Below are 66398 nucleotides of genomic sequence, written 5' to 3' on the forward strand. Positions count from 1 at the left end.
TTAAATCCTTGATTGAGTATTAGTTTTAAGAAGAGTTGTGATTCTTATCTTGTTTGTCTTGGCAAACTAATCACTACACACTGCATTAATTGATATCAAAGTCAAGTTGAACTGCATCAATTATTTAATTGTTGATGGAGATCTTGTGGGCTAAACAACAAAAAAATTCGTCCAAAGCGCGTTAACTAGCAGAGCAGAAACGTTAATAATTACTAATCTTAACTATCGGCAAATATATCAAGGATTTAATGTGGATAGAAAAGAAAACCACTCTTAAAAGTGTTTTTCATTGATAACTGGTCAAAATAACATAATAAATTAAGGCAATAGACAGCCATTACATATATTTATACTACCTAGACTCCTGACCCTAAGAAAACGCTCAAATAAAAGTTTGTTTACAAAAATTTATTGGAGCTTGTCTGAATGTATAAGAGGCTCTTTCGAACCTAATTATGGTTTCCTCGTATTCTTACATGAATTATCAATTCACACAGCAGCTCGTTCTAACCTAACTTTAAACGAGTGCATCTATGAATAACTCATTCGAACCCAACTTCATATGAGTTATTGAACGAGCTATTTTGTCAACTCGTTTTAAAGCTTGTTCAAACATAAACAACAGACGAGCAATTTTGTATGGCTTTTCAATTTTCTTTTTATGGTCTATTTTAACTTAGTAAACATTTGAATTAGAAAAACTTAATGAAATATGACTTTGTAACCCTCTAAATGAGCTTTCCAACGCCATTAATTATGCCCTCATATGATGTCAGAATCGCTATATATGTCCCTTTTGTTAAAGCAAATATGATTGAAAATTGTCCTCTATCAACAACCTTCATTATTCGACCTATGGCCCACGAAGGAATGTGGGTCAAACACGGTAGAGGATTTTCTCCCGTCCATTTTGGATTAGAGAATATCCAATTAATAATTAGGATCTCTCTAGAGAGATCCTAAGGCCATAAATGAAACATATGTCCCATTGATAGAAATAATAATAAAATATTCTATATATTTTAAATTTAATTAAAAATAATAATAATAAGAAGTTTAAAAAAATAATAAAATATTAAGGGGTGGTCGGACCACCCCAGTTGGGCTTGGGGTGGCCCAGCCACCACCTGGGGTGTTTCGGCTACCCTAAATTTATTTATTTATTTTTTCAATCTTTATTTATAATTTTTATTAATTGGGATGAAAATTTTTGAGTTAAGTTGAAATTTTTTGAGTTGAGTTGAATTGAGTTTAAAAAATTGCCAAACATGAATTTAGAAAAAATTTCAGTTTGAGTTGGAAAATCTTGCTTCCCAAACAAGGGGATTCGACCATATTATTCCCAAATGGTACCTCAATCAACTGGAAATCACACATCATGAAGCAGATGTTAGAGCATTCCCAATGGAAGAGCCATATTTTTATGTAAAATGGCTCTTCAAAACTCACTTTTATCTAGTTTAGCTACGCCATTTTTAAGTGTCTCTACATCCGATTAGCTATATTTCTATATATTCTATTAAAATATTATTTTTTTACTCTTTATTGATTCTATCTTTATTTATTTTCTAAAATTCTTATTTCACTCTTTATTTTTTCAATGGTAATTCGTTTAGCACAATAATTTTTCAACGATTATTATTTTTCAAATAATGATTTTTGTAACTATAATATTTTTGAAATGGTTGTATTTTATAATAATTATATTTTTCAACGGTTATATTTTTCAAATTTCGTATTTGCCAACGTTAAGTATGAAAACCATATATATATATATAACGTACGTATAAGAGGGGGTGGGAAGAAGAGAGCTGGAAAGGCTTTTTTTTTAGACACTGCTGTGTGAGAGAGAGAGAGTTCGGGAGAACGAAAAAAAAAAAAGTTGAAAAAAGATTTGGGAAAAAGATAAAACAGAAGAGAGAAACAATAAAAGATAAAATGGCTCATTTAAAAAGTGCTGCTACATTTAACTTTTTTTTTAGCTCTTCTAATCATATATCTATTTTACATTTATTTTTTGCTCATCCAATGCAGGGGTTTTTTTGAACATTTAAAGAGTCATTCTAGATAAAAGTAGCATTTAGCTCTTCCATTGAGAATGCTCTTACATATTCAAATCTCTCTCAGCTCCCCCCTTATTCTCCCCTTGTGCGGACGAATATTGCTAGAAGTCCTTTTTGTGTCCCTCTAAAAATGTCAGAATAATGTGGCTCTTAAAATCATAATTGAGCTTGCGATTGATCATTGTTGAATTTTAATTAAATGGTAATTTTAAAAATCACCTCATTTTTTTTAGTAACACGAGCAGGGACGGCTTAATAGATTTTGAGTTTTTTTTTTTTTTTTTTTCAAATGACTTGCAAAATTTATTTTTGTTAGGAGTCATTTAATTTCAATATGTGTCATATTTGTTAAGCTATATATAATTCTTTCTTCTTTTTTTATGTAGAATTTAATTTGAAAAAACGAAATTTACTTTATTCTAAAAATTATTTAATGAAGAAACTTGGCCAATATATTGGTTTAGTAACTGCTTTAGGAGTGCAATTAATGTAACTTTCTAATTTTCTCTTTCATTTCCTTTAAAGTCTTAATATATATCATGGAATTTAATTCTTTGTATTTATATTTACCATAATTGTAGCCTTAATTAAAGAGCACTTACTAACTTTTTTGTCATAATATTATTATTTTTTATCATAATTGAGGCTCTAATATTTGTTTTTATACAAAATAAAACTTAATTATAGTATAGTTATTTGGGGCCTTATTTTCATTTGTCATTCCTTTTCTTGCAGTTAAATTTTATTTTATTTTTTTTAAAAAAAATTACACATTCAATAATTAAAATTAAAAAAAAAACAATATATATATATATATATATATATATATATATACACGTTGGTGATGGAAAAGTGAAAGCAGTCACATGCGCTCACTTTCTGGTTCTTACAAATCTCAGGGGATACAGAAAGCAAACCCGTGAGTGATTGCCTATATATATATATACATACAACAATAACAATAAAAAGACCAAAGAAAATTCCGAAAAGGTTGTCCATTAAAATCTTTGCACACCAGTTGGCTCTGCACCATTTAAAGATTCTTGGCCCCTTTATCGCTTCGCTAGTTGTTCTTATTCTCTTCCCCAGCTCTTCCTCTTCCATTATCACCACACATATTATTCCACAGAAAACCAAAAGCAAGAAGAAGATCAATTATGTGGCCTTTGTGGATATTAACCACACTTTGTCTTCTATCCAACAACTTTGTTGTTTCTACGCGTGAGCTCCTACCGACACCGCCATTGCCACTTCTTCCACTCCCATCATTTTCCCAGCTCAAATGGCAGCAAAGGGAGATCATCATGTTCTTCCACTTCGGAGTCAACACGTTCACCGACTCCGAATGGGGCACCGGCCACGAAAACCCGGCTATATTCGACCCGGTCGGCCTCGACGCAAACCAATGGGTAAGAACAGCCGTGGATGCAGGTGTTTCCCTGGTGATCCTGACCGCAAAACACCATGACGGCTTCTGCCTGTGGCCTTCCAAATACACCCGCCATTCTGTCAGCACTAGTCCTTGGAAAAATGGCACCGGCGACGTCGTTCAGGAGTTTGTCACCGCCGCGAAGGCCGCCGGCATTGACGCCGGCCTCTACCTCTCCCCGTGGGATCGCCATGACCGGAGATATGGCCGGGATTTACCGTACAATGAATACTACTTAGCCCAACTACAAGAGCTACTCAAAAAGTAATTAAATTTTTTTTATTTTATTTTTTTCACAAAGATAGCAAGCAAGATATTTATTTAATCTTAATTTTTTAATTTTTAATTGTAGTTACGGAAGTATTAGAGAAATTTGGTTCGATGGAGCGAAGGGTTCGAACGCGCCAAACATGTCGTATTACTTTACGGATTGGTTCGCTATGGTGAAGGCGTTACAAGCTTCCATCAACATATTTTCCGACGCCGGTCCGGACGTCCGGTGGGTCGGAGGCGAGACAGGGTCCGCCGGGAGCACGTGCTGGTCCACGATTAACCGGACCTCGCTATCAATCGGAAGTGCAACCATTGTCGAGTAAGTACAATTTTAGCAAACAATCATGACTTCTTTTCTTTCTCTTTGGGTTTTAGCATTCCATGATCATGGGCCGTAGCGTCCAAGTGAATTTTCTTAAAACGTGCTCCAAGGAAAATAATAATAATAAATAGCTTGGAACGTGCCACTGCCACCTAACATATCATCGTGTGAGATTCTGTAATTTGAAAACAAGTGACCCAAATCACCCAAAATAGCATGCCACTTCATTTGATTGTGTTAATTAATTTACCTACAAAATATGAGAATTAGTTCTTCTTTCTAAATTAATTAATAGTTTTATTTTACATTCTCGTCTAATATATTAATCAAATAAAAAAAAAATTTCTCTCATAATTATTATTCACATGCACTTTTATCTCACACAATTTTTCTCGTTGAATTGTAGAGATACCCACCCCATTATTTATTTAACATGTAACAAAACATTTGTACTAAAATAAGTTAAAAATGGGAAGACACGTTGAACTTTCCCTCTTAATAATGCAGCTATCTTAACACCGGCGATCCGAAAGGGACCGATTGGCTGCCTCCGGAGTGTGATGTGTCGATCCGTGCCGGATGGTTTTGGCATAAATCACAGTCCCCGAAGAAGCTAAGTGAGCTACTAGAGATATACTATAGTTCTGTGGGACGAAATTGTTTGCTACTATTAAACGTGCCCCCTAATTCAACTGGCCTTATTTCTGAAACTGATGTTCATAGATTAAGAGAATTCAGGTCTGCAATTGACACAATTTTTTCCACCAATTTGGCTGAAAAATGCTTTATAAAAGCTAGCAGCCAAAGGGGCGGCAAAGGCGGTGGTTTCGGGCCTGAAAATGTGCTTGATGGTGACCACTTGTGGACATATTGGGCACCAAGGGATGATGAGAATCTTGAGGAGCATTGGATTGAAATTAGAGGGTTCGGGACCGAGGCCGGCGAAGGGCTGAAATTTAATGTGATTAGGATTCAGGAAGCGATCGGGCTCGGTCAAAGGATCAAACGGCACGAAATTTACGTGAATGGCAAGTGCGTCGCCAAAGGGACCACGGTGGGTTACAAGAGGCTTCACAGGCTAGAGGGAGGCATGGTCCAGGGCCAAGTTGTGAGAATAAGAGTTAGGGAGTCAAAGGGGGTGCCATTGATCTCTTCCATTGGCCTGCATTTTGACCCCTTTTGGCACCCAAAACTAAAAGGGCAGCAATTAACGTGAATCAAAAGTGAAAAATGGTGATCCAAGTACCCCTAAAGAATAAATGTGCTCATGCTCTGCTGATGGAGCAATATTGTCTTATGCTGAAAAGATAGACAGAATAAAAGTAAGTGAAGTCCACAATATTGTTCTATAGGCATGGACCATAGCAAAAATGTTGGGCTTTATTAGTGATTTCTTTTTAATTTCCCCCATTCCAAAGTTGTTGTATCTTGATCAATAAATAAATTGTTTTCTTATATTATAATAAAATCCATCTCCCATGGTTAGAAATTGATTGAAATTTACAGCAATTACCTGTTCAAATTGCTAGTAATTTGGGCCGACATTTTGAAAAAGCTCACATGTATTTTATCTATCTGAGTAAGTGACCAGACAGTTCAAAATTTATTTGGATAGCTGAGTCTCACATGAACTCTCTTACAATAACAAATAATTTCGGCAAATGATTGTTGTGGATTACAATCCATTAAAAAAATGCTTTTTATAGGTAGGAAATCTGCCCTCGAGTTGTGATTGTTGAATGTGAGATCCACCTAAAGAAGGTGAAGTCCTCTTGACATGTATGTGCAAGTCCCATCTTGTTGGCATAATTTTTAGATGTGAAGTGAGAGATTTCATGGTGGTAATGCACAACATATCACCACTACATAACTATAGCCAAATACTAATAATTAAAGATAATTATGAACCACACCTTTTAATTTGACATTGTGGACCATATCTTTGAAAGTTTTGCACCAAAAAAAAAAAAAAAAAAACCATGTGCATGAATCTAGAAACAATTAATCAGATGATTTTTTTTTTTTTTTTTTTTTAAGAAACCTACAAGAAACAAAGAAACAAGAGCAAAACATAAAGCTAAAAGGGGGTGGATCTTTTTCACTACAAATGGGGAAAGAGAGAAAATAGGGTAGGTGAGTAGAAATGCAGCCGGATAAAACTCTTGCCGCGGCCCAATAAGCCACATGGTGAGCGCAGAAGTTTTCACTTCTGTTAATTTTCCTTGCCTTCCAGGAAAAGGAGGAAGAAATAGAGGAAATGGAGTCCGAGATCACATTCGCAATTTTCCAATGTGAGACTATGGAAGGGTTGAGAAGAGCTGTAATTAATCACATGGGTTGGGTTGATAATATATGGTGCATATAATCGCAAATATGATATAGAAAAAAATTGAGACGCACGCCCACAAATCCACCGACCAACCACCACGTGGCAATGGGCATTGTGGAAGAAGTGTCTGGTTACGTAGTGGAATTAGTTTGGTGGAGTTAGTTACATTGTGTTTGTTCCTCCAGACAAGAGATATTACCGAAGATGTATGAATGAGTACTGGAATTTCAAGATCGTACGTGAAAGCAAACTGTTTTTTTTTCTTCGCAAGTGCGCATGCTTTAATTTACCCTTTCGTGCGGGCTTTAACATTACATACTTAATTATTACAATGATAGAGTTTGAACTTTGATGCAGCCAGCCAGCACGGGTATGCAAACCTAGAAATATCGCACCAAATAAATGGGACTCGTAGCATTACTTGAAAATGTTTGGTCTAAATGTTCTTACTCATATGTGGCTTTGAAAACTATTACCGGATATAATATAGATCTTTATTGGATTTTAATTCAATAGTAGTTTTAAAAAATCTATCTCATATTCAATGGTGGTTTTAAAAGTCACCTATGGTTATGAGAAAATTGGTGTGAGTAAGTGTAGCTTTACTCCACATTCGCGAAAACATCTTTCAATGTGGTGTGCTTCTATCCCAGGATCAATACTAAGCTCATTCGTCTTTAAACATTTATTGGGGCCAAAATTAGCTCATCTATGAAGCCTCGAAGTTTAGAGCAATATGATTATGACAATTCATTTTTGAACGGTCAAGATCGTTCGATCTAGTGGTTTGATCTAAACTGTAGGATGCTTCTTAGGTAGATCTAGTGGTTGGATTTATTGGACTATAATTTAAGTTAATTGTAAAATCAAATTAACTTTGATCTAACGGTTGAAATTAAATAATTAAGATCCAATGGTTATTATTAGATAATTATTTAATCTAACGGTCAAGATTAAGTGTCTGTTGGATAAGCAGTTTAATAGCAGTTTCGGTTAAATAAGCATTTTAATTTCGAAATTCGAAATTATCTAAGCAATTAAGAGGATAATTATCTGTAATTATTTAATTCTTTTAGAATTCTTCTCTGTATCTTTAATATATTAGTAAAGTCTTTGTCTCTTGATAGGATAGAAAAACCTGAGAGTATTTTTTGGTTTAATTTCGTTTGTGCATAACACAATTAAATACATTAGTTTTTTGGGCTACATTGTATTCTAGAGAAATATTTGTTGTTACGCTTTTGCATACCATATATAGTGGGAGCAAATAGTTTCTTAAGGAAAGTGACGTTATAACACGTCTTATGAGCAATTTCGTTTTTTGTATTTCCCCTATTTCTTTTACATATTGTTAAATACATTTGTATACCAAAAGCCCTTTATCGATCCAAATCATCATTTGGCAACCAAGCCCAATTCATACGGACGGTGACAACGCCCTTAGCTTCTAACCTACTAGCAATGTACTCATCGCTCACCATTTCAATGAGCGGCTTCGCAAACCGGCCGAGACGGCACTCTCTCAGTCCTTGAGTAGATAATCTAATAATGGTGTTTGATAAAAGTGTTGGCAAAAATATAATAATAAAAAAAAAAAAAAAAAGAAGAAGAGAATGAACATGCTTATGGAGTGTATACAGAAAAAGAAGTAACCAAAGTAGAGAATAGAACTTATTCATTAATTATTTTACATATCATTGCTGAAAATACTCTAATAAATCCAAGATTTAACAACTCTAAAAAGTATCAAACGGTATACTACAGACTTAAGACGCGCGGTACGATATGTGAAGCTCTGCTTTGGTTGGCCTGGATTCAATTACCAAATTTATGATCTCCAGTGATCTATTACCAAATTTGGACTCGCATGATTTCTGCTAAAAGTTTATTCATGCACTGAGAAGCTGCTATATATTGGAGGACCTCCACCAATCACTATGAACTCTTTTCAGTTTAAAGTAGCTAGCCTAGGGAATGCATATAAATGGAGCCCTTGATCCATGTGAAGGGTGAACATGGTTCGATATGTAGCTTCTTTCCTCTCGTCCACCAGTTTGAATCTGAAGAAGTTGAGTAGCACAGCAGACAATATCTTCATTTGCCTATAAGCAAATTCCTTCCCTAAGCAAATCCGAGGCCCAGCCTGACCATTGAATAAAATGGGAAAAAGATATAAAGCATGTTAGAATGCAGTGAATTTAAACCAGCATAAAAAAAAATCAGAAGCAACACGTCAGTATATATGTCACTGACCTGAAATGCAGTGAATTTAAAAGGACTTTCTGCTCTGAAAACCTCATGTTGAAGCCATCTTTCAGGTCGGAATTCCTCTGCATCTTCCCCCCAAATGTGTCATCCTTCCCATAGCATAAGCCATATAGCTCACGCCGTCTCCTTTCTTTACTTTAAAGCCATCAGGAAGAATATCGTCTGCTGCAGAACACTTCCCATCCTGCATACAAATTAAATTGATAAGCAATTTCTATTAAATTCATGTCTGGAATACACTTCCTTCCCCATGTAAAATTACAAAACTTTTTAATTGGAAGGTGTAAAAGAAGTATATTAATGGCTATTGTGTATTTAAGAAGAGAGTCAATAAGAAATATTATTGGATTATGTTGTTTATTTACTATGCGCAGCCTTCCATGAACATAGAGAGTCAAAGTTCCTTACTTTGGGTAGATATGGAAGTGCAGAAGGATATCTAGTTAGCATGAAGTCCATGAACAATGAGACTCCTGCTAGGAAACCCTATTTTTTTTTTTTTTTCACTTCTTTCTTTTTTGTGGATAAATTAAGGTTCTCCCTTGTTTGGAAGCACATGTTTGTGGTGATAGCACAATGAAAGCAAGCAAAATAATCAATGAACTTTTTGCAAAGGAAAGATAACAATTAATACAGTTCATCAATTTGTTGACTACACAATAATAACACAATGGAGGACTTTTGCTGTGAAGATTGTGCTTAAATACAGGGCAATCTTTTGCTATTATATTAATGTTTCTTAGTTGAACAATGAGCGTGCTACCAGGATATGGCTAGAAAAACAAGAAGGATACCTGTGTTCTGATGCAATTCTTGAAAGAAACAAGAAGTGAGAGGGTGAAGAAAAGATTTCTGATGCACAACATTCACTTAAGATATGAAACTAACTGATTCTTGTACAGCACTGCCAAGATCATTTGAAGTAATTTAACCTTAATATTGTGCATAGCAGAGTAAAACGAAAAATGGTGTAATCAATGTGATGTTACCACAGGAACTGCTGGATAGAGTCTGAGAGTCTCAGTTAGAGCTGCATGAAGATACTGCATCTTCTCCATGGCTGCTTCAGTGATCGACTGTGCAAAATCATCAGCAGATAGGTTACTGTCAGCTTCAGTTGCTTCTCTCACTTCCCTTGCAACCTTTTCTTGAACCAAAGGATGTTTACAGAGCATGTAAAAGAACCAAGTCAGTGTGTTTGCAGATGTGTCCTTCCCCGCAATGATAAAATTGAGAGTAATATCTCTCAGATATTGATCAGTCATATTCTCTGGATCCTTCTCACTCTCCAGCAAAAATCTTGCCAATATATCTTCTTTGCCTCTCTGTTCAAGAAATTAAATAAATTAATCAAGCACAAAAGAAAGTTTCTTCCAGTTACAGAAACTTTTACTCACCTCAAGCTTTTCATCTTTCATCTGCTCCCTTTTGCATCGAATCAATTCAAAAATGAAATCATTTATTACTTTGAGGTTTTCCTTAAGAGAGGCTTCCAGACCAATATTAAGAAAATGCTTTATTCTCGACAATACATCAACATATCGCCAGTACACAATGAAATTGAAGTCATCAAAGGCTTTGCTGAAACGATTTCCAAACTCATCTGAGTCAGACAGGGAATTTAGATCGACCCCAAAACTGACCTTAAAGATTGAGTCTAAAGTTGATTTCATCAAGATATCCTGCCCAAAAAGGAAACTGAGAAGGAGGCTTCTAAATCGAAAACATAGTGCTAAAGATATGCTTGGAATTGACATTGAAAAAACATGCATACACATGTATGCATAGTTGAATTCAGTGTTCAGGAAGTCTTTAATTTACTATTCAGGAATTCACTCTCTGAGGAATTACTTCAAATCAAATCACATAAATTCTTCACTTTCAAGACTATCACCAAACCTGCAAATTTATCATTCGCTTAGTAGCCGTCTCTGTGGAAATCTTTGAAACTAATTTAGCAGCATTTGCTTGAAAAATAGCAGTACTGAAAACCCTTAAAACTTTAGTTGAAAATTCATAGCTCGCTAGCTTGCGTTGGTGGCGCCATTTGTCTCCATCCACTGCAAAAATTCCATCACCAAACAGCTCTCTCATTATTTCATAATGATCCTCCCCCTGCACAACATTGCACCATCAGAAACTTTTGAATAAGACAAAGTAAAAAGCTTAAAGCTAACAGGCTCTCGACATTTATTACCCTGCCATAGTTGGCAAAATTGGTTTTCAGTATATATTCAACATTAGAGGGATCAGCAGTGTAAATTTCGTTATGTGACGGGGCAATCAACCGATAGGTGCTGTACTTCCGAGCAAGAGATGTTTGGTAATCAAAGAGTCTATTGAAGTTTACGAGTAGATTTAACATTGGACCCGCAACTGGAGGCCGTTGGTCCTTTGACATTGATTCTTGCACGTAAAACCATAAAGATTTAGCTATAACTACTATCATAAGCAAGATTGATACTCCCAAAAGGGCTAGAACAAAATAGGTTGCAACGAAGATCCCAGAAAGAAGGAACATCATGGCAGAGGTGAATACAATTAATTGCACCCGTTGTGGACAGTGCATGAAAGGAGAATCTGACGACACAATTTAAGAACTACTTGGCGACTAGAAATATGATTCACACTATGAGTAATATGCTTCTTGATGATTAAAAATTATATAGGTGTCATAAATATCTGATTATGGAGAAAAGGAAAGTATCATTCGTTGAAGATTATCTATAATGAAGCCTTAGTTTGCTTTCAGCCCGGTGATAACCTAAAAAGTCAACTAATAATTGGAAACCTTTTGTTTAGTTACTAATATTTGGAGCCGTTTAATATGTCTTACTTGAAAGTTTTACGAAAAATAAAATGTTACAGAGAAAGGAAGTGTTTTAACATTATTTGTAGACGTGGACCCCCAGATGGATCTTATCTTAAGATCTTGCATCTTGAAAGCATCATGATTAGATTAATGATAATCCATATGCATCAATGATATGACATTTGATGGCTCCTCTGTCTTGTTTATATGGACCATTCAAGGGAATAAGCAATGTCCATCCTATCATTAGTCAAGTGGATGTATTCGGAGGAAGTCTCCAACCAGGAATACACTGACCTGCTCGAGTGTGTATGGATGGGAAAAGACAAAATATGGCTTAAATTTTACTGTAACGATGGTTTGAGTTTCTTCATGCACTTCCACAGTTCTAAGGTCTGAAAGAGTACCCTTTTTTATATGGACATGGCTATATATCACAGAGAAGGATGCCCACATACATAACAAAATACGTGATGCACCCATGTCAAAGGATGGAAAGCCTTGTTTTCTCCATCAGATGAAGTCAAGTCAAGATAAATGTTGTAGAGAAAAGCTGGAAACCTGAAAATCAAGACAACACAAAGAAAGTTACTTAGAAATTATTTTGATAACCAATATTCTGAAAGTACGACTTAAAGAAAGTTCCATAATATGACTACAATTAAGTTTGGGGCTACTAGTCACGAGTAACAAAGCTACGTGTTTTCACCAACTAATTAATCAAAATTTAAAGGATCAGGCTTTCTTCAGATCTCAGGCTTCTCAAGATTCTACCATGGTAAATGCAAAGAGTTTGGCATGAGAGACTAAATGGATATAAACAGGAAGATTTGAGATCATATATTCTATGAAAATATTGGTACCTGGAGATCAGCTACAATGAAACCAAGATCAATATAAAAGCAATCATTTTCATTATTTCTCCTACTTCAATTCAAAACTATTTCATTACGTACTATGAAAAGAATCACAGTCCACTTATTAAGCAGACAGCATGAGTTCATATTCAATGCTATGAACAAAGTGAAATGATTTAACTTCTACAGGACATAGAGATAAACCCTGGATGTTTATAACTAGGATAGCTTCTACATGCTTGCACTGTAAATTAGAGTCAGAAAAGTTGGATCAACAAGAATTTTATTCTGCATGCAGAAAATTAACAATATAAGCTAGCAGGGGAGAGCACCTGTAAATTTTGGCAGTAGACACACTGGTTGCCCATAAATAACGTTCAATCAAGAGTGACCTTATTAACTCCAGGGAATGTATACCTTGGACAATTTGTTTACATGCATGTCACACCCTTGAAGGGAGTCAAGGGCTTGTATAAAGTTAGTCTACCTCAATAACTTTCCCTCAAACAAGAAATTTCTGTCCGTGACTTGAAGGTTCCTGAACAACTTTCAAATTCTCCTCAAATAGCATAATCTCAGCTTCCCGTGTGTGAATATAGAACCAATTTGCACTTAGAATTAAAATAATTTTCATGTAGTCACAGTATCTTTGCCTTCAATGATATCTCATCATGATCAAGCATATATCCTTCTATCTTCATCAAGTTACTAAACCCAACCAAGGTCCAGACTATTTCCTCCATTACAACTTCAGGTGATCCTCGCACTGAAAATTCATAAACAACCCCTTCAACTTCAATCATGCTGCAGCCCGGGACTTCCTTTTTTATCCCTTTTTCTTTCATTAGGGCTCTAATTCTCTTTACCTTATCAAATCTATTAGCTTTAGCATATACATCACACAAGTTCACATAAAAAGAATAGTTCAGGGGTTCCAGATCAATTAAATGCTGTGCCACCTTTTCTCCTAATTCCATATTCCCATGCATTTGACAGCCTCCAAGTAATGCACCCCAAACAAACACATCTGGCTCCATTCGCATGCTTCTAATAAGCCCTTCTGCCTCTTCAAAGTGCCCCGCACGGCCAAGTATATCAACCATTGAAGCGTAATGATAAACCTGTGGTTCAATTGAATAAACACGTCTCATCATGTCAAAACACCAGCGACCTTTCTCTACTAGACCAGAGTGAGCACAAGCCGACAGTAGCCCAACAAATGTCACATGGTTGGGCTTGACCCCAAGTGTTTCCATCTCCTCAAAAAGATCAAAAGCCTCCTTACCAAACCCATGAAGAGCAAAGACTGATATCATCGCTGTCCATGCCAAGGTATCCTTTTCAGGCATATCCTTGAAGACCTCATATGCTTTTTCTACGCACCCGCATTTTCCATACATGTCAACCAATGCTGTACCAATTACCACATCACACTCTAGTCTACTTCTCCTTAAGTAACTATGCACCCATTTCCCGTGATCAATTGCACCAAGACACGCACAAGCTGAAAGAACAGTAGCAATTGTAATCTTATCGGGTCGAACCATATCATCACTTGCAATCTGCATTTCGTGGAAAAATTCCAAGGCCTCCTTTGGGCGGCCACCTTGAACAAAACCCGTTATGATCGAATTCCAAGTTATAATATCCCTCTTCTCCATCCTGCTGAACAAATCGAATGCCTTATCAAGTTCCCCACCCCTCAAATACCCAATAATCATTGAGTTCCAAGAAACAACATCCTTATTTAACATATCTTCAAACAGCTTCCGGGCACAGCTCAAATACCCACATGCCATATACAAGCTTATCAGAGAATTCTGAGCAAAAGCATCATCATGGAATCCAAACTTGATGGCATGGGCATAAATGCTCCGGCCCGTGACAGCATCTAGCCTCCTTCTGCATTCCTTTACGAGGAAAGGAAAAGTGAGGCAATCTGGAGCATTGCCATCATAAAGCATTTGCTTATATAGAAGCAAAGACTGGCTGGAGCTTGTATTATCACCACCACTGGTTTTACTAGCATAAGCTCTGATCATAATGTTATAGGCAGAGGTATTAGGGTTCTTCATGAGTCGAAAAACAGCGGCGGCATAGCTGAGCGACCCAGAGTCCGAAATGGCGCAAAAGAAAAGGAGACGAGTCAGGAGAAAGTATTGGTCATTCTTGGATAGATATGGAGATTTGAGGATATGGGTATGGATTTGTTTAAGCTCTCCCATGCTCTTGTGTTCTTTGATGAAGCGTGATATTGTGTTCCTGAGAGTAAGCCGTTGGGTTTCTTTCATATTCCCAGGTTATGGCTGATTCATATTTCAGTAACTTATGAAGTCAACCAGATCTTGAATAACACAACGTTGCATCTTCAGTGGTATTACAAACACCTCTCCAAAGTTTTAAATCTTTTATTTTGAATATTTAACTTTCATTTCGTTTCATTTATCTCCTTCCATTAAGATTTTCCGTAAAACCTTAAAGAAAGGGTGTGAAAATTTTAAAATACTCCCATTTTTTATTAGGTTTTTTTTTTACCCACCAGCAAGTCACCTTGCTGACCCACCATGGGTCTTCGTGCCCCACAGCGGCGTGGGTCACTTTGTATACCACTTTGAGGGTCACTTTGTGACCCACTTTGGGTAACAAGGTGGACGGTCACCTTATTACCCAAAGTGGGTCAGACTCACAAATGACCCACCAGCGGGTCACAAGTGACCTCCGGTGGGTCACTTTGTATACCACTTTGAGGGTCACTTTGTGACCCACTTTGGGTAACAAGGTGGACGGTCACCTTATTACCCAAAGTGGGTCAGACTCACAAATGACCCACCGGAGGGTCACTTATGACTCATTGTGGGTTACATATCTTTTGTTTGGTCAATTTTTTTAATATAATAAATTAATAATAATAATAATTTTTTATTTGTAAATAAAGGTAAATTTAGAATTTAAAAAAATTTCAGGAGTATAAATGTCTTTTTATCCTTTCTACCGTCTGATTTAATCACAATATCTAACGGAAGAGGGCTAAATGAAACAATGAAAGTTAGATACACCAAAGTGTGAGATTTTAAACTTTGGAGATGTGTTTGCAAATAGCGTGTAATTTTAAGGGGATAAGTGAAGTTACCCAAAAAAAAATCTAGCATTTGTTGCAAGCCAATGGAGGGCACAAAGTCCCTTGTTTATGCAACATCTGCATAGAAGTTATGCTCAACTAAAAAACCTAGTTTATCCATATAAGGGCATAGTGAATAACTTTTACAAGGACCTCTCACAAACCAGGTCACGGAAGATGGAGAAAGACAAAAATTTATGAAATTAATGTTGGTGGAGCAGTATCAGAGGAATAGTCTGTGTTAGGCGGTGTTTAATAGTTGGGTAGTGGCTCAGTGGGCTGGATAGTGTCGGGGTTCTTGCTGATTGAAAAGAGAAAAAGGGTTTATAATCTTGTGTTTTTTTGTTATGGTCATTTGGTGTGATAGGCTGATGTGTCCCCTCTTTATTCGAGGAAACAAAAGATTTGGCTTATGCTAGGATCTTATAAAAATTATTCTCAACGGCATAACCACTCATGTAGTATCCAAATATTGTTAGTATATATAACAGGACCTTCTTACACCATATGTAAGATTTTCACTTTCTTAGGGCTTCACCACTTAATAGCCTCCTCTAATCTCCTTCACGTTCTTGTGTTTCACAAAGAGAAACTGAATATTTGGCAATATTTTCATACAATTTTAGCACTATTTATAAAGTTCTAAGAGTTTTAAGTTGGTGGCTAGCTATAGTGCTAAGTCGATCCAGCCTAACTCTCGGTTGATCAACCGAGCCATCATCACTCACATTTAATGCACCTTCAAACATTTTTTCCATTAATTTCCGAACGCATAAACCTTTGCACCAGTAAATCTAGAGTAAAAAAATGCCCAATTATCAGTGTCTTACAAAGGCACCACGTAATGCGAGGATAAGAAGCTTGTAAGTTTATTGGACAAAGTAATCGACCATATCATGCAAAATATGAAATATGGACACCATTCCTTCCCTATCCATAGCCCAGGTTAGTTTGATTTAAATTCGAGAAATGATAAAAATTATTTTCTCAACCATTTTTTAACAATTTTTGTATAGTGAATGAGTGAATCTGCCATTGAATTTTTGTGAGAGCCACATGAATTTATAAATTTAATAGTAAATCCATTAGATTTGCAAAAAGAGATGGTTAAGAGAATGATGTATAACGTAGTTGTAAAATCCAGACCTCCACATTGGATATCCTCTGTAGTAATGAAATCCTTGTTGCTTTAGCTGTCTTAGGTGTTGGCCATTCTATTTAGGTTCGGATGTGCTCTTGAACTCTTGTTGTTTGTTTGCCATAGTTGGGACTCGGTGGTTGTCTCCTCTCCTTCTATTCTTTTATTTGGTTTGTGATGAATTCTTATCCATCCAAAAACTCTCACCTGCAGTTAAAACAACAAGCATTGAGGAAGGCATAAGCATGGAAACAATTAAACTAAGAACAGGAAAAATGCTAAGGAAGTCGTCCATTCTTGAACCCGTCTTCCCCAGAAACTCTCTCCGAAGAAAACCCAACCCCACCGACAGCCCCACCGACAGCCTTGGAGGAGGGAGCTTTTGGCTCCCTTCTCCTCCCCTTCTCCCTTTGATTCCCTTTTCTTCCTTCCCCATGCCCTTCTTACCTCTTCAAAAGCACTACATGCCTTTTTGAAAGCCCTATCAGCCTCTTCGGAGGCCCTATCCAACTTTTGGCGTTTTATCTGCATTCAATAAATCGTCTGATCTATACCTTTATCAGCCGCACACAACATTGGATCTTCATCCATCTTGAAATCCTTAGATTTGATTTTTTCAAATCAGATCTATCAATTTCAAGAAGGATAGGGTGCACACACGCCACTCCACCTTGTTTGTGGGTGTCTCTGCTATCGTCTGCCGCCAAGCCCGTCCCCATCTAACCAACACTCACCTGCGAGTAGATCTTACTTGTGGGCACATGTCCTCCATGTGACATGGTCTGACGACTGATCTCCACAACTCCGCCACCTCCAACCACCGTTGTCAATTTTCAGGTTCCAGATGGTGTGTCCTAACGGCCACCACCGGCGCATGGTCTTCACGCGCCGTGTCCTATCATCCACCGATGCTACTAACTAGTTTGTTTTGAGTTTTGTATTCTTTTTATCTTTTGTTATTTTTTACTATTTTACTATTTAGTTTGTTTTGAGTTTTGTATTCTTTTTATCTTTTGTTATTTTTTGTGTTTTTTAGAGCTCAAATACAGTTCCTGCTGCCGTTTGTAATTATTTGATCTTTGTGGTTTGGGAAGAATTGTGAAACTTTTTCAATTCTGTACTCCTCCTTAGATCATTTGGTTGTGCCATCTCTAACACACCAAGTCTTACCGCCTTAACTGGCGGCCAATTTTCTTGATATTCGTACCAAGAAAGTATAGGCCCAGGCCCGCATCATTCATTTGATACATTACTTAATTTGTTTGGGTTGTCCGGTCCTTAGTTTTGTAATTTGTTGTTTCTTAAAAAAATTAAAAAATTAAAAAATTAAAAAGGAAAAACACCAAAGTCCTGTTTCGTATGAAAGTAACTCAACAACAATGAATTCCCTTAAAAGCCGGAAATGGTGATTACAGTTGAGAATAAAAAGAAAGACTCAATTGGAAAGAAAGTCATACATTTTTTGTTGTTGTTGTCCTACAGAAAACCTTCAATCCCACGACCCGATCTTACTTCCCTATATATAGTAAGAGCTTCTTCCATGACCTGAGCTTGAGACAGCAACTGAGCTCTCTTTTTTCCAGATGGATGAGTGGAAAGATAATCCCTCAGCGCCGACTCGCCTGTCAATTTTCCCAACTTTTCATACACTTTGGGGGCCACACGAGGATCGTATCCAGCAGAAGCCATCAACAGCAGGCCTATGTAATCTGCTTCCATTTCCATCCTGCACAGCAGACAATTTATACAAAAGGGTGAGCAACTACATGGCTTGCAAGTTGCAAGCAACAAGGTTTCAGAATAAGGGTTAATAAAACTATAGCATGGACATTTAGAACCCCAAAAAAAAAAAGTTATCAATTGTCAAGTTCAAATAAAAGTATTGGAGCCTCAGCAAAGATTGGTGTTTATTTTATCAAACAGATGGTCGGACACACAAACTCAAGGAAGATAAAACGTAGAAATATTGTCATGATAGGCTCAGAGATAACCATTTTGACAGTATCTTCACCAGAGCAACAGACAGAGGTCGCCTACAGCATTAATCCAATGAATTTTGTTCGAATTGGCATTATTTTTCAGTGTACATATTTGAAGGTAATTGCATAATACACGGGCTCTAACTGAATAATGCAAGTTTAAAGATGAGATCTCTGAGAACCAATGAATCCAACATCATAAGAAATTGAAAATTTATGGGAGAAGCTGAACTCTTGGAACAACAAAGCAACATTACAACCTAGGGTTTGCAAGAGTCAGCTGCATTATGCACTTTTCATGAAGAAGATATAAAATTTGAACTATTCACCCATTATAATTGGCCAAACATTTATGATTTAATTAACAAGCTTCAGATATTAACAAGTTAAGATATTCTGAGTTGTTAAATACATCAAGTAGAAGGAATCTCTGACAAAAAAAAAAAAGATTCATCCCACTCTAAAATCACAATCTCAAAAGCAAAGCTGCAATACTGCACCTCTATTATAACTTAAAACAAGACAATGGCTAGCTTTTAAAATGCAATTGATATCTTTATGAACTAAGTACACTTTTCATCAATAGAAGACTGCTGCTGTCCATAGGAAAAAGAGGGAAGGGTACTAATTGATTCTAACCAAGAAATTTTAAGAACATCTGCAAAGAAGTAATAGTTTTCCTTGCTCAAGATTTGAAATCCAGGTACATTACTAATAACATCTGTAGGTATTGCTTGCTAATAACTAATAAATGTAATGGCTTTTGTGTCAATTAGACATTTGTCCTAAACCTATGAAATGTCTCTGCTCTCAACCCATCCATCATAGTTTTTCAATAATCTGCAATTACAGATAGAGTGTGCAAACTAATGATACCAACAGCATTAGCGAACACCAAACCTTATTAAGATGACTGGAGGAGCAAAATATTAAGCCAATTCAAAAATGTGAAACAAGCAACAAAATGGATTCTGACCGGAAACGTTACGGTGTAACAAGAAATATTGAAATTAACAGGATGCACCACTAAGGCTCCTATATAGGCAGCAGCCCCGCCTCAGAACTGGCACTAGCCCCACAGTGCACTTCCTGTTGATTTCAAATGCCCCGAAACCTTGTACACTTAAACAATACTGACAATTCGGTTATAGCCAAGACTACCGTTCTCGTTAATCAAGCACCAAAAGATCTCCCAAAGCTCTTAAATCCTCGGAGAGAGATTCAATCGTACATGGAACATGACCATAAATTATTCAAAATTTTCATTTTTAATCATCATAAAGTCCTAGTCAAGCTAAAACCAAATATTTACAGGATGAATTCAAGAGCAGGGTAGCATCAAGCAAAAGAATTCTCACCTTTCACATATATGCATCTCCGAAGATGAAAACAACAAATAAGCAAGAACCGTAAATGGAATGCAAGATGTGATTTGAAAAAGAATCAAGCAATATGGCGTACCGCCGAGAGAAAGGAAGCCTCAGGAACAGAACAGACATAGTGTTGACAATGTCAGGCATTATAAACTGATAAAGTATCAGCTGTAGAATTGCAAACCACAGGTTCTTCGTAATCCCCTCAGCCGCATGTCGAGCCACAGCATGCCCAACCTAATCAATCAAAACAATCTTGCTCACACAATTCAGTAAAAAGACACAAGAATCTTTAACTCCCACATATTACGATGACAGATTAAAGAGCTAAACAATATATTTCTCTACCTCATGCCCAATTATAGTTGCTATCTCAGAATCCGTTCTAAAATGCTCAAGCAAACCCGTAAAGACGACAATTTTCCCACCCGGCAAGCAGAAAGCATTAACAGCAGGCTCATTAACCACCAAAACCTCCCAATTCAATCCGTCCAAATGCGATGTTTCTGGTTGAGACCCTCTCTCCTGACCCTTCTTTCTACTCTGCTGAACCCACTTATCATCAAGGATTTCATCCTCCTTAAACCACTTCCCTTCCTCCCTCTCTTTCAATGCCATCAAGGTCTCGTGGGTCTTTGCTTCATGCACGCCGCCTACGCTCTCCAACGCATACCCTAGATCACTCCACACCTGCTCATTCCTCAACCCTCTCTGCAACGCCTCAATGATGTCCTTGGCAATCAGTCTCACCCTCACACTTTCCGGGTGTATCGCCGGCAATATTTTGCCCTTAAAAGCCGCTTTCATCTGCTCGAATTGCGTCTCTCCGAGCCTCCTCTCCATGCTTTTCGACAAAAGCACGAAATGAGTTCGCTTGGTATATGGGACAGTCTCTAAATTCCCGTAATACACAGTGATCAAAACCCCAGAACCCACCAGAACCACAACCAGCACGTTTCTCGGGTTCTGAAACCACCGCCGAGGCCCCCGCGGCTTGAAATGCTGAACCTTGTTCCGATCGACATAGTAATGTCTCTTGGCACCACCAACAAAGGGATTGGACTCATTGAACTTGTTGAATTGAATTCTGCTTGGTTGAGAAATCGGAAAGTAGGGAGGAAACCCGGAAGACTTAGACTTATTGGAAGCAAAAATCGAATTCAGTCCAGTATGGGAAATTCTGGACCTGGGTTCTTGAATTGGATCTTTGGGAATAATCCTGGAAGCGAAATTCCGAAAGCCATCGAGTGCGAATTTTGTTCTCCTATAGCATCCCATGATGATGACAAAGAACTATACTAGAAACTTTGAAAAATACAGGTCAGACCCATTCAGGAACTGAGCTTCTTTTGGATTAAAAGAAAACAAAAAAGAGAAAGAAAGAAGTCTGTTCTTGGCATGTACTTTCAGATATAACCGGAGAGAGAGAGAGAGAGAGAGAGAGAGAGAGCTAGGAGAATCGGAAAGGATTTTGAGCTTAAACAGATGAGACGACTGCTGAAGTTAAAAGAGGCAACGATTTGGCAGAAGCTAGGGTGCACGGTGCCCCATGTTGTTGGAGGATGTAGACAGTAGACGTGTCTGGAAGTTGTGCAACCCCATGTGAAGGGGTGGAGGCGGTGGAATTTTTTTTGTTTTTTTTATTTGAGCGGCTCGGTTTCTGCCTTCAGGGGTGGAGCTTGGCCCTACGGCCATACGGCCACGTTTATTGCTTACAAATGGATCCTTTTTTCTTTTTTCTTTTTTGAGAAAGGATTGTCCTTAATAGTGTGGGGTATTGTATTGCATTGGGTCTATTTAGAGGACTAGACAATAACGTAAGAGTGAAAAACAGGGTGGGCTGGGACTGGGAAGCACTCTTCAGTCTTCACTTTCACTGGCTCATTAGTAATTAGAGCAATTTTCCATAACGCAAACGTGGAACAAAAGAAAACTATACAACAATATATTCCAGTAACAATTCTGAAACTGGCGTACTACATATCGTTATTTAGAAATTGAATTGGATAAACTGAACTACTATTCTTTACAAACTAAGTCGGAAGCCTAGCCAATCAAAGGACAAGCACATTTCCGTACAAATAATAAGCAGCGAAAGGCCAGAACTCTCTGCTGAGTATATAGTGCACAATCCCCCCCTTGGTAACCCCTTTTCCCCCCTTTGAATAAAAAAATTAAAAAATTAAAAAAAAAATTAAAAAAAAAAAGGCTTGGCCAAATAGACGAAAGAATATATTAATAATATATAGATCCTCTATTTTTCGTTTATTGTGGATCACTCACAATAGAAATTCGAGCGTCATCTTACAATTGCAACAAAAATGAAAAACAAATGGGGAGACAAAGGAAAAATCCCCAAAACCTAATAAAATATAAAGGGTGAAATACAACAAAATAGAAAACTTTCTATACCGAGCCAATCTAGATTTCAAAGTCCCTCAGAGATGGCCCGTTATCGAATATTTTCTTCATTATCATAACTCCGCCTCTTCCGCAAACCAATGCACACCCCTGGGCCCCTTGCATACTTTGATTAACAGCTTAGAAGCCCTTCACCATTTTTTGCCGCGACCCCTCCCCCCACCGCTAGAGCCAAACCTGTCATTTCTTCTGCCAGAAAAAGCACCACCCCTACCACCTCTTCCACCGGAAAACCTACCCCCACTTCTATCACCAAAGCCACCCCGACCACCGCCGCCAAATCTTCCCCCTCTTGACTGCTCTCTTTCCTGCAAGGCCGGCAATGTTGTCAACACCTCTAAGCTCACATTAGCTGCATTTTCCTGACCTGCAAGCCAGAAATAATAATTATATTAAATTATAATAAAAACCAAAAGGTTCGATAAATTATATGATCAAAGACCAGAACTCACTGCGAGTGATAACCAGGTTGGCGATGTAATTGAAATGAACCTAGTGCACAGACACTAATGTTGTTTACAAGCTAATAAACTACGAAGTTCAACTTACCAGCAAGAAATGTATCCAGGTCTTGAGCAGGAACGTCAAAGACAGCACCCTTTCCGTCAGCTGTGAGAGCAAGACCCTTCACCGCATCAACCTTCTCCTCGGGCAAGAATCTCCTCAGCACATTAAAAGCAAAACTGACACAATTCATAGAAACTTGAAGTCAGACTGATGTCAATGTATCAAAGACCAATAGACCCCTAGCAGTTAATACTTTGTATCAAAATCTAGATCATCCATCATTTCCCTACAATATGTTCATTGACACCAACAATAATATAGTAATAACCACAACAAAAACCAACTTATACTAACTAAATTCCAGAGAAGCAGCAACTCTTTCATACTTGGGGCTAAAGTCCATGTTAATATTTTACAGTTGAAGATACAATCACCTAGATGGGTGGAGTAAAAATCTTTAGAATACAAACAACTTGTTTCTGTCAAAAAAAAAAAATAATGATAACAAAAACAACTTTCTTCCGAGTCTCAAACCTTAGCAAGAGTTAACATGCACCTTCTATGTAATGGAAACACTAGATAGATAAAACTGATAAAACTACCATGACCACAAATAATTAATACTGGTGATTTGGAACGTCAACTTCAGCACTTCAACCGTTTTATAATAAGTTTCTCCCCCATCCAAATAAAGCAGAAGGGAACCCTTTTGGAAGAAGGGGGGAGGAGAGGAGGGAGGGTTTAGAACCATTGTTTTCGTTCATCAAATTATACACCCAGCTCTAAAATCAAATAAAATGCCACATCAAGAAACTGATCGTGAGGTTTCAAAACTTCATATCCTAAACTTCTCTTCCCGAACAAGTACACTCAAAAGTGTACACCAAAGAGGCCACCAAAGGGAAAAATCAATGCGAGCATGTCCAAAATATTTTAGGCATCAAACCCTATCCTACAGATTGTTTTTCTATAGGACAATTGAGCTTCTGACGTGCATGTCAACATCCTTCACATTTACCCGTTTTACTTTCCCACAAAGGACACAAATTGCTACAAACCTTAAGGCTCCAAGATGTAACCCTGTGCAGGAGGATACTGAAAATCAAAAAGAGAAGTGAGAGTTATGTGCTCACGATGGTGTATAGATTGGACTTCCAGCCTCAAGAATTACAGTAACAAAATTCTCCATCGAAGTGAGAATTGATCTTTTCTTTATATCAGTATAACCCTGCACAACATATAATAACTTGAATTATTCACAATCCATAAGCAAGACAACAAGGTTGATCGATGAACAGAGGGTCCCTAGCCGATTAAGCTAGGGTGACATAAATTAAAAATTGAATATGAATAATTTGAGGGGAAGACCAAGTGAGAGCAAGAGTGAGAGAGACTCACAGCAGCCTTGGCAAGAGCTTTTGCAAGTAATTCAACTGCTGATAGACCAGAAGTGTTCAGCAACTCCTCGGCAGCAGCCTTGAAAGCAGGAATTACACTGGATTTTCAAAGTATGTTAACACCTAAAGCCAACAAACACAAAATAATCACCAACATATATTACATAGAAGTACGAATACCTATCAGAGACTTGGGTTATCATCTCTCCAGCTCCCGCACCAGCAGCCTTGGCAATATCAGCTTGCTGAGGAGCAGATATGTGCTCGAACTTTACACCAGATTCTCTTTCAATTTTAGATATATTGGACTTTCTTGGGTCATAAAGCATTACTGCCACTCCAGAATTACCTTGAAAAATTATAGAATAAGACATCTCAGTACATTATAATTCCATTCATTCAAACCAAAGGACGTTTCAAGTTTCAATAGTTACCTGCTCTTCCTGTGCGTCCAGATCGATGGATATAGTCTTCTACATCACGTGGAGGTTCACACTATGGCACAAACACAAATTTCAGTATAATTGAAATAACAGGCATTACAAAATATTGCTCCCTAGCCACATGTAGAGACAAACCTGGATGATTAATTGCACATCATTGATGTCCAAACCTCGTGCCGCCACATTTGTGGCCACTAAAGTCATAAATTTTCCAGACCTGAAGCCAGCAAGGGTGACCTGAATGTACCAGTTTATAACTTAGAGAAGGGAGAAAAGGAAATATAACATTCTCAAATGAAGTAAAAAATATATATATATTAAATATTAAAAAAAAAAAAAAAAACTAAACCCTTCTTTCCTACACGCTTTTTTTTTTGTTTGGAGGGGGGGAATGATTTAGCAAAAATAGAAAGTCTAACTTCTTATGTCAAATACACAGTCCTAACTCATGTTCAATACTTACAACATAAACACTCTTCACAAGACTCGTTATAATAGTTTTCAGTAGAACAGACATGTATCCTTAAAAATGGTTTTTATGCACCTGACTTGGAGCTAGACCCTCTGAGAACATCTAAAAGAAACAGAAAAGGTAGAGCACCAGGTAAGTGCATCAACAACTTACCTCCCGTTGAGCCTGCTGTATATCCCCATGCAAAGCCCGTGCTCCTGGCAACAACCCAGCAAGTTGAGAAGCAGAATCCTTTGTTTCAGTAAAAATAATTGTCCGGCCTCCACTAAATCAGAAACAATCCCACCAGGAAAAACAATGAGGAATGTTATTCAACTAGTAAAGTACATTACTGCATCATATATAAAATGATTTTGGACGGTAGAAAACAACAAACCTGCTATAACAGCGTATAACATCTGGAATAAGCTGGGATCTTGCAGAGCTAGAACAGGGAAGGACAATATGCCTAACATTGGTACTAGCCTTCATTTTCTCATTACCAACAAGGTCAGCAGTTTGCTTGTTTGCTTTTAGAAATCTAGCAGCAATCTAGTGATGGAAAAAAAGAGATCAGTCAGATGAGATAACAAAAACAAAATATAAAATACGAGTTTACAGAACATTTATATAGCATAGAGGATGTTGCCCCCACAGATTTGAAAGCTGAATTAATGAAGAGATTATAACTTAAAATCTAAAGAGAACACTAACCCGTTTAACCCAGTCAGGCATGGTGGCACTGAAAAGCAGTGTCTGAACTTTTTTTGCATCCTCTACCTTACCTGCAAATTTGAAAGGATACTGTTAACTATATATGCAACTATTAGAAAATAAGCAAAGGACATATAGTAATAACACTTGGAACAATTTTGGTCACAGAGGCTGTTATCTTGTAAAAAAACTCGATTAAATATTATATTGTAGTTCAGTTGGTAAACATTGGCATAAATATTTGATAAGTGTCTTTAACAGACTCAAGGAGAAGCAAATCATAAATAAAAATCACCAACCATTTTTTGCAATGAATTGCATACCTAGAATTAGTTCAACATCATCAACAAAACCCATTCTCAGCATTTCATCAGCCTCATCAAGGACCCGGAACTTCAAAGAGCTAAAGTCAATACTCCCCTTCTCTATGAAATCCTAAAACAAAGATCGATGGAAATCTATAAGCTACATAAATACATAAAACCAAAATTCCCACGTTGAATATCATAATGTAATGAAGACAGTAAAAAAAGGTTACCTTAATTCGACCAGGTGTTCCAATAACTATATCAACCCCTCTCTTGAGTTTAACCTCTTGACTATGGTATGGAGCTCCGCCATACACACAGCAACATGTCATCCCCAACGCTCCACCATAAACTTCAAAGTCAGCATGCACCTGGGGAGTTAACCCAAACAAGAATTAGAAACAGAGAAGTTACCATCAAGGAAGCAGATATTCCTTGAATGTTGCTCAGGAAAAAAAATACAAAACAAAAAACCTTGAATATCCCTCATATCTTACCTGATTAGCCAATTCCCTGGTAGGTAAAAGTACCAAAACACTTGGTGCCCTCCCATATCCAGTTTTCCTTGATGCTTTTGCAGGCCCATTTGTAATTGACTCCAAGATGGGTAACACAAAGGCCAGTGTTTTACCCTGCATTGCAAACAAAGCCAAGCTCCATATTCAAAACGCAAACAAGAAAATTTATGGTATCAATCAGACAGCATTCTTTCTGCTATACCTAGCTAGCTTACGGACTATTAACTAGTTCAAAGCACATTTATTACCACCTAAAACTCAGATTCATCCCACTACAATAGCATGGTAAACATTGTAATCTTAGCAAATCTTAGAACAAAAAGCATTACAAGAAGACTGGACAAACACGACTAGCATCGTTGCCACCCTTCCATCCGCTTCAAAGAACAATTATCTAAAAACTCACGATTTGAAAGAATATCTTAAACAAAGCATTTCCATAACTGATTTGAATTACTTCGCGTTCACCATAACAAGGTTCACAATTGCACTCGAAACAGTTAGATTAACACGTAGGTACCGATACAAATTGGAGCTTCCTAACTTCACAATAAAATAACCCAGATTCCCCAAAATGTTTTCCAGTTAACCAAATTAACAAATAAATGGATAATCCAACTTGAATTTAACCTCAATATAACTGATTAGGAATACAAACAGACATATATGTCTACGTGTAAATATAAAAATATATGAGGAAACTTTTGCCAAGAAAATATACCTGACCGGTGCGCGCACGACCGACCAAATCAGAGCCGTCGAGAATGGTGTCGAAGGTCATTGCCTGAATCGGAAACAACGACTCGATGCCCTTCTCCTTTAACCTGGCCCTCAACTGCTCGGAAATCCGAAACCTGGACACCGCATTCGGATTCTCCTCCTCATCAACCTTCGCCTTCTTCATCTTCTTCTTCTTATTCTCCTCCGACTCCTCGGACTTCCAATTCATCGGTTCAACCAGCTCCGAGCTGGTGTCGCTCCTCTGGTCCTCATCCTCAATCTCCAACGCCTTTCGCTTCTTACCCTCCTTCTTCAGCTTCTTCTCGCTAGCCAGAGAATCGGTTGCTAGGGTTTCGCCCCCGGTCTTCATCTTCTTGTTCTTCTTCTCCTTCTTGTCCTTGGGGGTTTCGGAGAGAATAGGATCAGAAAGAACTAGCGAAGGCATGGTTTTCTAGCTTGCTCGGAGAGAGAGAAAGCGGTTTATATGCGTATATAGACTGAAAATTTAAGAGTGAGAGTGGGGTTTCTCCTGCTACACAAAGGTGTGGCCGTGAGTTCCAGTAGCAGGAGAATGAGAGAAAGAGGGGGGAATTAGGGTTTGCGGCTTTATGGTTTAGCGGTGGAGAGATTTGCGACCGTTGGATGATAGAACCCTACGGAATTTGGATTGTGGCCGTCAGATTAGAATTTTAATGTGAATATGAAGAATGTGCTTTTCCGTCATAAATATCTTGAGCGGAACCTTTATGCGGTCAATACAACAGATTCCCTTTTTTTGTTTTTCTAGGTAACATATTCCAATATTTGGTTAAGGAATGCTAGGCTTGCAAATAAATTTTACGAAAAAAATTTTATAAATTGATGTGGCACAACATGATTAGATATAAGATAAATTCAAATTTTAAAAAATTTAATCATATTGTGCCACATCAATTTGTAAAAGTTTTTCTGTAAAATTTGTTTGTAAGTCTAGCACTCCTCTATTTCATTTCTTTTTTTAACCCTCTAAAAATAATAAGAGAAGTCCCCGAGAAGTAGTTCGATCGGCTAGAACCACGCCTAATGAAGCGGTGGTTACTAATTCGAATCTCCCTCCCCCCTCTTGTGCGGACATGTCAAAAAATAATAATAATAAAATAAACTCAATTTTTAAAAAATAAATTTATAACTATATATCAAAACCGTCTCACGACAATTTTTAACATAAACTCAACATAAAATTAATAAGTTATAATTTAATATAATTAGGTTCAGGTGATTGCCGAGTTGACCTCGCATAACCCCGTATAATAAACATGTCAATCCCGCTGAACTCATAAATGACCCATTTAACCAGTTTATACATTTAATTTTTTTTAACAAAAAAAAAAAACCCTACTTGTAGGAACCCCGCAAGTGGATACAAGTTTTGAGCAACTCGATATGGCATTTTTAGTTAGACTGCTTTTACAAACGATTTTTTTTTTTTTTTTTTAACATGTTCGCACAAAAGGGAGAAGGAGATTTGAACTAATAACTTCTGTTTCATTAGGCATAATTCCAGCCGATTGTGTAGTTTTAACCTAAAAGTTCCTTTTAAATTGATAAAGCTCGACTTAGATTTTATTTTCTCACCACATCGTGGACCCACCAAATAGAATAGGAGCTCACAAATCATATTTCGTCCAAAGAAGAGATGTTGCTAGAAGGCTTGGGCATTTTTCTCTTCAGAAAATAACCAGTGCAATTAAGGTGTTTGCTTATGATAGTTATTTTTGGACAAATAATGAAGATTGCATGAAACATAGCAACATAATGTCAGTAAACACATTTCTATGATGTCTACATGCATGACACTGGTTTAGAAAATCTAAATCATGCTCCTAAATGAGTTCATGCAAACTTTTAAGAGTCAAATATAGTTTCATGAAAACTAAACATCTTAGAAACATCTCAAACAGTTGCTTCAAATAGTTCATAATAGCACATTTTAGGACATCTATATCACATAATGATTTCTAAGAACCTAAACCACAACGTCAGCCATAACTCTATAATCTCTCTTGTTTTTTTTTTTAACAATCGAATGGGGCAAAATGCTTCGTACGATGCCAAGGTACAATTTGATATATTCACAACCTAAACATTATCTATGGTATTAACAATAGCTCGAGGCTATTACAAGACAAGATCTATGAAATGTCACCGTCCCAATAAATTTCAAATTTACAACAAATTCTGATGAATTACGTCTCTATCTGCTACCAGGTCATTGATTTCTTGACTTTTTCATCTTCGCTACTAGTGCTTTACCAAACGCAACCCCCTTCACTGTCTCTACCATAATGACAATTCTTCTTTATACCTGATAACTTATCCATCATCAGTGTAAGGTTTGCTCCCATAAAAGAACCATAACAAAACAAAAGACCGACTTGAAATTAATTCTGTTATTCTGAAGGATTCGTGAAAACAAAACTAAGAAAACGACTAAACTTCACCCCATAAATCGCTTCTAAAAACATATTTAGAGATAATACAATCTTATTTATAAACAACGAAAATACAATAACAATAGAAAAACAACAAAAATCCAACATACTCTCACGCGCCGCCGCCATAAGTTGTTTCCAGAAGGGACCAACAAATCCGAATTAGGGGGATCTACATAATCCCTTCAAAACCTGCCTAAAAATCGTGCATAGACGCACCCTCTCGCACTGCTTCAGTAGGTGGAATCCTCTTTCATGCACTATTGTCAGACCTCCCATGCTGCCGTCGAGCTATCGGTTTCAAAGGAATCCACCAAATCCAAGATAGGTGGCGGCCAATCTATCAACTTGTTGTTAGAACGCATCCCAAGGACCATTGACACAAACGCCCAGGTCGATCTATGGTGGAAGTGGAAAAAGGAGGAGGAATGAGGAAAGGGGGTCGACTCCCTCCTCCCCACCCCCCACCCTCAGCTATGTTCTCTCTTTAGGGTTTGACAGCTACCGGGCTATCGCATTCTCAGTTTGCACTCCGTGTTTTGTAATTGTCATTAAAATAAGAGGGAAACTTTAGAGACTACTGCCATAACTCTAGAATCTAATTCATATTTTATTCCAAGTTAAAAGTTGGTCATAAACTTTGACATTTATTAGCTTTTCTATCCCTTGAAAATAATTTCTCTATAAAAATAGGCTTAGGGCTTGACCTTAAGTAATTTTTATTTTTTTTAATGTAATCCGAAAATAAATATTTTTATTTAAATAAGTTATCATTACACCAAAATAATTTATATTTAAACTTTATTGTTTTTTAAAATATTTTTCACTTAGAAAATCACCTATCGGCCTATTTTTACTTTAGAAAATTCTCAAAAAAATAAATAAATAAATTAGCTCTTAATTCTAAAGTCCTAAATCACTTAAATGGGCTTGAAGACATAATTAACTGGGTTGGGCCCATTAAGTGAAAACGCCCCCCATAATCCAACTACAATGGATCAAACACTTGATCTAAAATATATTTTACAAAGTTTGTGGTATCAATTCAAATCATAACTTTTCTTGAAATTTTAATGAAAAAATAATGTTGTTTGAACCCGCTTTTTACCTAAAACATATAGTTATTTCATAAATCGGTTTCTCAGATGTTTAGAGGACCTTTATATGGATTTTTCAGCCCTTGTAGGTTCTGCCATGGCCGAAATTTAGGTCCCCTAAATCAGGTTTTCAAAATAGTTCCAAACAAAAATATAGTTTATAACATTAAAAATCAATTTAACAATGAAAACTCAGGTTTTTATGCATGAATCTGCTGCAATTATTCTTCATTGAAATCAAGAGGTAAATGTTTCTTCAAGTCCCAACAAAGAGTGATTTTCTTGTTCTTAATCAGCAAGAATTGATATCCAGCAGTTAGCAATTACCTATTTACCAGCAAACACCAAAATAGGAAAAATACCAATATCTGTAAATATCACAAACGGTAAGGATTCTAGTATTCTCTTTGCTATCATTGATAATGAGTAAACATTAAATACCTTACCAGGAAAAGTACCAAGAGTAAATTCAAGAGCAAAAGGTAAATACAAGTTGAAATTAGAGCACTAAGAATAGAAGCCCTATTATTACATACATGAACCACTTCCAGCTAGAGAGTTGATGAGAAGAAGAAGCATTCTGGCACAAATTAAATCCATACCAAATATCACTGGGGATATAGGTGTTGTAGGTAAAGGTAACAGCTCTAGTATTATAGCCATAGATTTTCACACTTTCAGGCTTCCAACCATCTGGTCCAGTCCGATAAAGATACACATAACAGATCTGGTAGGCGCACGGTCCATATATCTGAAACGTATCTGATGAACATCGTTCAAAGGCCCTCGAAGATGGATCATCCAGCCTTGGTGCATAAACCTGATGATTAAATTTTAAAACATTAATCACAAACACCCATTTTTTGTCCTTAAGGTTCATTGATGGGTTTAACAACTCTGTTACTGCAAATATCTGAAAATATCCTCTTGGACCTAGTTATGCAGATACTTTTGGGAAAACTTTGTTCATTAACACCCATTATTTAAACTTTTGTACTTATTTTTGGCAAAGAAAATGCATAATTAAAAAGCTAATACCATCCAACTCTATCAGAAACACATTCATTTCAAGCTAATAAACTTGGTGTATTTGGGCAATGAAAATACAATTTGGGGGATTCAGCCCTTCTTTTATGAATAATAATTTTATTGAAAGAAAACCTCATACACGAATAGTATACAAGAGAGCCAATCACTCTATAGGCTTCTATAATCTAAAAATTTAATCAGATCTACCAGATCCGATAAGGAAAATTAAGAACATATTCAACAGCCCAATCCAAAAGTGTTGGGAGAGATCTCAAAAAAAGAACTTTAAAGAAAGCACATTGGACTCGCAATCCTCAAACAGACGCCTATTCATTTTTCTAACAATTCAGATTGGCTCTTTTGGATGTCCCCTCCCCTGGATCTTCTAACAATAAAACAACTCTAGGATGTTGCTAGGCATAGTCAATGAAACCCCAGATAAGTTAAAAACCAAGTGCCAGAGATCAATAGTGTATTGGCAATGAATGAGAAGGTATTTATAGTCTCTTCATTCTTTAACAAGAGAGAAACCCCGCCTTCTAAGATTGTCAATCATCAGGATTTTACCATTGTTGTCCATAAGAAGAAAGCAATGTGAGGATCCTTAACCTTCCAAATACTTTTCCAGAAAAACGAACAATACTCTCCTATTTGTAACATTTTATAATAGCTCACAACTTCGAAACCGTGACTGCTAGCTTAAATCCACAACATTCTATCCACTTCCCCCCGGATGGGTTTTCGAGGAGTATAATAAATTGAGAAAGAAGTTAAGAGATTCTAGCTCCCAATTTTGGATTGCCTAATGAAACTCGGATTCTAATGGATAGAAGAGCTGGAGGGATCCAAGTAGTTTGACACTAAGGCCTCTTTATTACAAGCTATTGAATAAAGTTATGGAAATGAGTAGTTTAGAGCCACATCTCTGTGGTGCACATCTCCACACTACACGTCATGCCAAAAACGAATGTGGGATTTGTCCCCAACCTTGATCCTACAAGATTGGAGAAAGACCCCCAACCGTTTCTAATATTCCCCTGAAGACTCACCCTATAAGGCCCTCGAGCTTCCACTGAACTTGAACTCCAGCCCCCTCTCTGAATCTCATACTTTTCAATAATCACATGTCTTCATAAAGAATTCTCCTCTTACCCGAATCTCCATAGCCATTTACCAAGAAGAGTTTTGTTGAACAGCATGAGATTTTTTACTCCCAACCCTCCTTTAGAGATTGGGAAGCAAATAGTCTTCCAATTCACTACGTGAAAACTTGGACTCCCCACTTGGACCATCCCAAAGAAAGTCTTTCTGAAGACGCTCCAATCTCCTAGCAATGCCTGGTGGTAATGGGAAGAGGGATAAGAAGTATGTAGGAAGACTGGATAACGTACTCTTAATAAGAGTAAGTTGCCCTCCCTTGGACACGTAGACTTCTTCCAACTAGCCAACATTTTTTCCATTTTCTCGACTACCATCCCAAATAGCTTTTGACTTATCTGAAATGGTCTCAAAACACATTAGAATGTGACCAAAATAATGGATTTGATCAATACCTGTATCACACATAATAAGTGTTTCATCTGCGAATAGAAGATGGGATATTTTCAGGGGGGCAGCGCTAAGGATGTACACCCAAAATCTTAATAAATAACCCCCAACCATCACTCTAGTGAACACTCTAATGAAAGCATCCATAACAATCACAAAGAGAGTGGGTGAGAGAAGGTTCCCTTGGCAAAGGCCTCAAGAACTATCAAAGAAACCATACAGACTACTGTTCATCAAGATGGAAAACAGGGTCGGGAAAAAAAATACAAGCAGTTATCCATTTCCTCCATTTAGTACCAAACCCACTAGCCCTCATGAGGTAGGAGAGGGACTTTCAATTGACACGGTCAGAATCCTTTTCAGGTCCAGCTTGCACATAATGCCTGGAATTCTCAATCTCAGCCTGCTATCCAGGCACTCATTATCTACAAGAACTAAGTCTAGAATTTGTCTCTCCCCAATAAAAGAATTCTGGCCATTCGAAATGAGTGCTCGTAGCACCTGATTCATTCCAATAGCAAGAACTTTGGCCATGATTTTATACACACTCCCCACCAAGATGATAGGTCTGAAATCCCAAACTTCCAACAGTCCGATCTTGTTAGGGATGAGAACAATAAAAGTAGCATTGACTATTTTCGAACATCTCATGCTCATGGAAGTAATGAAATATGCACATGAGATCAACCTTCGCTATAGCCCAGCAAAAAAAAAAGCAATAGTGAAGCTGGTAGGGCCCGATGCTTTGTCTCCATCCATACTAAGCAATTCTTGAAGAGGTTCCTCCTTTTGAAACAATCTCTCAAACTAGTCCGCTTCTGTAGAATCCAAACAGGGAAACTCCAAGCTGTCGTCAATGCAAAAACTGGAGATAAAGTTGTATCTTTTGTGAGAATTAGCAAGGTGACGAAAAAATCTGGTGTTATGATCCCCTTCTTTTAGCCAGGTTGCCCTAGACTTTTGCCTCCAGCTAATTTCTTGCATAAGAGCCACATTCTCCTCACCTATTTTTGCCTTAGCCCTCCTAACTCTCTCCTCTTCTACCAACAATCTTTCCTCTTCTAAACCATCAAGAACCTGGATCTCCAACAGCAAGGACTTCTTCCTCTCCACTACATTTCCAAAGACTTCTTTATGAAGAGGTGCCGGCAGTGATGGAACATCAGCTAGAGATGTGTAGTTCACGGAGACGAACAGTGACAACATATAACACAACACCTCAAAAAACCCGCACCATCCCCACTTTTTCTTGCCTTTGGGGAGGAGAATGGGAATGACTCCCCTCTGCCTGCCACCACAGAACTCTTCAATTGCCAAATAGTTACCGTGAGAATTGTACCACCTCTGGCACAACAAATGCACCATGTGAATCTCTGACCTCGTGAACAAACCCCACATTGATATCCAGCCAAACCACCACTTTAGCCGCTGCCAACAGCCAAAAAATTCCTCTTCCCAATCATACCGAACAAAGATAGCCTTTACCCCCAACACCCCCCCCTCAATAATACGTACACAAAGGGTTTTACCCCCTAAATCGATGATAGACTCCAACAATTTCAAGTCAACAAAAAAGAACCTGCCCATGGTGCAAGTCAACAAAAAAGAACCTGCCCATGGTGCCTTCGATACACTAGCAGGTTCAGAAAGGCAGGGAACGTGCATCAACCACTCCAACGACTATCAACTGCAACCTTCTATAACACCCACACCAATCCAGCACCAAAGGAACCCAAAAAAAAAAAAAAATCAAAAACTCAAGAGGGAGACAGTCAGAAAGGCAACGGCACGAAAGATTCTCAGCAAATATTCTCTAGCCTCAAATTTTTATTACGTCTGAATGAACAGGTGGTCATGGGGAAAAACCTTTTACACTTTTTTTTACAGATACATGGTGTGTTATTTCATGCACCATCATTATGTGGATGAGTTTTTGTTCTGCTTGCTGTTATGTTCGGGTAAACAGCTATTTTACATGCTATTGTTCTGCTTCCATCATTCCATGGGCAGAACAAAACCATATGTCACATCCTTTTTTTGGGAGATCCGCCGTTGACAAGTCATCATGAACTACGGCCAATTTGAGTTATGGCCTAAAATATCAGGAAAACAATTTTTCAAATTCATTATCTACAATCTAATCCGCTTTGATCTTTCTTTTCTTCCTGGAAAGTCTTAAATTTATGAGTATTTTAGCAATCAATTTTTTTAAAAAAAAATATATATTTTAGACTATGTTTTGAAGAGAAAATGCTAATACTGACAAAATTAATGGGTAAATTTTATGTTTCTACCTCAAAACAAACATGATTATCCCATTAAATGACGAGTTCATCTTAATTTACACAATATGTTCAAATTTTGGGTAACAGAGCCAGTGAATTTAAACAAACAAAAAAATGGAAGACATAAAAATTCCTCCAAATAAATAGAGAAACTCGTAATAAAACGAACCTGATTGCCGTAAGCGTCACCAAAAGAAATACTGATCTGGTCTCGCGTGTATCTCGGTGAGGAACAGCTTGTTGTGATAACAACCGTGTAAGAACAGCTTGTTGCACTCTTTCAGAACCAAAAAGGAACAGAAAAGCAAAAAAGAAAACTTTAATTCAAAGAGATAGAGAAAACCCAAATACAAAAGTCAAAAAAAAAAAAAAAAAAGAATCTTTGGATGAAACACTCAACCTGGAGATAGCTTATGTTGAAGGATTTGGCAGCTTGGGGCTGCAAGCCGGAAGATTTGGCTTCTGAGAGGATAAAGATGAAGGCGAGCTGGAGCAGAAAAAGAAGTGCTTTGATCATTTTTTTTTTCCGCTTGAAAATGGCACCTGGGAATTGGGATTTGGAAATCAAATAGCCACAAAAGGCATGTGGATGACTTGAACAAGACGCAGACGCTATATACCATTATTTTCTTTTACATTTTTTAAGAGTAATTCACTTATAATTTATGAATATACGACAAAATAAATAATTTTCATACGAAGGAAGAAGGAAGAAGGTCGAATCTGTCATTTGGTGGACTGTTTTTTTTTTTTTTTTAAAAAAAAGAATATATATATATATATATATATATATATAATTTAACCCACAAACTATCATTCAGTTACAATTTGGTCACTCCGTTAGTTATTACAATCAAATAAAATGAAAAATTCAATATTACGTTGTTTTGACAATGTTAAATTACTAAAATACCATTTTGAGAAAAAAAAAAAAAAACGATAGTTTAGAGTTGGCTTGCCAGCCACCCCATAGGCCATGGGGGTGGCTGCCCGTGTGGCTAGGTGGCCATTCCATAGGCTTGGGGGTGGCTCGCCGGCCACCCCATAGGCCATGGGGTGGCTCAACAGCCACCCCAATCCACCTTTTTTTCCTTTTTTCAAAATGACGTCGTTTTTGGGGGGGCATTTTTTTAATTGATTTTTTTTTTTTTTCAAAATGGCATTTTAATAATTTAACCTCAAAAAATAATGTTGTTTTGCATTTTTCATCCTATTTTGATTAACGGAATGGCTAAATTATAACTTTTTGATAATTTAAGAGATTACTTTATTTGTTTAAACATCAAGGAGCTAAAATAAAAATAACTGATAATATAGAAGGCTAAATTATATTTTTCCTTTTTTTTTTTTTTTTTTGGTACATAGTTATTATTGTTTGTATGTGACACTATTTCAGTATTTCTGCTTTGATATTTGGGCCATGTGAGATTTTTCACTAAATTAATTTGAATGGCAAAAAAATGGTTTAAGAATTCTTAAGCTATGAAAATAAAAGGTTTTTTTTTTTTTTTTTTCTGGGGAGAAATTGACGTTTTTATACCACATTTTTATTCTATTGCCTATTGGAAGGCGGTATGAAAATAATTTGTTATATAAAAAAAAAAAAAAAAAAAATACACTATAAAAGTTCAATACGTGGCTACCATTTGAAAAAAACGTGAAATGCGTCTGAAAAGAGTTGGGTACTGTATATTTGAAAATGACTTATACTTGGAGACTCTCATTTGTATTGACGATAGAATGTAAATCAATATTTTTTTCGCTTTCTTTTATATTTTATTTTGATGTTTATTAGTTAATTAATGTGGGAGTGCTTTTTTTTTTCTTTTTTTTTTTGAAATAGATAATTATGATTGATGAAAAAATTAGAAGGTGGAGTGAAAAAAGCTCTATCAACAATCAAGAGTTAGAGCTACATGTTCCATTAACACAATATCACTGATACAATTTAGAGGATGATCCCTCTATATCTTATCACTGACATTTGTAATAGCCGTCTTTGCAAATTTGTGTGCTGCATCGTTGGTTTTACGGTAGACAAAACCGCATCTCCACCTTGGGAATGTATGCAAAATACAACGCGTATCCTCCACAATGTGACCAAACCGACTCCAAGTGCTCATGTTTGAGTTCAAAGCATCCACTATGAGTTTCACATCACCTTTCAAAAAAAGATGTAGGATGCCCAGGTCTCTACGCAGACATGCTGCATGAAAAGAAGCAAGAGCTTCTCCCGTCGTTGGCTCAAAAAGACTTAGTCTAGTCTTGCTTATCCCTGCAATAACCCGCCTCCTATTCTCTTGTACAACAACTCCTATCCCCATTATTCCACAAGCTAAGTAACACTTCAAACTAATTATAATAATTAATTAGTTTCAATGGCGTTACAATGTCTATATAAGTGTTATTTTATATTCCAATAAAAACAGATACATGGAAAGAATTGTCGCGCAAATAGATCAAGAACATAAAACATAAAAATTGGCGTATGACTAAACAAAGGAATTGAAGTCACGTCAAAAGAGTAATCACAACTTTAAAAAAATAAAAAAAATAAAAAAACAAACTCTATTTAATCAATTCTATTATGTATCCATTGGAATACATTGACAGAACTTTAGAGCTAGTTTGACTGACTTAGAGTAAAATGTATTATTGAATTACAAAATAACAGTAACTCTTAAAATTTAAATTAGAAAAGCATTAATTAGCCTCCATGTTTCTCCTTAATCCTCCTGAAGACCCCTTCAATGGCAACATCAAAAGCATCTTTTATACTCTCCAAACCCTCTTGAGGTTTTGCATATAAAAGTTTCGGAATAAATTCAATCACCCTCTCCCTCATCTTCCTCACCTCTTCTCTGCTATACTTCTCAAGCACCTTCCTAATTATGGCCGTCCCATTTTTCACCAATTCGTGATCAATAAAAACTGAATAACTCGCCAGCTGTTGACCCGGTAAAAACCACTCATATTGATCATAAGCGGTCCGCTTCCAAAAAAGAACCGGGATTGAACCGGCCACCATGCAGTCGAACATGGACCGCCTCGTGTACGTGTCCCCTCTGGGTTGCAGGCAGAACTCGGAACCCAAGAACGTGTCCAAGATAGCCGAGGCGCCATTGTAACACCGAGTCCCGCTGCAATCCACGAGTCGGCAAGAATCTGACTCGTTCTGACAATAACTCAGCAACCGACCTCTAAAATCGTCCTTGAATGCGCCACGTTTCCCTCCGACGAAGCAGAAGAGGCGGCTCCGCTTGTGTGCGCGAACATGCCTCTGCCACTCCAACACGTCAGCATCGGATCTGGGATGGAATCCAGTGGGGTAAGGCACACCGATGTCGAGTGGGTCCCACGGACTCCGCTCAATGACGAGGCGATTGACTTTCTTCATCCCGGGCATGTGGACAAAGCTGGACCCCCATTCGTTCTCCCCCCACCGTCGAAAATCCCATACCATCCGTCCCAGCGTTATGAAGTGATCTGAGCCGTTCGATCTTTTCCAATAGGGCTGGTGTTGGACCCACCTCAACAACATCTCGCAATCCCTATCGCGCTCTTCGCCGCTACGGCCAGTGAAAAGAAGCCTCCCAACAGCGAGTCCAGCATAAAAGGGAATGTAGAAAGCCGTAGCGGATTCGGGCTCCAAAGTTCTACACCTATGCTTCAAAACCCGATTGTGGAAAATCACTTCCAACATGAACTGGTCCGTCCAGTACCAAGCCGGAGCTAGGCTCGCCGGCACCACCCCAGCGATCTCCGTCGCTCTCCGGCCGAACCCACCGTTCAAAACGGCGTCGCAGTATCGTGGGCTCCACGGGTCCAAACTAGAGCAATTGTGTAGCATTTCTTTGTTGAACATGGGTGGTAAATCATAGACGTAAACCCTGCCGGACGGACATGTTTCAGACACATTATGGGCCGGAGTTTCAACAGTTGTGTTTGTGGCTACAGACGCAATAGAGGTGAAGGAATATTGGAAGCATAAGAATGTTTGAAACAAAACAAGTGTGAATAGGAGGAAGCGTTTGCAAGAGCAGAAGTTTTTGTTGGCATCTTTGAGCTCCATGATGATGTTCTTGGGTTTACGTTTGGTTGCAGACTTGCAGTGAGGTTTGTGTGTGGTATTGAGAGAGATCTAGCGAAAATAAACTATACACAAGAAGCTATGAAGAGCCAATAATTCACAAGGTTGCGAAATGAAAAGTCTTCTTCAACAAAATATTGCATTTGATAGTCATTGTTTCTTCCCAGTTGATCAATCAATAACACAGAAAATTCCATGCACATATATAAAATTGAAAAACGCATGTGTTCTTTGTTGTTTTTTCCCCAGAAGAATTTAAAATGACTTGGCGACAAACAAGTCAACCCATGCGCGCTTAGTAAGAGACGAAAAATTAAAATACGAAAATTAGCATGCGGCAAGGCAGTTGCGAATGCTTGCTGGATCCAAATACGTACCATTCACCTACAATTCAATTTTCAACACGGTTCATATATGTGAAGTTTTTTTTTTTATTATTATTTTTTAATTAATGCATGTGAAGGTAATTATCATTGCGTATTTGGGTTAATATCATCACATGCTCTGCCAGTGCACCTCTCCTATACCTACCATAATCTTGTTTGCTCTCTCTTAACTTCTCTATATATATTTTGATTGATGGTGTGTATATATACAACTTGTAAAGACCTTATGAGACGTATACGTTTAATTATTGAACTACAGCTAGCGAGGATCCTCTTAAATATTAATTGCTCTGTATAAACATGCTATTTATAAACATTAATTTAGTATATTTAACCTATTTCCTTTTTCATTTACAATTATCTTTTTGGATAAAGTCCATATATCCCTTTCAAATTACCACCCAATTAACAATGTCACCTCCAAACTTTTAATTGTGACAATGTCCCTCCCAAACTACTAAAACATTGTCAATGTCCCCCTATAAAGCTAGCAAAAAGATAAAAATGCCCCTATATATTTCTTAATAAGACAAAATTACCCCTATAAATTCAAAAAAAAAATAAAAACAAAAATAAATTTTTTTTTTTAAAAAAAAAAAATTATAAATTTTTTTTTTTAAATGAAATTTTTTTTTTTTTTTGTAAACGGAAATTTTTATTTTATTTTATTTTTAAAAAAAAAACGATTTTCTTTTTTAACTTTTGCTTTTAAAAAACATAATTTTTATTTTTTTAAACAAAAATATTCAATTTTTATATAAAAAAAAAATTCGAAAATTTTTAATTTTTTTCTTATAAAAAAGATTTTTTTTTTTTTATAAGCTTATAAAAAGGATTTTGTGTGTGGTATTGAGAGAGATCTAGCTAGCGAGAATAAATTATACACAAGAAGCTATGAAGAGCCAATAATTCACAGGTTGGGAAACGAAATGTCTTCTTGATCAACAAAATATTGCATTTGATAGTCATTATTTCTTCCCATGCAGTTGAATCGATCAATAACAGATCAGAAAGTTCAATTCCATGCATATATACATAATAAAAATGACTTCATGACAAAAAGCCAACCCATTGCGCGCTTAGTAAGAGACGAAAAATTAAAATACTAAAATTATATAGAAAGGTGTGCATGATATATATATTTGGGAGAGGCCAACATGCATGCGGATCCTCTTAAATATATACAACTTGTAGTGACCTTATGAGATACGTTTATTCAACTACAGCTAACGAGGATCCTCTTAAATATTAATTGCTCTGTATAAATATGAGATTATGAACATTAATTTAGTGTATTTAAACAATTTCCTTTTTCATTTACAATTATCTTTTCATTTCATTTCCTCAGTTTCCCTTGCGGATATATATGATCACCGTATATAAGAAATTGAGTAATGATATAAGGAGGATTAGAGTCCTCCTAGAGTAATTTCAAATGTGAAGTGACATTTAAAATCATCAATAGATTAAAATTTAATAATGATCGTCTCAAATTGAATGGTAATTTTAAATGCCACCAATGATGTCCATGAACATTGTTAGGGGTGAGCACGGGTCGGTTCAGGGTGGATTTCTACAGTTTTCCTACCCGAACCTGCACATTGCGGGTTGGAAAATTTCAACCCGGGTGGCTGGCACAAGGAACAAAATCCGCGTGGGTCGGGGTAGATCGGGGCGGGTTTCTTTCTTCTCCTCCATTTTCATTTCTTCTGCAAATTTATCATCTATTTTCCTTCTAAACAAACAACCCAACAATCAGAAGTTGCTAAACCCCAAGATTAACCCAACATCTTCAGATTAAGATAATGAAAGAAGAGATCTCTTGTATCCCCATTCATGAAAGAGGTCTAAAGAGAGAAAAAAACCTGGATCGGCAGAGGTTGAGCGGCGGCGCAGATGAGAGAAGAGTCGGACGAGAGAGAGGAAGAGAGACGAGAGAGAGGGAGAGAGGCGAGACAGCAGAGAGAGAGGCGAGACTGAGAGAAGAGAGGAGAAGGAAAAAAAAAAAAAAAAAAGAGGTGAGGGGGAGGCGACTGGAGAAAATTAGGGTTTTTCCTTTTTATTTGATTAATGTGAGGCGGGTCGGGTCGAGTCGGGTATCCAGAGAAAAATTGTTATAACCTGTAACCCGCCCCACCCAGGTTTGGGAAAAAACCACCCGTACTCGCGAAAAATAACTTAAAATCCGGCTTTTGCGGGGCGGGTAGGGGCAGTTTTGCGGGTCGGGCGGATTTTTGCTCACCCCTAAATATTGTTCTATATCTATAAGACGTGCACCACCTCTAAAATCAATTTGCAATTTGCATGCGGTACGGTCAAGTAGCAAATGACAGAAGTCTAAACATAAAAAAATTAAAAATTGTAGAAAGAAACCCTCATGAACTATGAAATATAAAAAGATTAAGAAAAGAAGAATATAGTACATGTTGTGCGTTTTTAGGTCCAAGAATTTGCTACCTCAACGATTTTCTTCATGGCTAATTAAGCTATGAAGGGACCCTTGTACTGTTACACTCCAAGTATTTCCAGTAGAATTTGAAAGAGAAACTAACTGGAATTGGAATGAAACTTCACTGTTTATTCAGACTCAAGTAGATTTATACAAAGATCGATTCAAGTTGATCAAACTCCTCACTACAGAATCTACAAAGCTAAATAGCAGCTACTTCTAAACATACAAGCTGATAGCCAAAAGTCTGAATGAATACACAAAGACTACCTTCAGCCTTTTATACCCCTTTCCCGGTTACAATAGAACCTTATTACAGAGAATTAAAACTCAAATAAGTTGTAACTAATAAACCAAAATTGCACACGTGTGTTTGACTGTGCAACTGAAGTAGTTACATGCTTGCAGCCAGCTGTATTCCAAGTGTCCCCTTCTCAACTACTTCTCCACGCGTCACCTCCTCAATTCAACAGCATGTTCCAACTTTCCCACATACTACCTCCAGCTCACTCAATCCTCTCTTCAACCAAAAGACTTGTAACAAATACCCCATTTGATTAAAACACCTTGCCAACAAAGTGTGGATAAGATGATTTCAACCAATGGAATGCTTCCCAAGTAGCTTCCTCACAATCCTGACCATGCCAACGAACCAGTAGCTCTACCACAGCACTGTTGTGCACCCTCCTCGAACGCTTATCCAAAATTTCTTCAGGTTTAGATTGGACAACACCTGCAGGATTTACTGGAGATAAGTGAACAATAGAAGTCTCAGTCCTTCCCAGCTTAAACTCCAACTGAGAAACATGAAAGATTGGATGAATCAAAGATCCTGATGGTAAGTCCAACTTATAAGCCACTGACCCCACTCTAGACAGGACCATAAAGGGTCCATAAAAACGAGGGGATAGCTTCAAGTTCCTCCTCCAAGCAACATAAACTTTTCTATAAGGTTGTAATCGCAAATAGACCCAATCCCCTTCTTTAAATTCCCTCTCGGTGCGCTTCAAATCAGCATACCTTTTCATCCTGTTCTGGCTTCTTTGTAAATTCTCCTTCAGTAACTGCAAAACTTAATCCCTATGTTTAAGCTGATCCTCCACAACAGCAACCATAGTAGTTCCTCGCATATAAGTAAGCAACCGAGGTGGGGAATATCCAAACATAGCTTCAAATGGGGTTATTCAAGTAGAATGATGAAATGAGGTATTATAGCAATACTGAGCTAAAGGTAGCCACTCCACCAAATTCTTTGGTTTATCCCCAACCATGCACCTGAAATAATTCTCAAGGTATTTATTCACTGCTTCTGACTGGCCATTAGTTGTGGATGATAAACAGTACTGAATGCTAAGAAAACACCTTGGAGTTTGAAAATCTCAGTCCAAAATCTGCTAGTGAAAGTAGAATCCCTGTCAGAATCTATAGTTTAAGGCATGCCATGCAGTTTAAACAACTAACTCATAAAGAGTTGAGCTAGTTTATTTGCAGTCTAAGGATGTTTCAAGGGCAGGAAATGACCAAACTTAGTCAATCGATTCACTACCACCCAAATCACACTCTGCCCTTGAGACAAAGGTAAGCCCTCTATAAAATCCATAAAGATGCTTAACCAAGGTCTATTAGGAATAGGTAAAGGCTGCAACAAGCCTCCAGGAGAAAGATTTTCTGCCTTCACCTTTTGGCAGACATCACATTCCCGAATAAGCCTTTTCACATCAATCTTCATCCTAGACCAATAGAAATCTTTTTGAACTCGATGCACAGTCTTGTCATATCCAGCATGACCGGCAATAGGACTAGCATGAACAAAATAGAGGACTTGGTGTCTAAGACCCTCTCCCACATATAATCTATTCTTGTAAAACAGAATTTCTTGCTTCAAAACAAATTTACTATTGGATAGCAGCCCCTCATAAGCCTTTTGAACTAAATCCTTCATAACAGGATCATTCAAGTAACTCTCCTTCAATTCTGTTAACCATTCCAAAGTAGGATAAGAAATGACTGAGAGTGTCATAACTGACTCTTCTTCCTCATTCCTTCGAGAAAGAGCATCAGCAACCTTATTATCCCTACCCTTTTTGTATTCAACAACAAAGTCATACCCTAGCAACTTGGAAACCCACCTCAGTTGCATAGGAGTACCAATTTTCTGTTCCAACAGAAACTTCAGGCTTTGATGACCAGTTTTGATGGTCAAAGGGTGGCCTAAAATGTAGGGTCGCCACTTCTTCACTGCTGCCACTAATGCCACTAACTCATTCTCATAAGTGGACATTAGTAAAAATCTACCCTTGAGGACCTGACTGAAAAAAGCAATTGGCCTCTGATTTTGCATTAACACTGCTCCAATACCCCTTCCTGATGCATCACACTCAATGACAAAGGGTTGACTGAAATCAAGTAAGATCAACATAGGAGGATTAGTCATTGCCCTCTTGAAACTCTAAAAGGCATGATCAGCATCCTTATTCCATAGAAAAGCATTTTTCTTTAGCAAATAAGCTAGAGGAGCTGCAATTGTGCCATACCCTTTTACAAATTTGCGACAATATCCAGTTAGGCCAAGAAATCACCTTAAGGCCTTTAGGGATTGATGTCTTGGCCAATCCACCATAGCACTTAGCTTCTTTTCATCAGCTCTCACCCCCTCAGCAGAAATCATATGCCCTAGATAATCAATCTCAGAACAACCAAATATACATTTACTCCTCTTGGCAAATAGCTGATTGCATCTCAGGACCTCTAAGGTCAATTTCAAATGCTGTAAATGTGTCTGCAGGTTAGGACTATACACCGAAATATCATCAAAAAACACCAAAATGAACTCCCTCAAGTAAGGTTTGAAAATATCATTCATCAAGCTTTGAAAGGTTGATGGGGCATTGGTTAACCCGAAAGGCATAACCAGGAACTCATAGTGTCCCTCATGAGTCCTAAAAGCAATCTTATGCAATCCTTCAGGTCTAACTCTGATTTGGTGATACCCTGACCTCAAATCCAACTTGGAAAAAACCCTAGAACGATGTAACTCATCTAATAATTTGTCAATCACGGGAATGAGAAACTTGTCATTGAATGTCTCATTATTAAGAGCTTTATAGTCCATGCACATTCTCCATGATCCATCAGCTTTCCTTACCAATAAAACTGGAGATGAAAATGGGCTTTGAGAAGGTCGAATAACTCCAGATTCTAAAAGCTCCTTAACAATCCTTTCAATTTCTTCTTTCTGGAAATAAGGATATCTGTAAGGTCTCACACAAATTGGTCTAGAACCAGTGTGAAGGATAATTGCATGGTCATGGGACCTAAAGGGTGGTAAGCCTTTTGGCTCTTCAAACAGATCACCAAATTCCTTCAACAAGGCCTCTAATTCAGATCATGCATTCAGTATCTACTACATTATCCAACAAATGCAGCAATAACCCTTTGGTAGTCCCCTCCTTTAAATCAACTCACTCAGTGGGTGTTTGGCAATCGGGATACGCCCACCTAGTTACTGTGCCCTCTCAGTAATGGTGCCTTCCAACATATGACTCATCAAACCCAATTTTTAAAATGACCTTTTTACCCATTCATTTGTTTTTCCAGCGCACACTCTTCTCCCACACGCAAGTCTTCTCCCTCTACAAGCCCTCCACGCCATTTCCCTTCCAAAGCCTCTTCCTATTTCTCAAGGTTCACTTTGTCCAGGTTAATATTTCTCTTTCTTTTTATTTTCCTTTTTCTCTCCCTCTCTGGATATTTATTTCAGAAAACCTTTCCCTTTCCCGCTCTCCCTCCCTCGCTCACCCTCTCTGTCACTCCGGCCCACGGACACCGGACACCTGCGTCGCTTACCCCTCTCTCACCCCAGCGTAAGGTTCCGGCAACCCTATCTATCACTCCACCGGTGTTGAAGAAGGCTCTCTTTCTCTCCTCCACCGGTGGTTTGTGTCTCTCTCCAAAATTGCAGATGCAAACTTCCACCGTGGTTTCTTTTCTGTCTCTCTCCAAAATTGCAGATGCAAAATTTTTATGTGGGTTGCTTTAGTTTTTCATTTCCTTGTAAGTTTGTGTAACTTTGGTACGTGTGTGTAAATTCAATAAAAAATTTGTGTATATAGAGAGAGTCTGGGAATAGTCTTTATACACAAATTGTTTATTTTTCTTGTCTATCACACAAAAGCTGGCCAGATTAGAACATTTCTTGGGACAGCTTGTTGAAAAATACCCACAGAGCAAAACAAAAAAGAAAAGCGTTTTGTTCCTGAACCTTTTGCTGGTTCAAAAGTAACGCCATTTTTCTTGGAGTTTTTGTTTTGGCTTTGAAGGATCTTCATGTTTCAAGGGAAAAAAAAAATCAAAAACTGCAAGGATGGAGCGCAGGGGGATGCCTGTTTCGGTGATTTGGGCATTCTCAAAAAAAAAAAAAAAAAAAAAAAGAACTCAAAAAGTGGCCAGAGAAAGATAAGGGTAATATAGTCAAAGTGTGTAAAATATTAATGTTGAAAGTTCAAAGTTTGATGCTCAAAAGGTTAAAAGGTGAACAGGGTCTAGGACATCCCTGTTGCCAAACGAAGCCTCAATTTCCTCCCACAGCTTCGGAGCAACTAAACCTTGTAACAAAATAGTCTCTACAGCCACTGTAAATTCTATAGTCAAAGCCTTAAAATTCCAAATGATAGAACCTAAGGTGACTAACCATTGAATACCCAAAACCATGTCACAACCAACTAAGGGAATCACATAAGCATTAGTGAAAAATGCAAACCCAATTAACTGTACATGAACATTCACACACTTGCCTTCGGTTTCAACTACTTCCCCATTAGCTACCCTCACTCGAATTCTGTGTTCTTTCTGCACCAACAACCGAGTCTTACTGCATATTGCAGAAGCTACAAAGTTGTGTGTGCTCCCACTATCAATTAAAATAACAATCCTCCGAAGGCCTATTCTCCCAAGAATGCGCATGGTTTCAAGGTGAAGACTCTCAGTGATGACATGCAAAGAGATTTCAGGTAAATGTTCATCATAAGAGAATTCCATAAAATCCTCACCCTTTTCCTCCATTACATTATTACCCTCTTCCACCTCAACAGAATCAATCAAAAACAGCTTTGGAGTTTGACACTTATGCCCAAAATGCCATTTGGAGTCACAATTATAACACAACCCCTTCTTTCTCCTTTCCTCCATCTGTGATTGAGAAATTTTCTAAATAGGCATGGTAGGTTTCTGACTTCCTACTGATTGTTGTTGAATGCTAGACCCTCCCCCAAATTTTGGTGAACTTGAATTAGAAAAATTCAAGTTAGAGCTCCTAAACCTTCTAGCAGACAAAACATGCTCTTCTTGCATCTTAGCCAAACCATAAGCTTTCAGCAATGTAGGTGGATTAAACATTTTCACAGGCAAGGGAATCTCATCCTTTAACCCACTCAAAAAATAGCTAAGCTTATTTTGGTCATCAATCCCTCTAACTCTATTAAAAAGAGTTTCAAACCTCTCCTTATACTCCTCTACACTAGACAATTGTTTCAATCTAGCTAGGGACTCCATTGGATCATCATAAGCTAAGGAACCAAACCTTTGCAGCAAGGCTTGAGCTAACACATTCCAATTAGGCAAATAACTAGACATATGCATGTGTTGGTATCACACTAAGGCCTTACCCTCCATCTGAATAGATACAAGCATTAATCTTTAATTATAAGGGATTTTATGATAATAGAAAAACTTATTGGCCTTATATATCCACCCAAAAGGATCAGAACCATCAAACCTAGGAAAATTGATTTTAACTGACCTTGTTATGATGGTCAGTTGATCATCTGCTTGCTGCTCACCCCTATCAAATCGATCATCTTGATAATACCTCCTTCCTTGATTCTGTGCAGGCTGCCGAAAACTCTGCACATTAAATTCTGGTGGAATTCTCTGATCGTTCCTCTCCTCATGCAAGAACGAATCATAGTTGCCATTTGTCCATGGCCTTCTCTGCTCTCTGGTCTCAAATTGAGAAACTTCAGGAACATGTTGAATGAAAGATGGCCTCCTCTGTCAATCCTCAGCCACACTAGTACCAGGGATATCACTCTCCTCAATGTGCACACCTTTATTCCTGCCCGCCTCATTTGGAAACTCCAAAATCTGAAAGCCATCATCTGTCCTTGTCTCCAAGGTTACAGGTACATTCTATTTGTCTTCTAGAGTGCTTTTTCCCTTCTCCATAGCCTTAGTAAGATAGGCCATGGTCTTCATCATCCCCTCCCATCTCTTATCAGACTTCTTCTCAAAGTTTTGGAAGAACTAAGAAAGTTGATTCTTCACTTGAAGATCATTTTGCTCCAGCCTTTTCTCTACCTTCTCCAACACCTTCTCGTTTTCTTCTTGATTTTCTTTGAGAGAGCAATTGTCTCTGCCATCTAGTTCATGCGTGTACCATCAGCCATGGTTGCACCTCAAGAAGCTCAGCACCAAGAAAGTGCTCTAATACCACTTATTACACTCCAAGTATTTTCCAGCAGAATTTGAAAGAGAAACTAACTGGAATTGGAATGAAACTTTACTGTTTATTCAGATTCAAGTATATTTATACAAAGATCGATTCGAGTTGATCAAACTCCTCACTACAGAATCTACGAAGCTAAGAAACAACTACTTCTAAACATACAAGCTGATAGCCAAAAGTCTGAATGAATGCATAAAGACTACCTTCAGCCTTTTATACCCCTTCCCCGGTTACAATAGAATCTTATTACAGAGAATTAAAACTTAAGTAAGTTGTAACTAATAAACCAGAATTGCACACGTGTGTTTGACTGTGTAACTAAAGTAGTTACATGCTTACAGCCAGCTGTATTCCAGGTGTCCCCTTCTCAACTACTTCTCCATGCGTCACCTCCTCAACTCAACAGCTTGTTCCTACTTTCCCGCATACTACCTCCAGCTCACTCAATCCTCTCTTCAACCAAAAGACTTGTAACATGTACATAGATAAGGTTCTTGCAAAACAAAATTAATGTCAGTTTATCAAAGGGTCAGCGGTTAGGGCCAAAGACTCTCTGACGCTAAAGTTAACATCTTTATTCTTGGATAAAAAAGATAATAAAAATTTGTCTCAAGTTATCCATGAATCAGTGTGTGTTGAGAAAGGTATGAGAGAAATGAGAGGGAGTGAGGGTCATCAAAGAGAGAGAGAGACATCTCTAGGTCTCTACCAAAGAGACCTTATCCGGAGGAAGGAGAGAATGCCCCTTCTTGTCTTCTCCTCTTTTATTTAAGAGAATCAAAGTGAGATGCATATGTGTCATTAGGTGAGCGGGTGATGGCATACTACAAATAAGCATAAAAAGAATGAGGCCTACTAGGGGAGATTTTCTCCCCAACAGTACACATTAGAATTCTAAAACCCCAATTAAAGAATTTGACATATATGAAAACTATTATATTATATCATTTTTCATGTATGTATGTTCATTGTTAACCGCACATATATTTTTATTTCTTTTCTAAAGACTTCAATGTGACAATATAAATTGATTTGTAGCTAATAGGAAAGCTAAATACAATACTTGCCTTTTTCAAACAAAAAGATGCACAAATTAAGGTCATAAGCTTATGTGTATAACCGATCTTTTTATGTCGCACATTGAAAGATAACTTGCAGTGGAATTTATAAAGATTTAATCATAGATGATTTTCGGGATTTAAAAAACATCGGGTTCCATTTTGATAAATGTTTCAGCTTAAAATTGAAATATATTATGAAACAATTATTTTGTACCATTAATTTAATTTGTATATATTAATGGGGAAAGTTCACTTTAGATTCTTGAACTACCATGCGATTTGACGTACCCTCGAACTTTGAAACCTCTCAATTTGGACACCTAAACTTTCAATTACAATCAATTTGAACCTCTCCATCAAATTTTAAACGTTAAAACTCCTAAAAATATAAAATTACCCTTCTATTTTCTTTTTATTAAAAAAATTTTGAAAAAAAAGGTCACAAGGTGGCCCAACCGTGTGTCACCTTGTGATCTTTTTTTTTTTTTTATAATGTTTTTTTTTTAAAAAAAAAAATTATTTGAAATTAAGTGTAAATTTGAAATTTTATAAAAAAAAAAAAAAAAAAGTTACGAGTATAAACGTCATTGTATCACTTTTAACGTTTAAAATTTGATGGAATAGTTCAAATTGATTGCAATTGAAAGTTCAGGGGTTCAAATTGAAAGGTTTCAAAGTTTGGGGATATGTTAAATCGCGTGGTTGTTCAGGGGTATAAAGTAAAGTTTCCCTTATATTAATTTAATCTTTATTTTAATATATTTCTTATTCATACTTTGGCCCCTCCTATAAAATTTGTTGGCTCCATCCCTGCCTCCCTCTCTAGGACTACTAAGGGTCCAAAGAGCATATTGCCATCTCTTGATCATCTTTTCTCCACTCTTTAAGTGAATCATCACCATTAAGCACCTGTATATCTCATATTGGTAGAAAATAACAAGAGAAATGGTACATGCTCTTCTAAATGTTTGCTTTTAAGTGCGCACTTCTTAATGTGACAGTAAAAATTATCATTGATTCTAAAATTTAATTGTGATTTATCTAAAATTTTATAAAAATATATGATGAGAATGTAAAGAGTGCGAGAACATAGAGAGAAACAATGAAGCATTAAAGCTATATCTTCGAAGTTTCACATGTTGGCTTGTCGATAGTGTGTTTGTGTGTAGCAGCACCTTGATAGAGTTCCAGCACAATGAAGAGTTTATTAGTGTTTAGTTATTTACTGGACCAAGGAGTCTATTAATTGCTTTCTTATTTGATATCTACGTGGTATCAGAGCCTTTGCAACAATGTCGAATTCTCTCAACTTTATCGTTTAATTGATTGTCTTGTGCTGATTTTCGCTCATCAGCTAGCCAATCAAAGCCATGAAACAAATTGAGTGAAATTTAAGAGTTGTTAGTTAAACAACACCCCATTCCCAAACATTATTCACTTCATTCCTCAAAAAAATCAACATCAAAACATTCTCACTTTTATATCACATTATTCACTTTTTTATACCATATCGTTTACTTTTTATTACTATTTAAATAAATAAAAAAAAACTACAAAACAAAGTTTTTCCACTTTTCAATACTACTTTTTCACTTTTTTGTACTAATTATTACACTCATTTTTTTCCTCACCAAACATAAACAATATTTGGGGATGTTAAACAACCCCTTAGATGAAATATTGTGTGGCCTGAAGGCATTGAAAGAGGATGAAGAATCATTGCTCATCTCTCTAAAAAAATCTTGGGTCCATTGTAAGCCACCATCAAGAAATGACTTACAAAGATCCAGAATATCGCGACACCGTCCACAAACCGAGCCATTCACAACCCACAGTCCTATGTTAGTTAGTGTTTGAGTCCTACATTACTTAGAATCTCTGGTCTATGTTATTTTGTAATTCTTAGATTATAAATAGGAGGTCATAGCAATAGTTTTGATTATGAAAGATTAATAAATAAGTTGTGGTATTCTCCTGCTCTGAGTCGAATTATTGTGGTCTCTCCTATCCGAAAGCCGAAAGGAGCTATTGAGGTATCTCCTACCCAAAATGAGTTAATATTATCCATATATTCATGTTATTCAGTTGTGGGGAGTAATGTTATAAGTCTTTTTAGAGTCATCATAGGCTCCTCCCAAATATGATGTGACTTTTAAAATTACCGTTAAATTTGAGATGTGATGTATTGAACTTTGATCTATTGATGATTTTAAAAGTTATATCATATTTAAAATGACTCAAAAAAAACTCTAAAAAGATTAACAACATTATTCAGTTGTGAGTTCCGTCGTACCTCAAGTGTCAACTTCAAGTAAGGGACAATGTCACATGTACGTACTCAAAGTGAGTCCAACCTTGATTATCACCGACATTAAGTAAATCAATTAACCAAATATTTAATACAACCTGCGTTGTCATCAGTCTTTTGCTTTCAGTGAAGAGATAAAAATGACTTTAAAATAATTTATTAAAGATTTTTTAAAATAATAATAATAATAATAATCCCTTCCTCTCCTGTGCTTTTTCCCACAGAAGTCCCAAAAAATGAAAAGGCATCATCGACGAATGCAAACTTGCAAACCCTTTCTCAACCACCAATTATATGCAGTAAAGTAAGAAAACACTCTCATTTTCTAACATCATATGATGACTTTTCTTTTCCTTAGTTTGCCTGAGAAAAGAAAAAGGTTGATTGCCCTTTTAAGACTCGAGAAGTTGGCTGCATTAATTTGCATCCACCAGTTAAATCTCTTCTTCCACGAGGCAAATTTCCATTGAAAACGAAACCTGTCTCTTTATACCTATAAACTATCTAAAAGGAATTACATAATTGTTTTTAAGAATGAACAAAGGGGCAACCTAAACATATTGATTTCAAAGTATTGGGGTTTCAGAAATCTCAACCCAACACTTAAATATTTAACTGAAATGATGGTAGGATTAAGATTCAAATTCGTTATAGTACCATGTTAAATAACCAATTATTTAAAAAAAATTTAATTAATAAGAAATAAGAAATTTAATTTAACTAATTTTGGAAATTTAAATGGACTTTCTTTCTAAGGTTAAACGTCAAGATAAAAACAGGAGACGAAAAATTAATAGTCATGTTTTAACCTTCATGATCAAGGAGAAAAAAAAAGTTTCTTTTGTTTCGAAAAAATGAATCATATATTTGGCATATCTTAGAACTTATTTGAGACTGCGTTTGAGAAAGACAACTTTTAAGTCAAAAAGCGTTTTGATTATTTTTAAGCTTTTTGAATCATTAAAAGCGCTTTTAATTTTTTTTTACCAAATATATATATATATATATATATATATATATATTTTTTTTTTGAATATTAAATGCACTTTTAAGCCTCTCAAACAAATACCCACCCTTGGGGTCAACTTTTTTTAAAAAAATTTTTAACTTAAAAAAATAACAAAATTAAAAATTAAAAAAGTTTCTGAAAAAAAAAATGGTCATTATTATGAATGAAAATACAATTTTTATTTTAAAAAAAAAATACGAAATAAAAGAAGGACCAAAATAAAAATTATTGCTTTAGAAAATTTTTTATTTTTTAAATTAAAAAATAAGGAAAAAGTTTCTAAAGCAAAATACAGTTTTTATTTTTTTTAAAAAAATACCAAAAAAAAAAATAATAACCAAAATAAAAATTATTGTTCCAAAAACTTTTTTTTTATTTTTTATTTTTTTATTTTTTAAATTAAAAAATAAGACAAAAGTTAGTCCCATATTGAACAAAATAGTTAGACCTTTAGCATTTTCGATTTGAAAAAGATTTGTCAAAGGCACCATAGTTTACTTCAAAGTTTCAAAAGTTGGGGATCTACCACCATTAATGTGGTGTGTCCACGTAGTAGGTAGCACCGAAAGTGTCAACTTTCACACAGTGGCAATATCACATATAACTAAATTTGAGTGCAACCATATTGTTAACTTCCATTTATTAAATAAATCACTGAGCACGAGAAAGTTAGCACTAATCTCTTGTTACTCAATTTAAATTAGCACTTTTATTCAACTTCTCTTTGTCGTCTTATGGACTGAGCTTATAACCTTTTAATATTGCTCCCACCAACAAAAGTTATCTGGGTTACTTATTTATTTATTTATTTTAATTTGGTTTTTTCTAGGTTAACTATGTTAGTATTTGTGCCTTTTCATACCTTCAGAAGTATTATCAGTTGTTCTTCTTTTATTTCTACAATTAGGATTAATATGCACTCATAAACCATAGCTTAAATGCTTAATCTTTATCTATTTTCAAAGTTTATGGGTTTCACCTTTTTGATATTACAATGGCAGCCAAAATATAGCTACTGCTCCACACTCCAGCAATAAGGACCCATGCATGTTGCAATTCTGGCCAATGAACCCAGAATTGGCCCCCCAGTTGGTGGATTACTGGGTCTTCATTGGTGAACATGACAATTTCCATCATCTACAGAAAAAGGTTTAGACTTTAATCCACCATAAAATATATTCCCAGGAAAAGAACAAAAAAGTTTGTGAAAGGATTAATGAAGGAAGAGAAAGGTAAGTGGCTGAAGCTTTACCCATTGGTTAAATCTCTACTCTTCCACAAAGTTTTCGCACCAGACATAATTTCACTACTTTCAAAGAATTTCACTACTTTAGAACTGTTATAGTTATGATCATAATTCGTTGAGCTTCAGTCTAGCGATCGATCTCCTGTCTTGAGATTACCAATTTCCTTGATCTTCGAGTATCAGGCAGGCGTGAGCCCCGATATATGGTCTTACGACTATAAATGATAAATTCTGCAATCTAAATAAAATTTCAAAGGAATTACAAAATGGTAACCAAAATGCATTACAACAACAACGACAACACATAATTTATTTCCCAATTGTTTCATGATATTATTGGATGCCTACCATGCCCATGGTCCCCAAAAAGACACTGTCCACCTTCCTTCCAACATTATGGACCACTGCCAATACGTGGTCCTAAGCATTTGATCCATTTGGTGAGGGGAAGGCCAGCACTATTATTACAAACGTACCCTTCATTTGCGTACAAATTTAAACCCAGAAATTCCGAGTCCGATTCCTCAACAAAAGAATACAAATCGTAAATGTAAATAACTCTATACTATACAACATGTACAATCTAGTAAAACAACTACATTGTACCAAATCCTCCCCTTTCCTGGCCTTTTTCAAAACTCTAAGAATAACATATAACTATAATAACACTATTAACTGCCTCCTCATAAAAATTTCCTATTTTTTTCATTCAATAAATATAAATCTAAAACAATTTATATATATATTTTCTTTCCATTATTACCACTTGAACCCCCACTCCTCTTGCTCCCTGAACCTCCTGAGCACCCCCTCAATAGCCACATCGAAAGCGTCCTTTATGGTCTCCAACCCCTCCTGGGGTCTGGCATACACTATCAATCTATGGTGGAAGTGAAAAAAGGAGGAGGAATGAGGAAAGGGGGTCGACCCCCTCCTTCCCACCCCCCACCCTTTGCTATGTTCTTTCTTTAGGGTTTGACGGCTACCAGGCTATCGCATTCTCAGTTTGCACTCCGTGTTTTCTAATTGTCATTAAAATAAGAGGAAAACTTTAGAGATTACTGCCATAAGTCTATAATCTAATTCATATTTTATTCCAAGGTAAAAGTTGGTAATAAACTTTGACATTTATTGGCTTTTCTATCCCTTGAAAATAATTTCACTATAAAAATAGGCTTAGGGCTTGACCTTAAGTAATTTTTATTTTTTTTAATGTAATCCGAAAATAAATATTTTTATTTAAATAAGTTATCATTACACCAAAATAATTTATATTTAAACTTCATTGTTTTTTAAAATATTTTTCACTTAGAAAATCACCTATCGGCCTATTTTTACTTTAGAAAATTCTAAAAAAAAAAAAAAAAAAAAAAATTAAATTAGCTCTTAATTCTAAAGTCCTAAATCACTTAAATGGGCTTAAAGACATATTTAACTAGATTGGGCCCATTAAGTAAAAACGCCCCCCATAATCCAACTACAATGGATCAAACACTTGATCTAAAATATATTTTACAAAGTTTATGGTATCAATTCAAATCATAACTTTTCTTGAAATTTTAATGAAAAATTAATGTTGTTTGAACCCGCTTTTTACCTAAAACATATAGTTATGTCATAAATCGGTTTCTCAGATGTTTAGAGGACCTTTATATGGATTTTTCAGCCCTTGTAGGTTCTGCCATGGCCGAAATTTAGGTCCCCTAAATCAGGTTTTCAAAATAGTTTCAAACAAAAATATAGTTTATAACATTAAAAATCAATTTAACAATGAAAACTCAGGTTTTTATGCATGAATCTGCTGCAATTATTCTTCATTGAAATCAAGAGGTAAATGTTTCTTCAAGTTCCAATAGGAGTGATTTTCTTGTTCTTAATCAGCAAGAATTGATATCCAACAGTTTGCAATTACCTATTTACCAGCAAACACCAAAATGGGAAAAATACCAATATCTGTAAATATCACAAACAGTAAGGACTCTAGTATTCTCTTTACTATCATTGATAATGAGTAAACATTACATACCTTACCAGGAAAAGTACCATGAGTAAATTCAAGAGCAAAAGGTAAATACAAGTTGAAATTAGAGCACTAAGAATAGAAGCCCTATTATTACATACATGAACCACTTCCAGCTAGAGAGTTGATGAGAAGAAGAAGTATTCTGGCACAAATTAAATCCATACCAAATATCACTGGGGATATAGGTGTTGTAGGTAAAGGTAACAGCTCTAGTATTATAGCCATAGATTTTCACACCTTCAGGCTTCCAACCATCTGGTCCAGTACGATAAAGATACACATAACAGATCTGGTAGGCGCACGGTCCATATATCTGAAACGTATCTGATGAACATCGTTCAAAGGCCCTCGAAGATGGATCATCCAGCCTTGGTGCATAAACCTGATGATTAAATGTTAAAACATTAATCACAAACACCCATTTTTTGTCCTTAAGGTTCATTGATGGGTTTAACAACTCTGTTACTGCAAATATCTGAAAATATCCTCTTGGACCTAGTTAAACAGATACTTTTCGGAAAACTTTGTTCATTAACACCCATTATTTAAACTTTGGTACTTATTTTTGGCAAAGAAAATGCATAATTAAAAAGCTAATACCATCCAACTCTATCAGTTCATTTCAAGCTAATAAACTTGGTGTATTTGGGCAATGAAAATACAATTTGGGGGATTCAGCCCTTCTTTTATGAATAATAATTTTATTGAAAGAAAACCTCGTACACGAATAGTATACAAGAGAGCCAATCACTCTATAGGCTTCTATAATCTAAAAATTAATCAGATCTACCAGATCCGATAAGGAAAAATTAAGAACATATTCAACAGCCAAATCCAAAAGTGTTGGGAGAGATCTCAAAAAGAGAACTTTAAAGAAAGCACATTGGACTCGCAATCCTCAAACAGACGCCTATTCATTTTCTCCAAATGCTCCGCATTAAGGAAGCATGAATAACAATTCAGATTGGCTCTTTTGGATGTCCCCTCCCCTGGATCTTCTAACAATAAAACAACTCTAGGATGTTGCTAGGCATAGTCAATGAAACCCCAGATAAGTTAAAAACCAAGTGCCAGAGATCAATAGTGTATTGGCAATGAATGAGAAGGTATTTATAGTCTCTTCATTCTTTAACAAGAGAGAAACCCCACCTTCTAAGATTGTCAATCATCAGGATTTTACCATTGTTGTCGATAAGAAGAAAGCAATGTGAGGATCCTTAACCTTCCAAATACTTTTCCAGAAGAACGAACAATACTCTCCTATTTGTAACATTTTATAATAGCTCTTCACTTCGAAACCGTGACTGCTAGCTTAAATCCACAACATTCTATCCACTTCCCCCCAGATGGGTTTTCGAGGAGTATAATAAATTGAGAAAGAAGTTAAGAGATTCTAGCTCCCAATTTTGGATTGCCTAATGAAACTCAGATTCTAATGGATAGAAGAGCTGGAGGGATCCAAGTAGTTTGACACTAAGGCCTCTTTATTACAAGCTATTGAATAAAGTTATGGAAATGAGTAGTTTAGAGCCACATCTCTGTGGTGCACATCTCCACACTACACGTCATGCCAAAAACGAATGTGGGATCCGTCCCCAACCTTGATCCTACAAGATTGGAGAAAGACCCCCAGCCGTTTCTAATATTCCCCTGAAGACTCACCCTATAAGGCCCTCGAGCTTCCACTGAACTTGAACTCCAGCCCCCTCTCTGAATCTCATACTTTTCAATAATCACATGTCTTCATAAAGAATTCTCCTCTTACCGAAATCTCCATAGCCATTTACCAAGAAGAGTTTTGTTGAACAGCTTGAGATTTTTTACTCCCAACCCTCCTTTAGAGATTGGGAAGCAAATAGTCTTCCAATTCGCTACGTGAAAACTTGGACTCCCCACTTGGACCATCCCAAAGAAAGTCTTTCTAAAGACGCTTCAATCTCCTAGCAATGCCAGGTGGTAATGGGAAGAGGGATAAGAAGTACATAGGAAGACTGGATAATGTACTCTTAATAAGAGTAAGTTGCCCTCCCTTGGACACGTAGACTTCTTCCAACTAGCCAACATTTTTTCCATTTTCTCAACTACCATCCCAAATAGCTTTTGACTTATCTGAAATGGCCTCAAAACACATTAGAATGTGACCAAAATAATGGATTTGATCAATACTTGTATCGCACATAATAAGTATTTCATCTACGAATAGAAGATGGGATATTTTCAGGGGGGTAGCGCTAAGGATGTACACCCAAAATCTTAATAAATAACCCCTGACCATCACTCTAGAGAACATTCTAATGAGAGCATCCATAACAATCACAGAGAGAGTGGGTGAGAGATGGTCCCCTTGGCAAAGGCCTCAAGAACTACCAAAGAAACCATACGGGCTACTGTTCATCAAGATGGAAAACAAGGTCGAGAAAAAAAATACAAGCAGTTATCCATTTCCTCCATTTAGTACCAAACCCACTAGCCCTCATGAGGTAGGAGAGGAACTTTCAATTGACACGGTCAGAATCCTTTTCAGGTCCAGCTTGCACGTAACGCCTGGAATTCTCAATCTCAGCCTGCCATCCAGGCACTCATTATCTACAAGAACTAAGTCTAGAATTTGTCTCTCCCCAATAAAAGCATTCTGGCCATTCGAAATGAGTGATTCATTCCAATAGCAAGAACTTTGGCCATGATTTTATACACACTCCCCACCAAGATGATAGGTCTGAAATCCCAAACTTCCAACAGTCCGATCTTCTTAGGGATGAGAACAATAAAAGTAGCATTGACTATTTTCGAACATCTCATGCTCATGGAAGTAATGAAATATGCGCATGAGATCAACCTTCGCTATAGCCCAGCAAGGAAAAAAAAAAAAAAAAACCAATAGTGAAGCTGGTAGGGCCCGATGCTTTGTCTCCATCCATACTAAGCAATTCTTGAAGAGGTTCCTCCTTTCGAAACAATCTCTCAAACTAGTCCACTTCTGTAGAATCCAAACAGGGAAACTCCAAGCCGTCGTCAATGCAAAAACTGGAGATAAAGTTGTATCTTTTGTGAGAATTAGCAAGGTGACGAAAAAATCTGGTGTTATGATCCCCTTCTTTTAGCCAGGTTGCCCTAGACATTTGCCTCCAGCTAATTTCTTGCATAAGAGCCACATTCTCCTGACCTATTTTTGCCTTAGCCCTCCTAACTCTCTCCTCTTCTACCAACAATCTTTCCTCTTCTAAACCATCAAGAACCTGGATCTCCAACAGCAAGGACTTCTTCCTCTCCACTACATTACCAAAGGCCTCTTTATGGAGAGGTGCCGGCAGTGATGGAACATCAGCTAGAGATGTGTGGTTCACGGAGATGAACAGTGACAACATATAACACAACACCTCAAAAAACCCGCACCATCCCCACTTTTTCTTGCCTTTGGGGAGGAGAATGGGAATGACTCCCCTCTGCCTGCCACCACAGAACTCCTCAATTGCCAAATAGTTACCGTGAGAATTGTACCACCTCTGGCACAACAAATGCACCCTGTGAATCTCTGACCTTGTGAACAAACCCCACATTGATATCCAGCCAAACCACCACTTCAGCCGCTGCCGACAGCCAAAAAATTCCTCTTCCCAATCATACCAAACAAAGATAGCCTTTCCCCCCCTCAATAATACGTACACAAAGGGTTTTACCCCCTAAATTGATGATAGACTCCAACAATTTCAATTCAACGAAGAAGAACCTGCCCATGGTGCCTTCGATACACTAGCAGGTTCAGAAAGGCAGGGAACGTGCATCAACCACTCCAACGACTATCAACTGCAACCTTCTATAACACCCACACCAATCCAGCACCAAAGGAACCCAAAAAAACATCAAAAACTCAAAAACTCAAGAGGGAGACAGTCAGAGAGGCAACGGCACAAAAGATTCTCAGCAAATATTCTCTAGCCTCAAATTTTCATTACGTCTGAATGAACAGGTGGTCATGGGGGAAAACCTTTTACACTTTTTTTTACAGATACATGGTGTGTTATTTCATGCACCATCATTATGTGGATGAGCTTTTGTTCTGCTTGCTGTTATGTTCGGGTAAACAGCTATTTTACATGCTATTGTTCTGCTTCCATCATTTCATGGGCAGAACAAAACCATATGTCACATCCTTTTTTTGGGAGATCCGCCGTTGAAAAGTCATCATGAACTACGGCCAATTTGAGTTATGGCCTAAAATATCAGGAAAACAATTTTTCAAATTCATTATCTGCAATCTAATCCGCTTTGATCTTTCTTTTCTTCCTGGAAAGTCTTAAATTTATGAGTATTTTAGCAATCAAATTTTTTTAAAAAAAATATATATTTTAGACTATGTTTTGAAGAGAAAATGCTAATACTGACAAAATTAATGGTCAAATTTTATGTTTCTACCTCAAAACAAACATGATTATCCCATTATCTATAATCTAAATGACGAGTTCATCTTAATTTACACAATATGTTGAAATTTTGGGTAACAGAGCCAGTGAATTTAAACAAACAAAAAAATGGAAGACATAAAAATTCCTCCTAATAAATCGAGAAACTCGTAATAAAACGAACCTGATTGCCGTAAGCGTCACCAAAAGAAATACTGATCTGGTCTCGCGTGTTTCTCGGTGAGGAACAGCTTGTTGTGATAACAACCGTGTAAGAACAGCTTGTTGCACTCTTTCAGAACCAAAAAGGAACAGAAAAGCAAAAAAGAAAACTTTAATTCAAAGAGATAGAGAAAACCCAAATACAAAAGTCAAAAAAAAAAAAAAAAAAGAATCTTTGGATGAAACACTCAACCTGGAGATAGCTTATGTTGAAGGATTTGGCAGCTTGGGGCTGCAAGCCGGAAGATTTGGCTTCTGAGAGGATAAAGATGAAGGCGAGCTGGAGCAGAAAAATAAGTGCTTTGATCATTTTTTTTTCCCCTTGAAAATGGCACCTGGGAATTGGGATTTGGAAATCAAATAGCCACAAAAGGCATGTGGATGACTTGAACAAGACGCAGACGCTATATACCATTATTTTCTTTTACATTTTTTAAGAGTAATTCACTTATAATTTATGAATATACGACAAAATAAATAATTTTCATACGAAGGAAGAAGGAAGAAGGTCGAATCTGTCATTTGGAGGACTGTTTTATATATATATATATATAATTTAACATTTTAATGTTCAAAAAGTGATAAAGTAACTCATAAGCTATCATCCAGTTGCAATTTATTTAGTCACTCCGTTAGTCATTACAGTCAAATAAGATGAAAAATTCAATATTAGGTCGTTTTGACAAAGTTAAGTTACTAAAATATCATTTTGAGAAAAAAAATCAATTTAAAAAATACTCTCCAAAACGACGTCATTTTGAGAAAAAGAAAAAAAAACGGTGGTTTAGAGTTGGCTTGCCGGCCACCCCAAAGGCCATGGGGGTGGTCAACAAGCCACCACCAGGCCATGGGGGTGGCTGCCCGTGTGGCTGGGCGGCCATTCCACAGGCTTGGGGGTGGCTGGCCGACCACCCCAATGGGGTGGCCGTTGAGCCACCCCTAATTCACCCTTTTTTTATTCGCGGCGATTCAGTTTTTTGGTACATTTTAAATTGATATATATATATAACCATATATATATATGCTCTTTCTCTCATTATTTTGAAAATGGCGTTTAATAATTAACCGAAAATAATGTTGTTTTCGTTTTAAATCACATTTGTGAGGGTTGGTAATAGAATTCATTTAGAATTGTAACTTTTTGGTACTTTAAAGAACTACTTTATCACTTTTTAAACATTAAAGAGCTAAAATAAAAATAACTAATATATATATATATAAAAGTTCAATACGTGGCTACCATTTGAAAAAAACGTGAAATGCGTCGGAAAAGAGTTGGGTATTGTATACTTGAAAATGACTTGTACTTGAAGACTCTCGTTTGCATCGACGATAGAATGTAAATCAATAAATTTTCGCTTTCTTTTATATTTTATTTTGATGTTTATTAGTTAATTAATGTGGGAGTGCCTTTTTTTTTTTTTTTTTTTTAAAGAGATGATTATCATTGATGAAAAAATCAGAAGGTGGAGTAAAAAAAGCTCCATCAACAATCAAGAGATAGTCTCTCTTCTCCCTCTTGTGCGGACATACCAAAAAAAAAAACAATCAAGAGATGGAGCTACTTGCTTCATCAATACAATATCACTAATACAATTTAGAGAATGATCCATCTATATCCTATCACTGGCATTTGTAGTAGTCGTCTTTGCAAATTTGTGTGCCGCATCATTGGCTTCATGGTGGACAAAACCGCATCTCCACCTTGGGAACGTATGCAAAATAAGACGCGTATCCTCGACAATGTGACCAAACCAACTCCAAGTGCTCATCTTTGAGTTCAAAGCATCCACTATGAGTTTCACATCACCTTTCAAAAAAAGATGTAGGATGCCCAGGTCTCTACGCAGACATGCTGCATGAAAAGAAGCAAGAGCTTCTCCCGTCGTTGGCTCAAAAAGACTTAGTCTAGTCTTGCTTATCCCTGCAATAACCCGCCTCCTATTCTCTTGTACAACAACTCCTATCCCCATTATTCCACAAGCTAAGTAACACTTCAAACTAATTATAATAATTAATTAGTTTCAATGGCGTTACAATGTCTATATAAGTGTTATTTTATATTCCAATAAAAACAGATACATGGAAAGAATTGTCGCGCAAATAGATCAAGAACATAAAACATAAAAATTGGCGTATGACTAAACAAAGGAATTGAAGTCACGTCAAAAGAGTAATCACAACTTTAAAAAAATAAAAAAAATAAAAAAACAAACTCTATTTAATCAATTCTATTATGTATCCATTGGAATACATTGACAGAACTTTAGAGCTAGTTTGACTGACTTAGAGTAAAATGTATTATTGAATTACAAAATAACAGTAACTCTTAAAATTTAAATTAGAAAAGCATTAATTAGCCTCCATGTTTCTCCTTAATCCTCCTGAAGACCCCTTCAATGGCAACATCAAAAGCATCTTTTATACTCTCCAAACCCTCTTGAGGTTTTGCATATAAAAGTTTCGGAATAAATTCAATCACCCTCTCCCTCATCTTCCTCACCTCTTCTCTGCTATACTTCTCAAGCACCTTCCTAATTATGGCCGTTCCATTTTTCACCAATTCGTGATCAATAAAAACTGAATAACTCGCCAGCTGTTGACCCGGTAAAAACCACTCGTATTGATCATAAGCGGTCCGCTTCCAAAAAAGAACCGGGATTGAACCGGCCACCATGCAGTCGAACATTGACCGCCTCGTGTACGTGTCCCCTCTGGGTTGCAGGCAGAAGTCCGAACCCAAGAACGTGTCCAAGATAGCCGAGGCGCCATTGTAACACCGAGTCCCGCTGCAATCCACGAGTCGGCAAGAATCTGACTCGTTCTGACAATAACTCAGCAACCGACCTCTAAAATCGTCCTTGAATGCGCCACGTTTCCCTCCGACGAAGCAGAAGAGGCGGCTCCGCTTGTGTGCGCGAACATGCCTCTGCCACTCCAACACGTCAGCATCGGATCTGGGATGGAATCCAGTGGGGTAAGGCACACCGATGTCGAGTGGGTCCCACGGACTCCGCTCAATGACGAGGCGATTGACTTTCTTCATTCCGGGCATGTAGACAAAGCTGGACCCCCATTCGTTCTCCCCCCACCGTCGAAAATCCCATACCATCCGTCCCAGCGTTATGAAGTGATCTGAGCCGTTCGATCTTTTCCAATAGGGCTGGTGTTGGACCCACCTCAACAACATCTCGCAATCCCTATCGCGCTCTTCGCCGCTACGGCCAGTGAAAAGAAGCCTCCCAACAGCGAGTCCAGCATAAAAGGGAATGTAGAAAGCCGTAGCGGATTCGGGCTCCAAAGTTCTACACCTATGCTTCAAAACCCGATTGTGGAAAATCACTTCCAACATGAACTGGTCCGTCCAGTACCAAGCCGGAGCTAGGCTCGCCGGCACCACCCCAGCGATCTCCGTCGCTCTCCGGCCGAACCCACCGTTCAAAACGGCGTCGCAGTATCGTGGGCTCCACGGGTCCAAACTAGAGCAATTGTGTAGCATTTCTTTGTTGAACATGGGTGGTAAATCATAGACGTAAACCCCGCCGGACGGACATGTTTCAGACACATTATGGGCCGGAGTTTCAACAGTTGTGTTTGTGGCTACAGACGCAATAGAGGTGAAGGAATATTGGAAGCATAAGAATGTTTGAAACAAAACAAGTGTGAATAGGAGGAAGCGTTTGCAAGAGCAGAAGTTTTTGTTGGCATCTTTGAGCTCCATGATGATGTTCTTGGGTTTACGTTTGGTTGCAGACTTGCAGTGAGGTTTGTGTGTGGTATTGAGAGAGATCTAGCGAAAATAAACTATACACAAGAAGCTATGAAGAGCCAATAATTCACAAGGTTGCGAAATGAAAAGTCTTCTTCAACAAAATATTGCATTTGATAGTCATTGTTTCTTCCCAGTTGATCAATCAATAACACAGAAAATTCCATGCACATACATAAAATTGAAAAACGCATGTGTTCTTTGTTGTTTTTTCCCCAGAAGAATTTAAAATGACTTGGCGACAAACAAGTCAACCCATGCGCGCTTAGTAAGAGACGAAAAATTAAAATACGAAAATTAGCATGCGGCAGGGCAGTTGCGAATGCTTGCTGGATCCAAATACGTACCATTCACCTACAATTCAATTTTCAACACGGTTCATATATATATGTGAAGGTAATTATCATTGCGTATTTGGGTTAATATCATCACATGCTCTGCCAGTGCACCTCTCCTATACCTACCATAATCTTGTTTGCTCTCTCTTAACTTCTCTATATATATTTTGATTGATGGTGTGTATATATACAACTTGTAAAGACCTTATGAGACGTATACGTTTAATTATTGAACTACAGCTAGCGAGGATCCTCTTAAATATTAATTGCTCTGTATAAACATGCTATTTATAAACATTAATTTAGTATATTTAACCTATTTCCTTTTTCATTTACAATTATCTTTTTGGATAAAGTCCATATATCCCTTTCAAATTACCACCCAATTAACAATGTCACCTCCAAACTTTTAATTGTGACAATGTCCCTCCCAAACTACTAAAACATTGTCAATGTCCCCCTATAAAGCTAGCAAAAAGATAAAAATGCCCCTATATATTTCTCAATAAGACAAAATTACCCCTATAAATTCAAAAAAAAAAAAAAAATTATAAATTTTTTTTTTTAAATGGAAATTTTTATTTTTTTTGTAAACGGAAATTTTTATTTTATTTTATTTTTTAAAAAAAACGATTTTCTTTTTTAACTTTTGCTTTTAAAAAACATAATTTTTATTTTTTTAAACAAAAATATTCAATTTTTATATAAAAAAAAAAAAAATCGAA

The 66398-nt window shown here is 36.9% G+C and overlaps 7 protein-coding genes and 1 pseudogene across 8 annotated transcripts; 1 reads left to right on the forward strand and 7 right to left on the reverse strand.

The window, feature by feature from the left end:
• The first annotated feature begins 3041 nt into the window (after window positions 1-3041).
• On the forward strand, window positions 3042-5559 carry LOC132182399 (alpha-L-fucosidase 1-like). The gene is made up of 3 exons (XM_059595637.1): window positions 3042-3756; window positions 3845-4084; window positions 4595-5559. Exons 1-3 carry the CDS (start codon window positions 3221-3223, stop codon window positions 5301-5303), a joined length of 1485 nt encoding a protein of 494 aa, XP_059451620.1. The 5' UTR covers window positions 3042-3220; the 3' UTR covers window positions 5304-5559.
• Window positions 5560-8083: 2524 nt separating this feature from the next.
• Window positions 8084-16667, reverse strand: LOC132180950 (cytochrome P450 704C1-like; annotated as a pseudogene).
• LOC132180951 (mitochondrial metalloendopeptidase OMA1) lies at window positions 16540-21684 on the reverse strand. Of its 2 annotated transcripts, XM_059593965.1 has the most exons (4): window positions 20310-21684; window positions 20050-20198; window positions 18067-18335; window positions 16540-16816 (listed from the first exon to the last, which is right to left on the reverse strand). In XM_059593965.1, exons 1-3 carry the CDS (start codon window positions 21237-21239, stop codon window positions 18086-18088), a joined length of 1329 nt encoding a protein of 442 aa, XP_059449948.1. In that variant the 5' UTR covers window positions 21240-21684; the 3' UTR covers window positions 16540-16816; window positions 18067-18085. The 2 variants fall into 2 exon arrangements, with proteins under 2 accessions (XP_059449948.1, XP_059449947.1); XM_059593964.1 differs by lacking the exon at window positions 16540-16816 and having other exon boundaries at window positions 17965-18335.
• A 496-nt stretch (window positions 21685-22180) lies between these two features.
• On the reverse strand, window positions 22181-28025 carry LOC132180393 (DEAD-box ATP-dependent RNA helicase 7). The gene is made up of 14 exons (XM_059593195.1): window positions 27442-28025; window positions 26700-26834; window positions 26433-26573; window positions 26218-26329; window positions 25895-25965; window positions 25578-25732; window positions 25355-25466; window positions 24865-24966; window positions 24721-24781; window positions 24467-24635; window positions 24288-24384; window positions 24023-24117; window positions 22932-23065; window positions 22181-22749 (listed from the first exon to the last, which is right to left on the reverse strand). Exons 1-14 carry the CDS (start codon window positions 27883-27885, stop codon window positions 22514-22516), a joined length of 2064 nt encoding a protein of 687 aa, XP_059449178.1. The 5' UTR covers window positions 27886-28025; the 3' UTR covers window positions 22181-22513.
• Window positions 28026-31360: 3335 nt separating this feature from the next.
• On the reverse strand, window positions 31361-36451 carry LOC132180394 (embryo-specific protein ATS3B). Its single transcript, XM_059593196.1, has 3 exons — window positions 36271-36451; window positions 36040-36147; window positions 31361-31828 (listed from the first exon to the last, which is right to left on the reverse strand). Exons 1-3 carry the CDS (start codon window positions 36385-36387, stop codon window positions 31508-31510), a joined length of 546 nt encoding a protein of 181 aa, XP_059449179.1. The 5' UTR covers window positions 36388-36451; the 3' UTR covers window positions 31361-31507.
• A 2126-nt stretch (window positions 36452-38577) lies between these two features.
• On the reverse strand, window positions 38578-39942 carry LOC132181988 (xyloglucan galactosyltransferase XLT2-like). The gene has a single exon (XM_059595202.1). The coding sequence runs from the start codon at window positions 39940-39942 to the stop codon at window positions 38578-38580; it is 1365 nt and encodes a 454-aa protein (XP_059451185.1).
• Window positions 39943-55202: 15260 nt separating this feature from the next.
• Window positions 55203-65287, reverse strand: LOC132181989 (xyloglucan galactosyltransferase XLT2-like). Its single transcript, XM_059595204.1, has 2 exons — window positions 64003-65287; window positions 55203-55793 (listed from the first exon to the last, which is right to left on the reverse strand). The coding sequence occupies exons 1-2, from the start codon at window positions 65285-65287 to the stop codon at window positions 55681-55683; spliced, it is 1398 nt and encodes a 465-aa protein (XP_059451187.1). The 3' UTR covers window positions 55203-55680.
• On the reverse strand, window positions 56879-61963 carry LOC132180318 (embryo-specific protein ATS3B-like). Its single transcript, XM_059593101.1, has 3 exons — window positions 61760-61963; window positions 61529-61636; window positions 56879-57326 (listed from the first exon to the last, which is right to left on the reverse strand). The coding sequence occupies exons 1-3, from the start codon at window positions 61874-61876 to the stop codon at window positions 57006-57008; spliced, it is 546 nt and encodes a 181-aa protein (XP_059449084.1). The 5' UTR covers window positions 61877-61963; the 3' UTR covers window positions 56879-57005.
• Window positions 65288-66398: the final 1111 nt, after the last annotated feature.

The sequence above is a fragment of the Corylus avellana genome, chromosome ca5 (assembly GCF_901000735.1).
Source record: "Corylus avellana chromosome ca5, CavTom2PMs-1.0".
In the NCBI taxonomy this organism is placed as follows: Eukaryota; Viridiplantae; Streptophyta; class Magnoliopsida; order Fagales; family Betulaceae; genus Corylus; species Corylus avellana.

What these genes read in the sequence shown, in the direction of transcription:
- LOC132182399 (XM_059595637.1), top strand. Translation starts at nt 3,221, where the DNA reads ATGTGGCCTTTGTGGATATTAACCACACTTTGTCTTCTATCCAACAAC. An exon ending in CTACAAGAGCTACTCAAAAA is followed by an intron (nt 3,757 to 3,844) that starts GTAATTAAATTT and finishes TTTTAATTGTAG; the next exon opens with TTACGGAAGTATTAGAGAAA. An exon ending in GGAAGTGCAACCATTGTCGA is followed by an intron (nt 4,085 to 4,594) that starts GTAAGTACAATT and finishes TTAATAATGCAG; the next exon opens with CTATCTTAACACCGGCGATC.
- LOC132180951 (XM_059593965.1), bottom strand. Translation starts at nt 21,239, where the DNA reads ATGGGATGCTATAGGAGAACAAAATTCGCACTCGATGGCTTTCGGAAT. An exon ending in CAACTATAATTGGGCATGAG is followed by an intron (nt 20,199 to 20,309) that starts GTAGAGAAATAT and finishes TTGATTGATTAG; the next exon opens with GTTGGGCATGCTGTGGCTCG. An exon ending in AGGCTTCCTTTCTCTCGGCG is followed by an intron (nt 18,336 to 20,049) that starts GTACGCCATATT and finishes TCTGCTGTGCAG; the next exon opens with GATGGAAATGGAAGCAGATT.
- LOC132180393 (XM_059593195.1), bottom strand. Translation starts at nt 27,885, where the DNA reads ATGCCTTCGCTAGTTCTTTCTGATCCTATTCTCTCCGAAACCCCCAAG. An exon ending in TACAGCAGGCTCAACGGGAG is followed by an intron (nt 24,967 to 25,354) that starts GTAAGTTGTTGA and finishes TGGTACATTCAG; the next exon opens with GTCACCCTTGCTGGCTTCAG. An exon ending in ATAACCCAAGTCTCTGATAG is followed by an intron (nt 24,385 to 24,466) that starts GTATTCGTACTT and finishes TTGAAAATCCAG; the next exon opens with TGTAATTCCTGCTTTCAAGG.
- LOC132180394 (XM_059593196.1), bottom strand. Translation starts at nt 36,387, where the DNA reads ATGATCAAAGCACTTCTTTTTCTGCTCCAGCTCGCCTTCATCTTTATC. An exon ending in TCAACATAAGCTATCTCCAG is followed by an intron (nt 36,148 to 36,270) that starts GTTGAGTGTTTC and finishes TGGTTCTGAAAG; the next exon opens with AGTGCAACAAGCTGTTCTTA. An exon ending in GTGACGCTTACGGCAATCAG is followed by an intron (nt 31,829 to 36,039) that starts GTTCGTTTTATT and finishes TTTAATCATCAG; the next exon opens with GTTTATGCACCAAGGCTGGA.
- LOC132181988 (XM_059595202.1), bottom strand. Translation starts at nt 39,942, where the DNA reads ATGGAGCTCAAAGATGCCAACAAAAACTTCTGCTCTTGCAAACGCTTC.
- LOC132180318 (XM_059593101.1), bottom strand. Translation starts at nt 61,876, where the DNA reads ATGATCAAAGCACTTATTTTTCTGCTCCAGCTCGCCTTCATCTTTATC. An exon ending in TCAACATAAGCTATCTCCAG is followed by an intron (nt 61,637 to 61,759) that starts GTTGAGTGTTTC and finishes TGGTTCTGAAAG; the next exon opens with AGTGCAACAAGCTGTTCTTA. An exon ending in GTGACGCTTACGGCAATCAG is followed by an intron (nt 57,327 to 61,528) that starts GTTCGTTTTATT and finishes TTTAATCATCAG; the next exon opens with GTTTATGCACCAAGGCTGGA.
- LOC132181989 (XM_059595204.1), bottom strand. Translation starts at nt 65,287, where the DNA reads ATGGAGCTCAAAGATGCCAACAAAAACTTCTGCTCTTGCAAACGCTTC. An exon ending in ATATGCAAAACCTCAAGAGG is followed by an intron (nt 55,794 to 64,002) that starts GTTTGGAGAGTA and finishes ATAGATTGATAG; the next exon opens with TGTATGCCAGACCCCAGGAG.